The 72,089-nt window shown below is 43.6% G+C and overlaps 1 protein-coding gene across 1 annotated transcript; it reads right to left on the minus strand.

Annotated features, from left to right (window-relative positions):
- Positions 1-4,924: 4,924 nt before the first annotated feature.
- On the minus strand, positions 4,925-42,765 carry LOC120927202 (pancreatic secretory granule membrane major glycoprotein GP2-like). The gene is made up of 11 exons (XM_040337715.1): positions 42,651-42,765; positions 39,671-39,691; positions 35,111-35,287; positions 33,211-33,318; positions 32,867-33,081; positions 28,128-28,285; positions 19,392-19,640; positions 18,430-18,586; positions 16,877-16,943; positions 10,104-10,136; positions 4,925-5,181 (listed from the first exon to the last, which is right to left on the minus strand). The coding sequence occupies exons 1-11, from the start codon at positions 42,742-42,744 to the stop codon at positions 5,114-5,116; spliced, it is 1,347 nt and encodes a 448-aa protein (XP_040193649.1). The 5' UTR covers positions 42,745-42,765; the 3' UTR covers positions 4,925-5,113.
- Between the last annotated feature and the right edge of the window lie 29,324 nt (positions 42,766-72,089).

The raw sequence follows: 72,089 nt of genomic DNA on the forward strand, positions 1-72,089 counted from the left end.
AATAGTTTTTTCAGAAGTAGTGCCAAAGCTAAGGTGGTTGGAAGAAGGATGAATAGGGCAATTGAAAAATTTCTTTCAGATACATAGACCTGGAAGGTGGCTGTTCTGGTTTATATAGAGATGATGGAATACACCTGACTGACATAGGGTTGGATATTTTTTATATGGATCTACAAAGTTGTATTGAGCAGGCAGCGGTACGGGGTTGTTGTGACAGGTGGGTTTCCTGTCATCTGGGAAGTTAAGTTTTATTTATTTAAAGGAGTTGTAAAGGAAAATGTTTTTTTACCTTAATGCAATCTATGCATTAAGGTGAAAAAACTTCAGTGTATACCGGCCCCCCCCCAGCCCCAGTTTTACTTATCTGGCCCGTCGAAAGTCCCGCGTGCGGTCCCGAGATCCTCTTTGCCGCTGACCTGGCCGCTGATTGGCTAGAACCTGTGGATTGAGAGCAGCGCAGCTATTGGCTGGTGCTGCTGTCAATCGCATCCAGTGACGCGGCGCGCCGAAGGGCGGGCCCGAGTGATACACTGACTAACACTTTAAGTTACAGCTTGAGCCGTGGTGGCTAAGCTGTTTTGAGTGTGTAAAATACTTACAACGTTATTATTTATTCAAAATATATTATTTTAAACCAACAATAAATGGCTGTGGCCAGCTATTATCCAAACTCTTGTATCGGGGGTATGCTCTGTTTTGGTAAGCTACCTTCCTGTCTGTTGTCCCATGTGTTAGACCAGTAGAAGGAGCCGTGTGTTCCGAGCGCGTAGCCTATTTTCCTGTCCTTCCCTCCATGCCTGGTAGCTTGGATCCCCTGCACTTCCTGTTTGGATTCAGTGTCCTGTTCAGCTTTCTAACACCATCTGGATGCTGGGATACACCGGACAGCAGGCCCTCCTCGAGAAGGATGTTTTTATTACAGATATGCTTATGATTTCTTCAGTCCTGTAAGTGCAATACCTTGTGCATTAAACAATTTTTTTTTAACATACTACACTTAGGTGCACCTCCCTCCCTTCCTCATTTCACATCTCCCACAAAAAAGGGAGGCAGCCTTTCAAGAAGTTCAAGTTCATAGCTGTGCTCCAAGTCCTAAGCATTTGGTCACATTAACAATTATGCTGGCTTTTTTAAGACACAATGGGCCAGATTCACAAAAGAGATACGACGGCGTATCTCCTGATACGTCGTCGTATCTCTGAGATCCGCCCGTTGTAACTATGCGCCTGATTCATAGAATCAGGTTACGCATAGTTCTCACAAAGATCTGACAGGTGTAATTGACTTACACCGTCGGATCTTTGGCTGCAATTCTAGGCCGGCCGCTAGGTGGCGATTCCATTGCGGTCGGAGTAGAATATGCAAATGACTAGTTACGCTGATTCACGAACGTACGCTTAGCCCGTCGCTCTAAATTTACGTTGTTTCCGTTGAGATACACGGCGTAAAACTAAGGCTGCCCTCTAGGTGGTCTAGCCAATGTTAAGTATGGCCGTCGTTCCCGCGTCGAAATGGTGCCCGCCCCATTTGAATTAGGCGGGCTTGCACCGGGCGGATTTACGATACGCCGCCGCAAGTTTACAGGCAAGTGCTTTGTGAATCAGGCACTTACGCTGTAAACTGCGGCGGTGTAACGTAAATGGGATACGTTACGCCGCCACAGCGCAGCCAGATTCTATGTGAATCTGGCCCAATATTTGCAATAAGAGTCGGTTCACACAGAACCCTCCCCCCCTCCGGTGTCACATTTGACACCTTTCAGGGGGGATGGGGGTGCAGATACCTGTCTAAAGACAGGTATTTGCACCCACTTCCGGCCAAACTGCGGGCAGAACATCACCTCCCGTCCTCCCCCCGTTGTGCCCTCGGAACACTCGGCTCCTAGAGCACAGCGGGAGCCAATCAGCGGCGCAGCGCAACTCGCGCATGCGCCGTAGGGAACCGGGTAGTGAAGCCGGAGCGCTTCACTTCCTCGTTCCCTCACTGAGGATGGCAGGGGGAGCAGCAGAGTGACGAGCGATCGCTCGTCCTCTGCTGCGGACGGCGCTGGACTCCAGGACAGGTAAGTGTCCTAATATTAAAAGTCAGCAGCTGTAGTATTTGTAGCTGCTGGCTTTTAATATTTTTTTTTTTTTTTAGTGGCACATCCGCTTTAAGACAGTGATCATACTTCTGAGGCAACTTCCATTGAAATCAATGGGTACAAGTTGCCTACAAGTCGGATTGAAGTAGTACAGGAACCTTTTCTGAAGTCGGAGCGACTACAGTAGTGTACATTAAGACGGCTCCATTCACTTCCATTCATTTTCTCAACCGAGCGACTTGGGACGACTTGGGGAGACTTCAAGTCGGATCCCAGGTCGCCCCAGTGTGAACCGGCTCTTAAGGGAAATGTTTTATACCCTGTGTTAGCTTTTTCAAATCATTGTGTTTGTGGTGAGACGTTACCACAAGCTCACACCCCAGTTGATCAGAGATAAATGTTCTGCTCATTATATTTGTAGGCTCCTTGGATCAACTTTACAGCAATTTCAAAAGAACATTACTGTATTAAAGTAAATTAAACGCCGTCATATCCATTTATTCTTTAGTGCAACAAATTTACCAGTCCGTCCGAGATGCAAATACTCCAGCGCCTTTCATTCAGGAAGGAGCTAAATCGCACTCCAGTTAATTGCCCTGAAATGTATTTAAATGAAATTCAGAAGGCCCAGAGTTGGCTCCTCCAATCTCCAACATAATACTAAATGTTTTCCTATTGAAGGTAGCCCAGTGCAGAAAAGTGATGGAAGAAGACGTTTTTATTACATTTATTTTGGTGAATTTAATAAATTGGTGAAGTTGGGAAGAAGTATCTTAGACAGAGTTAGGCAGGGTAAACAATAAATTTTGAAATACAAATTGGAGAATGAGGGCACCAACCTCGTGTAGCATGACAAGCATTTATTAGTAAAACACATACAATTGAACTTACAGTGATTTAAAGATCGTCTGTCACTGGTGGCATTCTTTTTACCAAGAGGAGTACAATCTGTCTTATCTCACTTCAATACTTCAATTGTTTCTGAAATATTTCATTTCTACCTCTGTGGACTCCATCTGACAACTGTGTGGGCTCTGGGTTGGTCAGGACAGCGCTGTGTCAATTTACACTCTCAGAAATCTAAATCTGGTTAACTGTTAATATTGAACACCACTATGGTGGGACCCTGTATCCCTCAGTGGTTGGAGAAGTGGGTGCCACAGCACCTCCTCCCTGTTGCACCCTCTATGTCACGCAGAAGCAAAGGATAAGCATTTCCTTTTAACTGTTGATGCGATTTCATGCCCAATTCCTCTCACCTTAACGAAAAACCATCTTTTGACATATATTTGCCCCAGAAGAAGAAAAAGCTATAATTTGGTAAAATTCAAAACATTTTCATTGTCTTCATCAAACCTATATGTCGACTGTTCAAAATGGTTGTCTTTCAATTGCATCTAATAATATAAAAAACTATTGTATGCACTATTTTAAACTGCTTTATTAAAATATACTTGTTATATGTACTTCTCAAGTTGTGGATGCCCTAAAAAGTCCCATTTAGAGGGGTTTGTAGTTTTTACTAGGAAAAAGAAGGGTTCTACTCAGCCACTGATATACACTTCTTTCTTCAGAACAGTACATTTTATTGTGTTTCACTAATAAATCCGTGTCATACTACACAATGTTAGTGCACTCTTTCTCTACTTTGCATTTTCAGAGATAGCAACATACTTGTCTACATCGAATGTATAATAATTACACTAGACTTCAACCTCTCCAATACTACCATTTGGGGAACTGCTAGCATGAAACTTTGTGTTGCTATGTGCATAGGCCAAGTGTTTTGAAAGGAAGTTATTTTTTGGAGGGCCCTCATAATGCTTAATGGTACATGGTAGAATCCATGGGCCAAATCTTCAAAGGAGATACGCAGGCGGAACTGCTGTTCAGACTGCGTATCCCTGTGCTTAACTTTGGAAACGATCCTCAAAAGGATTTTTTCCAAAGTTAGGCAGAAGATCTGTAAGACACTTACACTGTCAGATCTTAAGATGCAGTACCGCATCCGCCGCTGGGGGCATTTCGAGTCTAAATGCCGCCTAGCGTATGCAAATGAGTACTTAAGCAGATCCACAAAGCTTTTAAGCTTTGTGTTTTCTGCGTAAGTTACGATTTGCTTGCGCAAAATTAGGGCTGGTTTTACAATGTGTAAAAAGTTAGTACACCATGTAAAACCAGACCTTTTTTTCGATCGCCGCGTTTTTTTTTTGAATTTTGATTTTTTTTTTTTGGCCCGTCGCAACTTTATTGTCCCATCGCAATCCACAAAGCCCGGCGTAAATTACGTTCGCGCGCTGCCCGTCGGGAAAAATGATGTCACACGCATGCGCAGTACGTCCGGCGCGGGAGCGCGCCTCATTTGAATAGGAATCGCCCCCTCGAGCAGACGACCGCCTTGCGACGGAGGCACTTAGGTTACACGGCGTGTAATTTCTAGGTAAGTGCTTTGTGGATCGGGCACTTAGGTAGAAATTTAACGCCTGTGTAACTTAACTGCTGAAAGTTAAGTTAGGCAGCGTTTTTGAGAATTTGGCCCCATATTACTACAAAAATACCAGCCTTTAAGCCTAGAGTGCTGTAAGGTTAACGGAAAACATTTTTTACATTAAAAGAAAATACATTAAAATATGCAAGCTAGTAGACAGCAAAAACATCAGCACTTACTGTGTCATAAAGCAAGGTGAATCAAATTTTAAGGATAAAAAATCATGGCATATACATTCAATAAAAGCATATCCTTGGAATATGATCTTGCCAATTTTCCATGAAAAATATTTAAATTACATTTATTTACATGCAAGGTTTATATTATAAATGTTGTATACATGACTTTGGCCATTTTTGAAGCCTTGTGAAATCTTTTTATTTGCTCACAGAAGTACAATAAATACAGTTTTATCTCATACATATAATGTTGCATCAGAGCCTACAAAGTGTAGAAGGCAACCTCATGTGGCCGTGCAAGTGATCAGCTGGTTCAGGAAAAAGAAAATGGACCCTCTTCTTGGCAACCTAGTATTCTAGTACTCAAAACTCAGACATCAGCAGTATCCAAGTTGTCAGAAGGCTAGCCATGAGTATGGTTAGAGACAGACCTGCAGACAGAAGGATATTGTCAACCAAATCATGGGGTTCAGACACATTTTATGTACAAGTGTTCTCAATACTTATAATACTACAATAGAAAGGTGCATTACGCGTTACTTGTTTTGGTAACGCGTAATTGAAGCCCCATTCTATTAAAAGAAGTGAAAAAGAATAGGAGAGACTGGCCACATAGTCTTTTACTTCAAGTGTATCTATAGCCAAACTTTATTTGTTTTGGATAGAGTGGGGAAGCGTTAAAAACCCCACCAGATAATTTTTTAGTGTCGGTGTACCACTGGAGAAATTTCCTTTCCCAGAGATGCAACAAGAGCGTAAAAGAAAATCAGGCAGGTCCTTGGATGAAATAGTTGCTGGCAGATAAAAAGCAGATCATATAATCAGATTGTATAGTGTATGGTCAGCTTTAGACAGATTGCCCCGTACCTTGTTTTCTAGGGACAACTCAAAAAATTTGGATTTGCCCTCATTTTCTTTCTAGTGACAGAGGCCATAACCTTGCCCCACTCTTTTGATAATATAAAAAATATATATATTGCCTATAGATACACTTTAACATAACGCCGATATACGTTGGCAGAATGGCACAGGCACGTGCCTTTAAGAGCCCAACCGTGGGGCGCGCTCGCGACCTAGTCTGAAGCTCCGTGACCACGCCCACGGACCCGATCACCGCCAGTGTCCCGCGATCGGGTCACAGGAGCTTAAGAACGGGGAGAGGTGAGTGTAAAAACACCTTCCCCGTTCTTCTCTGTGGCAGTGTCACTGATCGTCTGTTCCCTGATATAGGGAACGACGATCGATGACATCACACCTACAGCCACGCCCCCCTACAATACGAATAACTCCCTTAAGGCACACTTAACCCCTTAGTGCCCCCTAGTGGTTAACTCATTCACTGCCATTGTCATTTTCACGGTAATCAGTGCATTTTTATAGCACTTTTCGCTGTGAAAATGACAATGGTCCTAAAAATGTGTCAAAAGTGTCCGATGTGTCCGCCATAATGTCGCAGTCACGAAAAAATTGCTGATCGCCGTCAATAAAAAAAAAATATTAATAAATATGCCATAAAACTATCCCCTATTTTGTAAACGCTATAACTTTAGCGTAACCAATCAATAAACGATTATTGCGATTTATTTTTTACCAAAAATAAGTAGAAGAATGTGTATCAGCCTAAACTGAGGAAAACATTTTTTTTCTTTTTTGGGGATATTTATTATAGCAAAAAGTAAAAAATATTGATTTTTTTTCAAAATTGTCGCTCTATTTTTGTTTAAAACACAAAAAATAAAAAACACAGAGGTGATCAAATACCACCAAAAGAAAGCCCTATTTGTGGGAAAAAAAGGACGACAATTTTGTTTGAGAGCCACGTCGCACGACCCCGCAATTGTCAGTTAAAGCGACGCAGTGCCGAATCGCAAAAAGGGGCAAGGTCCTTAACCTGCATAATGCTCTGGGTCTTAAGTGGTTAAAAAAATAATAAATATATGCAATTTTTTTGCAGGTAAAACAATGTGCATTTATTTATTTATTTATTCAGAGCCTGTAAAGCATTGCACCAGCGATCTATTGCCATGCAGGTCTCCTGCAGATCTGTCAGTGTATCTGTGTGCCCATACATCCCGTACGGGCAAGTAGATACATTGGCAGGAAGGATCAATGAACTACCATGGCACTCCACAGCGCCGTGGTAGTTAATTGAAAACCACAAGCTGACAGCCGCAAAGGATGTCGGGGGTGGAAAGTTCATTCACACAGAGCTGTGTGAATGATTGACGCAGCCATCTGACAGCTGCTGCAGCATTGGGAACTTATTACATGTTCCACCCTAAAAACAGCTGTATTTACTGTGGTATAGGCCGTCCTAAAAAAAAGACCCATTTTTGCTAAATAAAGTGACACTAAACTGTTTAAGAAAATATGTATTCTTACTCTCATTCTCCTCCAAATCTTCAAATATCATTTTTTTTCCAGATATGATCTGACTTCCTTTCTTAGACAGTTGCTACTTTCATTCTCTATGGTCCCACTGTATGTAGGAATGTACCCACCCTCTCTTGCTCCCTCCTGAGATGGGAGATTATGGGATTTGTCGTGTACATACAGTAGTGCACATGACTGTAACTAACATGCACTGCTCATTCCAAACAAACGTTGAGAAGAAAATTATACATTTGAAAGCTCAAGGAGGAGGTTACAAGGAGGCAGAAAAACACAGTAAAAAAAATATTTTGTGTAAAATAGATTACAATCCCATTAAGCAGTGGATGTATATGGATTGTTTTTGGAGACTAAGGATATTTTTTAGTGTAATTTTAAAGTGGTTATGAAGGTTGTTGGATTTAACTGACGGCAGCAGGAGCCAATTGCTTTCACTGCTCCCAGCCAAGTTTGAGAAGGGCGAGAATACATGAAGACAGACACAGTGCTGGATTGATACAGCGGAGCGATATGTCACTGGCTGTATTCACTGGACACAGCCGATGACTAATCAGTGTACCAGCTTGCTGCCAGTACCATGTGACCACTGTGACCAATCACAGCAGATCACGTGACAGTTTAAAAAAACGGATGGCATCCTTTCATGTCATCCATTGTGTACAATTGTGTTACTAGCTGTGATTCATCAATGTGATCACATGGTACAGACAGGGCCAATCATAGCTCATCTGTATGGCCTAGTACACACGAGAGGATTTATCCGCGGAAACGGTCGCGGATAAATCCTCTGGCGGATTTTGATCTCATGGTTGTGCTAACCATGAGATCAAAATCCCCGCGGAATTCCGTCCGCGGTGACGCGTCGCGCCGTCGTCGCGATGATGAAGCGGCGACGTGCGCGACACTGTGATATAAGGACTACGACGCATGCGAGGGATGGATTCGGACGGATTGATCCGGTGAGTCTGTATAGACCAGCGGATCAATCCGTTGGAATGGATTCCAGCGGATAGATTTCTTAGCATGTTAAGAAATTTTGATCCGCTGGAAATCCATCCCCGGGGAAAAAAATCTGCGGAAAAATATCCGCTGGATCGACCTCAATGCTCTGTCTAATTGGGCGACTAAGTGGCAGATGAGGTTTAATGTAGATAAATGTAAAGTTATGCACTTGGGGGCTAAGAATATGCATGCATCATACATACTAGGGGGAGTACAACTGGGGGGATCTGTAGTGGAGAAGGATCTGGGGGTTTTAGTTGATCATAAGCTCAATAATGGCATGCAATGCCAAGCTGTGGTTTCCAAAGCGAGCAAAGTCCTTTCTTGTATTAAGAGAGGTATGGACTCCAGAGACAGAGATATAATTTTGCCCCTGTACAAATCATTAGTAAGACCTCATCTGGAATATGCAGTTCAGTTTTGGGCACCAGTTCTCAAAAAGAACTGGAGAAAGTGCAGAGAAGGGCAACCAAACTGATAAGAGGCATGGAGGAGCTCAGCTATGAGGAAAGATTAGAGGAACTGAATTTATTCACTCTTGAGAAGAGGAGAATAAGGGGGGATATGATCAACATGTACAAATATATAAGAGGTCCATACAGTGAACTTGGTGTTGAGTTATTCACTTTACGGTCAACACTGAGGACAAGGGGGCACTCTTTACGTCTAGAGGAAAAGAGACTTCACCTCCAAATACGGAAAGGTTTTTTCACAGTAAGAGCTATGAAAATGTGGAACAGACTCCCTCCAGAGGTGGTTCTGGCCAGCTCAGTAGATTGCTTTAAGAAAGGCCTGGATTCTTTCCTAAATGTACAGAATATAACTGAGTACTAAGATTTGTAGGTAAAGTTGATTCAGGGTAAATCCGATTGCCTCTCGGGGGATCAGGAAGGAATTTTTCCCCCTGCTGTAGCAAATTGGATCATGCTCTGCTGGGGTTTTTTGCCTTCCTCTGGATCAACTGTGGGTATGGAGTTGGGTGTATAGGATTTTACTGTGTTTTTTATTTTGTTTTTTTATTTTTTGTGGTTGAACTGGATGGACTTGTGTCTTTTTTCAACCTGACTAACTATGTAACTATGTACACACCAGGGGATCTATCCGCTGAAACCGGTCCGCGGATCAATTCCAGCGGATCGATCCTCTCGTGTGTACGGGGCCTACCATGTGATTAGCTCTGGCCAATCACAACAAAACAAACTGAATGAATCCTTTTTATTCAGTAAAATGTTTGTTTATAGCAATGAAATTCACTTCTATAAGCAATCATAAAATGTAAAATAAAATAAAATCCAGATCACTTCCCCAAAGTAGTACAATGTTACCATGGTAACATTATATTTCCCTGGTCACAGTGTTAAAAAAATAGTAAAAAAAGAAAAAAAATGGATTGAAAAGTATAAAAAAAATTAAATCGATAGTATGTAAAAAAAAAAGCTGTGAATTGTTTTTGTTTTTAATTTCTTCACTTTCCAAAAAATTATAACAAAGAATTACAATTTCAAAAAATCCGCAATGCCTCTTACTAAATACATTAAACTGTCTACTTTCCAAAAAGGGGTCATTTGGGGTATATTTGTACTGTCCTGACATTTTTGGGCCTTAAGTACAGTACGTCAGTACATCAGGATTCATCAATTTTCAGATATATCCCATAGATTGTGGACTGAATAACTTTCCTACAGGCTAAATAATATACACTGATTTGGGTTATTTTCACCAAAGAAATGTAGCAGAATACATTTTGGCCTAAATTTATTAAAAACAATTATTTATTTGCAAAGGTGGATAAAAGATTACATATATAGGGGATGGGTCTCTGATAAGCAGCATGCATAACAACTGTTCTTTTGAAGATATATGTATTTATGTTGAATTGTTTAAAAATCACATGTGTGTTAAAGTCTACAACAATGTTTGAATTTTTTCAGAAAGCATATTTTCAAGTAGTTTTTCTTACCTTTGTGTGAGACAGCAGAACTATCCTCGGTATCTAAAGACAAAATAATAAAATATTTTTACCCATGTTGGTGTTCGCACAAATTAGAGCAACTAGGAACTAGATTATCCTAAAACCCAACATCAGTCACACTAAAAATAACAAAGCTGTTTCTACCCTTTTTACAATCTCTAACTTGTACCTAAAAATGTAAACCTAGTAATATGCAGCTAATCCTCAGTCCCACAATCTTCCTCCTCAGCAGTTCCGGTTGTGAAGACTGGTGTTCTAAAGCCACTTTTCATGTCATTCTCTGAACCAGTCTTATTTCAGCCCTTCTATCAAATACCAGCATGGCTGCACTGTATTCATAAAGTGTCCGCATAACCTTAAAGTGGATGTAAACCCCATTTTTTTGTTTTAAGGCTTGTACAGTATAGGATTTCATGTCATCTGTGACCAGTCTTGCCACAAAGAGTTAATCCAACTCTCAACAGTCCTTTTATCTTTTTTTCAGTGAGATAAAAACTGACAGAGAAATAGAAGTCAGCTTCTCCCCTTGCTGTGAGTGACAGGTGATTTACATATCTCATGCATGAGCCTGAGAGAGGCATTCTGTGTACTTCAGATCCCCTCCTCCTTTCTTCTCCAGCTCTCCCAAGATTTGGCTGCTCCACACCACAGCATGATTGGGCATGCTGAAGTCATGTGGTGACCTTTCTGGGTTTTGACTGAATGTTAGTGATCATAGCAGAAGTTCAGTGTAAGAAATATACAGAAGAAAATGCATGTTGACAAGGGGAGTGTAGAGGTGGGTGGGGAGTCTACTGACATCACGACTCCACCCATCGAGCTCAGGACAACAGACCCACCCACAGAATCTGCAGTTTTTCTATTTCTAGATAACCACTAAGGCAGTTTAGAAAGGGCGAGAGTGGGTTTACATACACTTTAACGGGAGGATGTGGCCACTGTTAAGGGTACTATTATTCCTCCCTGAAGACTAGAGACCAGCATGGAACTTTTGCAAAGGATGAGTATTACTGGGTATCCATACATTATTAGAGGGGGCTAGAGCCCGTTCAGGAGCTGGAAGGGGGTTTGGGGTGCAAGGCAGATTTTTTTTTTTTAAAGCAACCATATTTCAGGCTTACGTATAGTAGAACAAAAGCCATCAACCGAATAGGGGCCTATTTAGTATAAATCTAGCTGCTTTTTATTTCCCAACATTTGCAATGGTTTACTTTGCATTTCTGACCCCTACATTTGCAGTTATGAAGTAAGGTGTGGTCAGGAACATATTTGTGCAGCAAACTTGACAGATCTCCGTAAATAATTACATCAAGTCAAATCTATGTGCCTCAAACTGACAGGTCAGACAATAAAGTTTATATTTTGGTAACAATGCAATCTTTTTTGATGCTGTATCACATATGGCTACTTGCCAACCATAGAGTCCTAAAACATGAACCACCAAGATGTCTTCCATAGCTGTCCCCTTACTGGTCAGGGAGATTCTGCAACATTTCAACCAACCAGCCATAGAGGCAGGTGAGTGGTTTCTTTATCAATTTTGTTGCTGGAAAGCTTCCTCTATTGTCATTATCACTAAGGTAACATGGCCCCTTACAGTATAGTGTCTAGAGCTTGAAGTAAACATTTGAAAGTCAAGGGCAACACTCTAATGACGTCACTACTTGTGAAACTTTGGCAAGCTTACAGGGACACATACCGAAGGTGTACTTACTGGTATCATGCCAAAGTCTCTTCTTAAATTACACCAGTAATCCATAAAGCCTTTTTAAGCTTGCGGCAACTCTACATTGTTAACCTTTTTTATTTATGTATTGTATGAGACCTCCGTGTCCTGACCACACCTATTTCTACAATTAGAAAAATGTCTCTAATATTTGTACAATTAAAGGGGTTGTAGGGAATTTTTTTTTTCCCTAAATAGCTTCCTTTACCTTAGTGCAGTCCTCCTTCACTTACCTCATCCTTCCATTTTGCTTTTAAATGTCCTTATTTCTTCTGAGAAATCCTCACTTTCTGTTCTTCTGTCTGTAACTCACTACCGCAACGCAAGGCTTTCTTCCTGGTGTGGAGAAAGCCTCTTGAGGGGGGAGGGGGCGAGCAAGCAAGTCAGGACACTGTCTACTTTGCAGATAGAGAAAGGAGCTGTGTGTTAGTGGGCGTCCTGACCCTCCTGCTCGCCCCCTCAAGAGGCTTTTTCCACACCAGGAAGAAAGCCATGCATTACGGTGGTGAGTTACAGACAGAAGTACAGGAAGTGAGCATTTCTCAGAAGAAATAAGGACATTTAAAAGCAAAATTGAAGGATGAGGTAAGTGAAGGAGGACTGCACTAAGGTAAAGGAAGCTATTTAGGAAAAACTTTTCCTTTACAACCCCTTTAAGTCATAAAGGGTAAAACGCTTTAGAGGGGGGTGGTTCTAGGGCAGGGACTTCGGCTGAATAAAATACTCCACGCAGTGGTGTTATTCGATTATGGCATTTGGATTGCTATATTTACAGTACATGAAGCAGGAATGGGCTCCCTTGGTTGGCACCTGATATGCCAGGGGCTTGTCAGAAGGGATGAGTGGAGCATTTGAGCAGTACTGTTTTTTTAGATTCTTTTAATTTGGAGTAATCTTTGCTGTTTTTTTAAAACACAGTTGATATGAATCTGAGCAGCTTATTTAAGAAAACAATTGCCCATACTAACAGAAGACACGTCAGGAGTTTTAGCAATGTTAGCATTGCTACTCTATGTCTGGAATGTACTATAGACTTAATATATTAACTATGACCTAACTAGACTTAAATCTAGATAGGGTCAAAGCTACAACTCATACTGCTCACTCACCACCACTTACTATGCAAAGTGAATGTATATTTATCAAAGGAAACATTCATTTGCAAAAAGAGCAGTCACTATGGGCCATATCCACAAAAGAGATACTCCGGCGTAAGCCGTCGTATCTCTGGTTCTAACTTTGGAACTGATCCTCAGAAGCAGTTTTCCTAAGTTAGGCAGAAGATCCGACATCTGTAAGGGACTTACACTGCCGGATCTTAGGATGCAGTACCGCATCCGCCACTGGGGGCATTTCGAGTCGAAATGCCTCTGCTAGTATGCAAATTAGCACTTAGGGCGATCCTCAAAGCTTTTGTGCCTAGTTTTTTCGCCGTAAGTGTGAGTTTGCCTGGTGTAAAACTAGGGCTGCTTTTACAAAGTGTAAAGTTAGTCACACCTTGTAAAGGCCCATTCAAGCGACGGCATTTGGTATGCATTCCCGAGGGAGAACTCCACGGCAATTTGTAAATTCCAAACCGGCATGGGTTCCCCCCCAGGAGCATACCAGGCCCTTAGGTCTGTTATGGGTTGTAAGGAGACCCCCCCTCCGCCGAAAAATCGACGTAGGGGGTCCCCCTACAATCCATACCAGACCCGTATCCAAAGCACGCTACCCGGCCGGTCAGGAATGGGAGTGGGGACGAGCGAGCGTCCCCCCCCCTCCTGAGCCGTGCCAGGCCGCATGCCCTCAACATGGGGGGGTTGGGTGCTCTGGGGCAGGGGGGCGCACTGCGGGCCCCCCCACCCCAGAGCACCCTGTCCCCATGTTGATGAGGACAGGACCTCTTCCCGACAACCCTTGCCGTTGGTTGTCGGGGTATGCGGGCGGGGGCTTATCGGAATCTGGGAGTCCCCTTTAATAAGGGGGCCCCCAGATACCGGCCCCCCACCCTAAGTGAATGGATATGGGGTACATCGTACCCCTATCCATTCACCTGTAGGCCAAAAGTAAAAGTTAATAAACACACAACACAAGGCTTTTTAAAATAATTTATTATTCTGCTCCGGATGCCCCCCCTGTCTTCGTTATTAGCTCAATTACCAGGGGGGGCTTCTTCTTCCACTCTCCGGGGGTCTTCTCCGCTCTCCGGGGGGGTTTCTTCTTCCGCTCTCCGGGGGGGCTTCTCCGGACTCCGGGGGGCTTCTTCCATCTTCTCCCCTCTTCCGCTGTTGACTCGGCGAACCCCGGTTCTTCTGCAGCTCTCCGGTGCCTTCTTCTTCAGCGCTGGCTGCCTGCTATGTTTGTGTGTTAGCTCGATTTCAAACAGGCAGCCAGCGCGGTCTTCTGTGGCGTCATCTTCTCTTCTGTTCTTCTCCCCTCTTCCGATGTTGACTCGTCGCCTGTTGTCGCTGTAATGATGGAAGCGCGCCTTGCATCACATTTATATAGGCATCACCGTCCCATCATGCTCCGGCAGGTACCCACGTGGTGGGTGCACGTGGGTAGGCACCCACCACGTGGGTACCTACCGGAGCATGATGGGACGGTGATGCCTATATAAATGTGATGCAAGGCGCGCTTCCATCATTACAGCGACAACAGGCGACGAGGCAACATCGGAAGAAAGGAAGAGAAGACCCTGACGCCACAGAAGACCGCGCTGGCTGCCTGTTTGAAATCGAGCTAACACACAAACATAGCAGGCAGCCAGCGCTGAAGAAGAAGGCACCGGAGAGCTGCAGAAGAACCGGGGTTCGCCGAGTCAACAGCGGAAGAGGGGAGAAGATGGAAGAAGCCCCCCGGAGTCCGGAGAAGCCCCCCCCCGGAGAGCGGAAGAAGAAATCCCCCCCGGAGAGCGGAGAAGACCCCCGGAGAGTGGAAGAAGACCCCCGGAGAGTGGAAGAAGACCCCCGGAGAGTGGAAGAAGACCCCCGGAGAGTGGAAGAAGAAGCCCCCCTGGTAATTGAGCTAATAACGAAGACAGGGGGGGCATCCGGAGCAGAATAATAAATTATTTTAAAAAGCCTTGTGTTGTGTGTTTACTACATTTTACTTTTTGCCTACAGGTGAATGGGTAGGGGTACGATGTACCCCATATCCATTCACTTAGGGTGGGGGGCCGGTATCTGGGGGCCCCCTTATTAAAGGGGACTCCCAGATTCCGATAAGCCCCCGCCCGCATACCCCGACAACCAACGGCAAGGGTTGTCGGGAAGAGGTCCTGTCCTCATCAACATGGGGACAGGGTGCTCTGGGGTGGGGGGGCCCGCAGTGCGCCCCCCTGCCCCAGAGCACCCAACCCCCCCATGTTGAGGGCATGCGGCCTGGCACGGCTCAGGAGGGGGGGGGACGCTCGCTCGTCCCCACTCCCATTCCTGACCGGCCGGGTAGCGTGCTTTGGATACGGGTCTGGTATGGATTGTAGGGGGACCCCCTACGTCGATTTTTCGGCGGAGGGGGGGTCTCCTTACAACCCATAACAGACCTAAGGGCCTGGTATGCTCCTGGGGGGGGGAACCCATGCCGGTTTTTTCGTTGAAAATTGGCATGGAGTTCTCCCTCTCAGGAATGCATGCTGAGCGACGCTGTCATTTTTTGTTTTAATTATTTGTTTTCCCGGCGCGTCTTTTTTTCACCCGTCGCAACTTTAGTGTCCCGTCGCAATCCACAAAGCCGCCCGGCGTCAATTACGTTCGCGCGATGCACGTCGGGAAAATGACGTCACACGCATGCGCAGTACGGCCGGCGCGGGAGCGCGCCTCATTTAAATTGTAAACGGCCCCCGGAGAGGAGGAACGCCTTACGACGGCGGCACTTAACTTACACGGCTTGAAATTTTTACGTAAGTGCTTTGTGGATCAGGCACTTAGGTAAAAACTTTAAGTCAGTGTAACTTAACTGCTGAAAGTTAAGTTACGCCGCCTGGCTGAGGATTTGGCCCTATTTCTTTAGTAAACCAACACCAATGCATCAATAACCCTGATTACAATCTATAAAGTTTAAAGTTATGAAGACCTTAGAGCCATGGTGCCCAACCTGTTGCCCGAGGGCTGCATGCGGCCCTTTAGTATAATATGTATGGCCCTCGGACCTCAGCAATCTGTGGTGGGAACATTAGGGTAATAGCATTGATCTCTGCTAGCCTTGTGTAACATTTTCCCAGTTTCATATTATCTTCTAGACTACAGCATATCCCCATATACATGTAGTATATTGACATTAAAGCGGGGGTTCACCCAAAAATAAATTTTTAACATTAAATTCAGCCGAGTTGTCCTAATGACAATCGGCTGTTTTTTTTTCCCCCCCCCCGTACATACCTTATTTCACCGCCGCTTCCGGGTATGTTTTCTGCGGGACTGGGCATTCCTATCTGATTGACAGGCTTCCGACCATCGCATACTGAGTTGCCGAAAGAAGCCGAATGCCGGTGCGGCTCTATACGGCGCCTGCGCACCGCTGTTCGGCTTCTTTCGGCAACTCGTGACGCGTAGTATGCGACGGTCGGAAGCCTGTCAATCAGATAGGAACGCCCAGTCCCGCAGAAGACATATCCGGAAGCGGCGGTAAAATAAGGTATGTACGGGAAAAAATAAAACAGCCGATTGTCATTAGGACAACTCGGCTGAATGTAATGTTAAAAATTCATTTTTTGGGTGAACCTCCACTTTAATTTCCTCTATTAAGTGTACAGTTTCTGACAGTCCTCTGAAACATTACATATATTGAACATTATGTGTGGCCCTTTGATGATGTCAGGGGCTGCATTTGAGGCCCCCTTTTGCTCATAAGTTGACAGGCACCACCTTAGTGGCTTGAAAAAAATACAAATGTCAGTAAAGCTCTTACGTCAGAAGCAAAGGTATGTAATGTGTTTCCAGAGAGCCTGTCCAGACTATCCTATATATAATGAACATCAATAGGCAAGTTGGGAAAAAAAAATCATGAACAGAAAAGTATTTCTTAATGTATGTTTGACTAAATAAATACTTACCAACAAAAGAGAAAGGGCCCAGAGAGAACTGTTGAATATCTTCAGAAACATCACGGGAAGATCCGCACTGCAGGGAACAACAACAAAAATGTAAAGATGTTGCTAATGTAGCACCCTCCTAGTTTAGATGCTAGGATGTAATTTGCTCTTCCGCCGAACGGTGGGGCTAGAGGCAAATCTATCTTCAGCAGGTCTGCTCAACAGAATGCTGCAATTCATTGGTTAGGGATGTTACTGTGTTATGGTTCTGTTGACTTTGCTTGGACTCCTCCCAGCCTTCTAGAAACTAGTAGAGCTTTGTGGAACATGGGTGGGAGTTAAGCAAATAGGCAGCATGAGTATGTAGCAGTCCCAGCCAATTACAGGGGAGGTGACCCTGGGCCTGCTGGAATTGGCCTATATATTCAGAGAACATGTGATCTCTGCGTCTTTCCCTGCCCATGTGGTTGAGTGCCCAGCCAGTTATGAGGCAGGCCTACCACCCATGGTACTTGCTGCTATGCAGCCTCAGGTGGTTGACCTGAGAGCCTGAAGTTAAAGTAAAGGAGTGACCCTGGTGCTCCTGAAGAGCTGACTAAGGGGGGGGGGGCTGTGCCTGAGAGGATCTGTTTGCAACTTCAGTGAGTACAAACCAATGATCCAAGAGCCTGCTCTTTTTGGCTACCCCTCTGTGTTAGTACAGTCAGCCAAGGGTCCAACAAAAAAGGGATTGCTGGCTAGTGATCTGAAGAGCTTGCACATCTGCTGTTACTGCATGGGACTTTGCTTGGTTCTACAATTTTTGGACTGAGCAGTCTGCTGTAACTAGCTTGCACCTGAAGAGCTCTGTCTACCTGTCCTACTTTACAAAAGACTTTGCTAATGCCATTGATTTCTGCATTGCTACATACTGTAGTAAAAGTTTGCCATCTGCTACCAGCGAGGGACTTCAACTACTACTCAATTCTAGATCAGCTAGAGTCCTCAAGTTGTGTATAGTTTGTATTCCATTGTATCCTACTAAAATCCCCTACCCTATCCAAATTTCTTCAAAAAATAAAATACAAAAACTACACCCCTAGACTGGTCATTGACTACATCAAGCCTAAGGCCCGTACACACGACCGAGTTTCTCGGCAGAATTCAGCCAGAAACTCGATCGGAGCCGTATTCTGCCGAGAAACCCGGTGGTGTGTACACTTTTGGCCGAGGAAGCCGACGAGGATCTCGTCGGGCCAACTAGAGAACATGTTCTCTATTTCCTCGTTAGTCAATGAGGAAACTTGGCTCGCCGAGATCCTCGGCGGCTTCACAAGGAACTCGACGAGCAAAACGATGTGTTTTGCTCGTCGAGTTCCTCGGACGTGTGTACGGGGCCTGAGTGTATGTGTGCCTGGCTGCAGAAAATACCATACACCTGGCTGCCAGTGAAGAAGTGAGGACTGTCAGTGTAATACTCAAGCAGCTCCTACGGGGTTAGCGCTACACTAATAAAGGAAAGGCGTATTTTTAAAATTCATATCAAATGGATATGGAGTGATAATATATCAATAATAAATACAAAGAACACTTACTGATGCGCATGTTCCAGATCCTTTGTTACACAGACGAGCATTACAGAAAATGTAGACAGAGTCATAATTCTTGAAGGAAAAGGAGGATATGCTGAAGCGAACCTCACTGGAATTTCCATTTCCTATCAGTTGGACACCAACTTGTCCTGTAGTACAGCTGAAAAAAATAGGACAAAAAGATGTGAAAAACTGGGTGGGCCATATTCACGTAGATTTGAGGCGGGCGTAGCGTAAGCCATTTACACTACGCCGCCCCAACTTACAGGAGCAAGTGCTGTATTCCCCAAACACTTGCTCCGTAGTTTGGGGCGGCGTAGTGTAATTGGCCCGGCGTATCCCCGCGTATTTCAAAGGGGGCGGTTAAATTAAGCGCGCCCCCGTTTCGAACGAACTTCGCATGCGCCGGGCTAAAAATAGCCCAGTGCGCATGCTCCAGTTCTCGGCGGAAAACGTCAATGACGCCAACGTGTGCGTCATTGGCGTAAAGTCGTATTCAAGAACGACTTAGGAAAACGACGTACCCGATGGGAAAAGACGACGCGGACCCGACGCCATACTTAACATGGCATACGTGGGACTGGCGTAAGGTTACCCCTCATATAGCAGGGGTAACCTTACGCTTATGCAAACGACGTAAGCGACGGTTACGCAACGCGATTTCGTTCGGGAATCGGCGTATCAGGCTCATTTGCATAAACAAATGAGACCTGAACGTAAACGCCACCTAGCGGCCGGCGGCGAATTACATTTAAGATCCGACAGTGTAAGTGACTTACACATGTCGGATCTTCAGCGTATCTATGCGAAAATGATTCTAGGAATCACTCTCATAGATACGCGGGTCAAAAAAGAGAGATACGACGGAGTTTCCTGAGATACTCCGTAACTCTACTCAGAATATGGCCCAGAGTTTTTAAATGGTCTTCCTTAGAACCTGCCATGATATATTTATTCTGACTTACCCTCCTTGAATCAGCTGAACTTTGATGGCGCCAGAACCATCAGGGGTTGGGGTAGCAAAGCATTGCTCAATCCGCAAAACAAAAATAGGGTCAGGGAACTGGGTACTCATCCCAAAATAAAGAGTTGATCCTATAGGCATGTTTTCTTGTTGTGATTCTTGCACCGGCACAGAATATGATGGGTTGGTATAGGCTGCCATTGATGTGAGGGCACTGCTACTAGAGCCTCCAGAGTTCAGATTCTGTGTGCTGTAAAAGGAAGAAAAAGCTGTTTAAAAGCCTGTTCCTTGTTATCAGTCACAGTAATATCAAAATACAATGTTGTACTGTTTGTAATGTAAAATTTGCACTGAATGAAATCAAACCTACAGTATATTTGTGTATATGTAAATGTCATTGCCCTGCTTCTCTTGTGAGTCACAGGAGTGTACTTAGTTCTGCACTTCTGTGACCCAGATTCAGCCAACAGTGGACTAAAATCTACTGTTGGCTGATGTCACTTTGACCCCTTTCACACTGAGGAGTTTTTCAGGCGGTATAACGCTAAAAATTGCGCCTAAATACCGCCTGAAAAACTCCTGCCCAGCATACTCAATGTGAAAGCCAGAGGGCTTTCACACTGAGGCGATGCACTGGCAGGAGAGAAAAAAATCTCCTGCAGGCACCTTTTTTAGAGCGGTGAGAGGAGCGGTATGTATACCGCTCCTTCCCATTTAAAACAATGGGAAACCGCGGTAATACCGCCCGCAATGCGCCTCTACAGAGGCACATTGCGGGCAGTATTAACCCTTTATCGGCCGCTAGTGGGGGTTAATACCGCACCGCTAACAGCCGAATCCCGCGGAAATTCCTATGGTATAGCGGCGCTATACCGCCACTGCGCCTCCCGTCCCAGTGTGAAAGGGGCCTTAACTAGTCCTGACTGGAGGGATCCTGACTTTAATGTCGGGATCTACCCAGGTGCCTGACCGGTAGCTGGCTCAGCCTCTCAGCATCTCGTAGTCCATAGTACATCTTGGGAGCAAACAAGAGAAAGTGGTTATGTTCCTACATACAGTGGAACCATGGAGAAGAAACATAGGCACCCTCTAACAGGAAGTCAAAACACATCAACAGGAAAAGGAATATTAATATTTGGAGGAGGCTGAGAGTTGAAGGTATGTTTGTGAGTTAAAAATACATACTTAGAGGGTAATTGCACTTTTGTAGGAAATAAAAAAAAAATATATATATAGTGTAAATGCTACACAAATCGTATTGTAATTGAATGTTTAAAAATGTCCTTTCCTTTCCCTGTTAAAAATTGTCCTTTCCTTTTCTGCAGTGCTATAAATTTCTGTAAAATGCAGGGGCAGCCCATCCATTAAAGGCACACAGGCGTTGCCCCTCTTATCCATTGATGCCCCCCCCCCCCCCATCCATGTGTCCCAATGGGGAGTGGGTGTTTTTTTGAAGCACCTGATTAGAGTCAGAGGGTCTATTAGGCATCAAAATAGGTTGTGCTCGGGGGGCAGAGAATGCGAACGGAGCCCACCCAGGTGTGTTACAACAATGAATGAATATTCGCTATTGTAACACTGATCTTCCTCCTGGCCAATTAGGAAGCAAGTTTTATGACCCATCACCTGATTGGCTGAAAGGACAGGCGATCCTATTGGATGCCTAGGAGGAGGGGGGAAACGCACGCTCGAAGCCTCGGTGATGGAGGAGATGACACAGAGCTGCTGCCCACTGCCTGCCACCCACTAGCTGCCATCTTCTAACTGCCTAGATGGGGTAAGTGCCGGACCCACCAGCAGACAGCGGGGGGAAGTTGCTCTGGAGGGAAGGTGCCACCGGCTGCTCGGGAGGGATGATTGCCGCTCTCCACCACAAAAAAAAAACACCAGCCACCACTGGTAAAATGCAATATGGCAACCTAGAGGCATTACTGTATAGATGGTATATGGAACACCCACCAGAAATGTAATTTCCTGCTTGTGTGATTGGCTTACTGATTTTCCCAGAAGTCTGCACTTAATTAGATTTTGGGCATCCCCTGCAACAAATGTGTAATTTCTTGATAGATATTACCAAAGGGAAATCAAGTCTAAAGGGATGTAGACCCTGGCACTTTCCTCATTAGAACCCCACAAGTGCAGCAGCTGACTGATAATTATAAAGTCACTCCCATGCACATTCACAGACACAGAAAAACAAACAGGAATTTTTTTCAGAAAAACAAAAATTGGGTACAAAATGTATTAACATCCTTGCAATGTACATAGATTACCCAGAGAGGAATGTTTTTTTCTCGACAAAAGTGGAGCTCTTTAAATAGATTTTTTAAAACTAAAGTTTAGTGTCACTTTAAAGTTTTAAAACATGGATTTCTGCTTGTGTTTAAATTACAAATGCTCATGGAACTTGACATATATGCACCATATATCTTAATTTTTAGCTGCACAGCACATTTAACCGCTTAAGGACCGCTACACAACTAAATACATCGTCAGAATGGCACGGCTGGGCATATGGACGTACAGGTATGTCCCCTTTAAGAAGCCCAGCCGTGGGTCGCGAGCGCACTGCCAGCGGCACGCTCACGACCTGGTCCTGTGCTCCATAACCATTCCCGCAGGATTTGCGGACCCGATTGCCGCCGGTGTCCCGCGATCGGGTCACAGAGCTGAAGAACTGGGAGAGGTAAGTGTAAACAAACCTCTCCCCATGCTTCCTAGTGAGCCTGTCACTGATCGTCTGTTCCCTGTCATAGGGAACGACGATCGTGATGTCACACGCCCAGCCACCCCCCTACAGTAAGAAACACACATTAGGGAACACTTAACCCCTTTTAGCGTCCCCTACACTGCCAGTGTCATTTTCACAGTAATCGGTGCATTTTTATAGCACTGTTTGCTGTAAAAATGACAATGGTCGCAAAATAGTGTCAAAGGTGTCTGATGTGTCCGCCATAATGTGGTTGTCACGATAAAAATCGCTGATCGCCGCCATTACTAGTAAAAAAATAAATTATTAATAAAAATGCCATAAAACTATCCCCTATTTTGTAGACGCTATAACTTTTGGGCAAACCAATCAATAAACGCTTATTGCGATTTTTTTTTTTTTTTACCAAAAATATGTAGAAGAATACGTATCGGCCTAAACTGAGGAAAACATTTTTTTATATATATATATTTTGGGGGGATATTTATTATAGCAAAAAGTAAAAAATATTGTTTTTTTTTTCAAAATTGTCGCTCTATTTTTTTTTAAAGCACCAAAAATTTAAACCGCAGAGGTGATCAAATACCACCAAAAGAAAGCTCTATTTGTGGGAAAAAAATGACGTCAATTTTGTTTGGGAGCCACCCCGCATGACCATGCAATTATCAGTTAAAGCGATGCAGTGCTGAATCGCAAAAAGAGGCTTGGTGCTTTAGCTGCATAATGGTCCGGGGCTTAAGGTTAAAAGGCTCAAACGATATTCTGATATGTACTATGCCACTGCTTGAGAGGTGATATAAAGGATTACATGTGCATAATAAACATTTATTTTTATGTACAAAAAATACATAAGGAAGGAGACCAGGTATTCTTTAGCCCAGCAGATGCAGAGACTACAAACCCAAAAATATCTTGGTAGCTGCAGATCTGCATTTTTAATCTGTTGAATGAAGAGAACCTGTAGTATTTTTAATGTTTTTAGAAATATAATTTCTGAATACAATTTAACCACTTGAGACCCGCGCTATTGACAAAAGACGTCAACAGCGCGGCTCTCAAGTGCCCACAGGACGTCTTTGGACGTCATTTAATAGCATTACCCGCGCGCGCCACTGGGGGGCGCGCAGCGGGTAAACACTGTCCCGGCGCATAGCTGGGAAGCCGATGCGTGTACCTGGCGGCCGCGATGTCCGCCGGGTACACGCGATCGTCGGTAAGACAGCAGGGACGTGGAGCTCTGTGTGTAAACACAGAGCTCCACGTGCTGTCAGAGGAGAGGAGACCGATCTGTGTCTCTTGTACATAGAGACACAGCATCGGTCACCTCCCCCAGTCACCCCCCTACACAGTTAGAACACAACCAGGCTACACATTTAACCCCTTCCTCACCCCCTAGTGTTAACCCCTTCACTGCCAGTCACATTTATACAGTAATTAGTGCATTTTTATAGCACTGATCGCTGTATAAATGTGAATGGCGCCAAATTTGTGTCAAAAGTGTCCGATACGTCCGTCGCAATATCGCAGTCCCAATAAAAATCGCAGATCGCCGCCATTACTAGTAAAAAAAAAAAAAAAAAAAAAATCATAATTCTGTCCCCTATTTTGTAGGCACTATAACTTTTGCGCAAACCAGTCGCTTATTGCGATTTTTTATTTTTTTTTACAAAAATACGTTGAAAAATACGTATCGGCCTTAACTGAGAAAAAATATATATTTATTATAGCAACAAGTAATAAAAAAATATATATTTTTTAAATTGTCGCTCTTTTTTTGTTTATAGCGCAAAAAATAAAAACCGCAGAGGTGATCAAATACCACCAAAATAAAGCTCTATTTGTGGGGAAAAAAGGACGTCAATTTTGTTTGGGAGCCACGTCGCACGACCGCGCAAATGTCAGTTAAAGCGACGCAGTGACGGAAGCTGAAATTTTGCCTGGGAACAAAGGGGGTTTATGTGCCCAGTAAGCAAGTGGTTAACAGGTGCTTTAAAAACCTTTTTTCAAAGAGTTTATAGTTTTATCATTACTTGGGGCAGCCAATTTTGCTTTTTACATTTGCATTCTCTTTTATTTTAGCAGCAGCAGCTACCACATATGTGGTATGTCCATGCACATCAGGTATAGAATTTGGGTATATTTTGGGTTGTTTTTTGGTGGTGGTTCATGGTAATGGCAGTAAATATACAGCCGCAATAAATATATATATATATTTTGCTATTATGGGACAGTTTTTCTTTGATTTGGAGACAACTGGTTTGCGCAGCGCTTTACAATATAAAGGGAGACAGGACAATTTAAACACAGTTCAATACGGAAGGACTAGGAAGGCCCTGCTCACAATCTAAAGTTATAATCCACCTGGATACACTAAGTAGTTGTGAATATAAGTATAGGTTTATTAGCACATGCCAAAGTTGCAAAGCTGTATTCAGGCTTTAAAGTGTATTTCCACTTTTGTAGCCAAATTGGATTCACAAGTTTAAATTTGTTACATGTTCCGTTTAACATAGCAGAACTTAGAAAAAAAAAAAACACAATCTAAATTGCTTGTCACCTTTTAAAGTACCTTTTTCTTGGTTAAAATCATCACATGGAAGGGGTTTTACAGTAATGTTTTACATAATTAACCAGTGGTGGCTGGTGATGACATTTTTTGGGGGGGGTCCTTACCTACCCATCCTCAGCTGTCACGACTCCCAATACCCGGCGGGTCGTGAAATGAGAAGTGTCGTGATAGCGAATTATGGTTCGCTATAGTCAAAAGTGGGAGGGTTCGGGGGACATCGCTTTGCGTCCCAAGTACAATGTTAAACAAGCCAATTAGAGCCTGAGGCTCTACTCGCGTGCTTGTTTAACATTGACAGGCCTAATAGACTTCTATTATGCCACGTACACACGGTCGTTTTTTGTGATTGAAATAAAACAACGTTTTTTATCATGAAACAAAACGACGTTTTTCAAACTTAATTTAAAAAAACGACGTTGCCTACACACCATCGGTTTTTCAAAAAGCTCTAGCAAAGCGCGGTTACGTTCAGCACGTACGACGGCACTCTGTTCCATTCAAGCTCGCGTCATAACTTGCTTCTGAGCATGCGCGGGTTTAAAAACGTTTTAAACGTCGTTTTACTCAGCCACTATGGGGTAGATCCACAAAGAAATTACGCCGGCATATTTAGTGATACGCCGGCGTAATTTCAAAATTTCCGCGTCGTATCTTTGTTTTGAATCCTCAAAACAACATACAATGGCATCTCGGCTAGATCCGAGAGGCGTACGTCTTCGTACGCCTTTGGATCTTAGATGCAATTTTTCGGCGTCCGCTAGGTGGCGTTCCCGTCTTAATCCGCGTGGAGTATGCAAATTAGCTATTTCCGACGATCCACGAATGTACGAGTGGCCGTCACATTTTTTTACGTTGTTTCCGTTCGGCTTTTTCCGGCGTATAGTTAAAGCAGCTATATGGTGGCGTACTCAATGTTGGGCGTCGTTCCCGCGTCTAGTTTTGAAAATTTTACGTTGTTTGCGTAAGTCGTCCGTAAATGGGGCTGGACGCCATTTAAGTTTATGTCAAAACCAATGACGTCCTTGCGACGTCATTTAGCGCAATGCACGGCGGGAAATTTTAGGGACGGCGCATGCGCAGTTCGTTCGGCGAGGGGACGCGCTTCATTTAAATGAAACACGCCCCCTACCCGCCGCATTTGAATTCCGCCCTTACGCCGCGAGAGATGCACTACGCCGCCGTAACTTACGGCGCAAATTCGTTGAGGATTCAAACCAAAGCCAAGTAAGTTACGGCGGCGTAACGTATCTTAGATACGCTGCGCCGGTGCAGATCTTTGTGGATCTGCCCCTATCATTTTAAATTACATAAAAAATTGAAGCATGTTCGAATTTTTTTTTTTGTCGTTTTTCAGAAGACCTAGAACGACGTTTTCCCCACACACGGTCATTTTAAATGACGTTTTTAAAAATTTAGTTTTTTCTCATCACAAAAAACGACCGTGTGTATGCAGCATTAGTCTGGCGCCCTGCAGTGCACTTACACACACATAGAACAATTTATTTTGAAATAAATCGTAATATAATGTAAGTCATAATAATATGACTAACATTCTTTATCTTTAAGATGTTAAAAAATGTTCGTCATATTATCATTTATTTAAAAATAAATCGTTCTTTTGATTGCTTTCCTATTGGTCACAACTCTGGCCCCCTTTTGGACTGACTGCCACTGTAATTAACTCTGTACAGTGTTCACAGTTCTTCATTATTAGCTGTAAGCTAGATTTGAACACTCCTAAGAAAGGGTTTAGAAACCACCATCCTACATTGTATGTTAGTGAAGTATAGCTTAGATTGTGTGGGGCTCAGAGACAGTACAGTATTTTTTTTCTCCTTAGAAACACCTAAATAGTAAGAAATATGTGAATTTTTTAAAAATGTTTTAGGCATGCTTTTCGAACGGGAATAACAAATATATAGTGGGGTTTTCTCATAATTCACTGCAAAAGTGGAAAAAAGCTTACGGCTGGGTTTACACTATGTGCAGACATGGGGCACAGCACGGGCTCTGGTGCGTCACCGTTTCAGGTTCGAATTACGTCAGAATTTTTGGCTGCATTCGGAACTTCAACAAAGCCAAAGATGCACAGGACCCTTATGCTGTGCGCTCCGGAGATGTGTGAACCAGTTTCATAGAGAGACAATCACAGGCTCCTGTCATGCGAATTGGATGCGGTGAAATCCTCATCCAATTTGCAATAGTGTGAACCCAGCCTTAAAGTGGATTAAAACCCCAAATTATAAGATTTCCTATCATCTGTGCCCAGTCTTGCCACAAAGAGTTAATCCAGCTCTGAGCAATCCGCTTTTCTTTTTTCAGTGAGATAAACGGACAAACAGGAGAAAACTTTTGTCCGTTCTTCCCCCTTGCTTTGAATGACAGGTTATTTACATATCTCATGCACAGCCTGAGAGAGGCAATATTTTTTAATTCCCACCCCCACTCCCTTTCTGAAGTCATGTAGTTACTTTTCTGCATTATGACTGGATGTTAGTGATCATAGCAGAATTCAGTGTAAGACATACCCAGGAAAAAATGCATGTTGACAAGGGGAGAGTAGAGGTGGGCGGGGAGTCTACTGACATCACAACTCCACCCACCGAGCTTTGGACAACAGACCCACTCAGAGAATATGTAATATCAGACCTGAAAAACTGCATAAAGGGGAGACATTTGACAGGTAAGGATACATGCAGGAGGCATGTATATCCTTATAGATCAGCACTATGGCAGTAGTTTAGAAAGCATGAGGGGGGTTTACATACACTTTAAAGTGGAGGTTCACCCAAAAACTCAATTTTTAACATTAGATTGAGGCTCATTTTGTGAAGCAGAATCGGGTGTTTTTTTTTAAAACAAAGCAATACTTACCGTTTTAGAGATAGATCTCCTCCGCCGCTTACGGGTATGGGCGTTCCTATTTGATTGACAGGCTCCTGACGGTCGCAAACAGCGCATCACGATTTTCCGAAAGTAGCCGAACGTCGGTGCGCAGGTGCCGTATAGACGCAATGTATGCAACCGTCGGAAGCCTGTCAGAAGCCTATCAATCAAATAGGAACCAAAGACCATACCCGGAAGCGACGGAGAAGATCTATCTCTAAAACGGTAAGTGCTGCTTCGATTTTGAAAAAAAACACCTGATTCTGCTTCACAAAATGAGCCTCAATCTAATGTTAAAAATTGTTTTTCGGGTGAACTCCCGCTTTAAGGTTTATTTCACCTTCCACATTAGGGGATTAACATTAGTACAAACCTGTCGTAAAAATAAGACACAATGTGAAAATAATTTTACAAATTACTTCTAAATATATATATTTAAAAGCAATAATAAATACTTACTGAAAAAAATATATACTTTCAATATCGTACAAAAAAGGTGCATCAAATAGTGCAACCTATTATACAGCAGTGCAAATCAAAGAAGGAGTGAGGAATGAAGACAATGTACTCACCTCACAACTGGCTTAAACACTGTGAACAGAGACGTCCACATGGAAATATTGTATGAGCAAGTAAAGGCAATATTAAGATTGCTAACGGTCAAAAGTCCATTGTCAGTGTTTGGGAGAACGTTAATAGCATTTGTGTAAGACACAGTAGTTGTATTTTTCTGTAAAATGAAAATGGGAAAAGGTTACTTAAAAATCAAAATGTTCTAAAGTCTTACATATTGTATTTCATTTAAAATGTGAATATTAAACATTATAAAAACTACTGAAGAGGCACATTAAAATTTCTCTGTGTGTATTATATAAACAGTAAAGTGGAACTATATGAATGGATTACTCACGGTAAACATTCAGTAATCGAATATGCTCAACCCTTGGCCCCTGAGCCCTCTGATGTGGCCTATCACCTCAAACCAGAGAAGCGCATGCCCATGCTCTGTGATCGTGGCCCAGCAAGCCCAGATCGCGATCAAAGGGTTGCCAACAAAATATCCCAAGGTATCAGAGTTCATGGAGCCGGTGCCAGCAGTGGAGGAAGCAGGAGGCTGCAGAGGGAGAAGTAGCCACATAAGCCGATGCTTCTTCTGTAACGCTGGCACCTGTTCCGGGCAGAGTGATACCGAGTGCACTTAGCCTGGGACCTTCCTAGCAGTCTGGAGTGTGATACCAGCAGATGCTGGAAAAAGTCAGTGTATTAAACATCACATACACTGCACTTTTGCAATGGGGATATTATCATTTATAAAAAAGGGTTATTAGGTTGTTTTCGCACCGATCCACAGGTGCAGCACAGTGCATTATAGGGGGCTCATGACAGTAAGAGCTCATTTAGCCCCCATTCACACCTAGGCGTTTTGTCGCCTGTAGTGTGACGCCACAGCAGCCCCGAGACGCCAGAGGGACGAAAACACATGCACCTCTATGGAGATGGTTCACATCTCCACGCCGAACGCCTGCCGCCTGAAAAAAAGTCCCGGACCTTTTTTTCAGGCGGCTTTCGGCGTTCGGCATAGCAGATGTGAACCATCTCCATAGAGGGGGTGAAGGCTGCATTCACAATCGCGGCATTTTGTCCCCACAAATCGCGGTACAAAACGCCGATATTTGTCGCCGCAATTCGCAGGACAAAACACCGCGATTTTGTACGCCGAAGTGTGAATGCAGCCTTACATTTGTGATTTGGGGGGCAGTAAAACCACATAGTTCATTGTGGCCCACGACTGATTACCAAATCACTTTCGTGGCCCTCATTCTTTAAAAGGTTGCATACCCCCGGGGCTTTTTTTCTCAGAGAATAGGTGCAGGAACTTCCCCCTTCAGAGTCGCCCTTCGTGTCTGACTCCAATTCACCTCTGAGCACTGTTTATTGGCTCCACCACTTACCTACCTCCCAGTACCACCCCTTTTAAAGAATACAGAACCAAGTATCATTTTGTGATACTAAGTAATTTGTATGGAATTTGATAGACCTCACCCCAGCAACAATAGACCACCTCCCAGCAACAACAGACCCAACCACAGCAACAACTGATCCCCTACACAACAACAGACCTCCTCCAGCAACAATAGCCGCCCCGCAACAAAATATCACCCAGCAACAATAGACCCCCAGCAGCCACAATCAATAGACTCTCCAGCAGCCAGCAAAAATAGACTTCTCTCACAGCAGTAGATCCCTCCCAGCAACAGTTGACCTCCCACAACATAAAACCCCCAGCCAACAACAATAGACCTACCCAGCAACAATAGACCCCCACTAAATTTTTTTATCCCTACCAGTGAAGCAATAGATCCCCCAGCAGCCAGCATCAATAGACCCTGCAGCACACTTTGCCATAAAATACATTCAGTGTTGGAGGTGCCTGAACTGCGTTCCCCCGTGTTCCCGCTGAAAAAAAACCCTGCACACCCCTGTTCTAGAATGTCATCTAGAGTCTTGAAGATAAAGGTCCATATTTATATAGTTCATTAAGATATATTTATGAAGCAGCGCTAAAATATTTTACTTAATATTGTGAAAGCACAAAAATGAATCAATATAATGACATCAAACTTATTAGGTGAAAAAACATATATAAAAAAATCACACCAAATATGTAAATAAGTGTCCATAAGAGCCCATTTACAAGGACTAAAAATATATGTGAAATAAGGAAGTCCAAAGGAAACAAATCATCCACGATTTACTTGCTCCACTAACAATCACAATTTATAGTGCTTACACCACCAGATGACACCAAGTATTAAAGCCTCTTGCCTCGTACACACGATCGGTTTTCCTGGCAGGAAAACCGCCAGGACAGCTCTTGTCCGGGAAAACTGGCCGTGTGTATGCTCCATGGCAGTTTTCCCGACAGGAAAACCACCGGGAATCCCGGTAGGAAAAATTAGAGCATGTCTTCTATTTTCCTGCCAGGATTCCCAGCGGTATTTTTCTCTGCAGTTTCCCTATGGGGAAAGCCTGCAGTGGAGCATACACACGGCCGGGATTCCTGGCCAAAGCTCTCATGGCAGTTTTCCTGCCAGGAAAACCGGCCGTGTGTAGGGGGAAAAAGTTGCCGAGCCGGTTCTTGGGTTTCCTGGTGGTAAAAAGTCCGCCGGGAACCCCGATCGTGTGTACGAGGCATTTAGCAGACAGCCTGTGATTGACAGCCTCAGCTGTGTATGTGCCCTTCCCTCCACTCGGGTCTCAGATTTACACTCAGCTCTTTTGCCTGCCTCTGAAAGCTCAAAAAATGCAGTATAAATTCGGGATTTTAAATGGATGTAGAGGAGAGAGGGCTACAGATAGAAAAGTACACTACACTGTTTTGACTGGGATTTGTTTAATCTCTGTTTATCATCTGTGGCTAGTCACTTGGCTAGTCACAGGGTTTGCAACCACTAACAAAAACCATAATCTGTTGAGTATTGACAGTTTCAAAACCCATAGATACTCCAGAAAAGAGCAAAATTCTTTAGAAGGCATTGTGCAATATGTGTTAACAGGACAAAATCCCTCATAAATTTAAGCATTGTTCGCAAATCTTTCTGACATTTAAAGCTACTTTTAGGACCTATGTCAACGGGCTTTTGTTCACATTCAAAGAGTTTTGCAATTCCATACAAGTCTATTGGAATGCAAAACTCAACTGTCTCAAACAAACGGATGTCAAACTGCCTTCATCACCACTGACCCAAAACCCTCCAACACAGCCACTTAGTCACCTTTACGTCTAGAGGAAAAGAGATTTCACCTCCAAATACGGAAAGGTTTTTTCACAGTAAGAGCTGTGAAAATGTGGAACAGACTCCATCCAGAGGTGGTTCTGGCCAGCTCAGTAGATTGCTTTAAGAAAGGCCTGGATTCTTTCCTAAATGTACATAAAATAACTGAGTACTAAGATTTGTAGGTAAAGTTGATCCAGGGTAAATCCGATTGCCTCTCGGGGGATCAGGAAGAATTTTTTTCCCTACTGTAGCAAATTGGATCATGCTCTGCTGGGGTTTTTTGCCTTCCTCTGGATCAACTGTGGGTATGGAGTTGGGTGTATGGGATTGTACTGTGTTTTTTATTTTGTTTGTTTATTTTTTGTGGTTGAACTGGATGGACTTGTGTCTTTTTTCAACCTGACTAACTATGTAACTATGTAACCTTAAAGGAGTTGTAAAGGAAACATTTTTTTTTGCTGAAATGACTGGTTACAGGGTATAGAGACATAAAAGTTAACTGATTCCTTTTAAAAACGATTACAAATAGATAAAAATCAATCATATAATGTACCTGTAGTTTCAGTTTCGTTTTTGCATCTAGTTTCGTCTTTGCATGTTATTTCCTGCCTCTGTGCTTTACAGAGCCATAGAGCAGTGATGGTTTGGAAAACGAAACTAGAAGCTCCCAGTACTGTGGTCATCAGGAAACAGACAACCAGGAAGTGTCCAGAACAGAGAAGAATTACAGCAACATCAGAGCAAAAACGAACAATGAGGACATGAAACCAGGACTTTTTTTTCAAATTCCTCAGCCAGGACATCACCACCCTGGACAACTCATTGTAACTGTGATTTTAACCATTGCATTTATTAGACTCTACAAGGTACATGTATATATACTCAATTTTGTTCTAGTTTGGTATATGTTCCTTATGGGATGGTACCTTTTTGGGGTTATAATTATCTCACACTCATCTCTCGCACCCCCTCTACTACATTTTAGATCCAGTCAACTTATTTAGATTGTGTCAGGAATATGTCTGATTTTCCTACCTACACTGTAATTATTAACCTACAAGTTTGAAACTACAATATAGCAACTACAGCACATATGATCGGATGGAGCGAAGATTCAACAACACAATAGCTGCACCTGTGCAGGTACATAACCCTTACAGGTTGTCAGGGGTCCTAAATATATTTATTATTTTATTTATTACAGGTACCAATATAGAGCCGTCAATTTACTCAGCGCTTTACATATATATTGTACATCAATATACATCGCCACATCAGTCCCTGCCCTCGAAGAGCTTACAATCTAAGGGTCTCTAACTCACATTCATACACAATACTAGAGTCAATTTAGACAGGACCCAATTAATATAGCAGAATTCTCAAAATTAGCTATATGAATGTATAGTTTATTAGACTGGACTGATGTTCAGCACAGGTTGGGGGCATTCTCCAATTTATAGTGAAATTAATTGTTCTATAAAAATAAACAATGACACATTACTATTGCTTATACCTGTAATTTTCCCACTTACCACCATATTATTGCCACAGATGCCAACACCATTTTGCACAGTCAATGAATACACACGCTGCCCATTCAATATACTTTCTACGGCTCCAGAACAGTTGGATTGCAACAATGTGGATGCAGACGGCTTGTAACCGAGAACCTCCAGCAAATTCTTACCCACAGAGATTGTCATGTTTGAACTTTCACACTTAACTGAATAGCTTACATTGTATACATCTGTCAAGAAGGAAACAGAGAAATGTAACCAGACAGCCAAATAGCTAAATATATTATATCTAAGTGTATAACAATCTAACAGTATTAAGACATGCAAGAGTGGGAAGTAAGAATGGGAAAGCAACTTACTCAGGCCTTGAGACGTATAGTAAGTCGCGTTAGCAGCACAAACTGCTGTCTGATTCACATATAAACAGACTTCATCTGCAAGGCATGTTGGAGAACAGTATGGATCCGCTGTTATGTGATAAAAGGAAATACAAGGTTAACAAGGTCCACACATTCTGAAAGGATTCTTCACACAAGTTGTGGAATAGACTCTCCCTCCTAGAACCAGTTCTGGCCAGCTCAGTAAATTGTTAAAAAAAAAAAAGCTAGATGCATTCCTAAATACGTAAAATATAACTGAATACTAATATTTATAGGTACAGTAATAACACCAAGGATATTTCATTTAAAATGTGAATATTATAACTATACAAACTACTGAAGAGGCACATTCAAATTTCTCTGTGTGTATTATATAAACAGTAGACATGTGCAGACCGGAATATTTCGTTTCGTTTTTTCGTTTTCGTTTGGAAAATAAATTTATTTAGTTACTCCCGAAAATCGTTTTGATTTATTTCATTTTTCGTTGGGGAATAGCTTTCGTCCGAAAATCCAATACTTGGTTTCTGTCGAATGGTCAAAAGAATATTCGCCGGAAGGTCGAATCTTTGTTGGTTTCTGGCTAATGGTCAAAAAATATTCGACGGAACGTCGAATCTTTACGTTGCATCGTACATTTCCGTTAGAATATTCCGCCTACAAGAATTCTAATGTTGTATGACTAGTAATAATGTCGAATCTATTCTCTATAACAGGGGTCTCCATACACTTCAAACAAAGGGCCAGTTTATTGTTCTTCAGCCTTTAGGAGGGCCGGATTGTGGCCAGCGGGGGCAGAAAAAGCCCCGGGCCCAGCATTGGTGAGAATAAATATGGCATCATAGTTTGCGATCAGTAGGAGGAGGAGTAGTGCCCCTATTAGTAGGAGTAATTGTATCTCATCATTAGTATCAGTGGAAGAAAAAGTGCCCCCTTGTTGGAGTCAGTGGGAAGAATCGTGCCTCATATCAGTGGGAGGAATAAAGCCCTGAGGGCCGGATAAAGGCCGCAGTTTGGAGACCCCTGCTCTATAATGTCGAATCTATTTTCTCATAAATCGAAATGTATTCTCTGTAATGTCGAATCTATTATTTCTATAGTGTCGAATCTTTTCTCTATAATGTCGAATCTTTTCTCTATGATGTCGAATCTTTTCCCTATAATGTCGAATCTCTCTATATCAAATTTTTACCGCAAACGAAAACGAAAATAAAGCATTTTTTATGTCAGATCTTTCGGTTTTCGTTTCTTGCACTTTCGTTATCGTTTGTTAAAACAATAACGAAAAAAACAGATTTTCGGACGAAAATGCATTCTAACGAAAACGAATGCACATGTCTAATAAACAGTAAAGTGGAACTATATGAATACTGTAGCTGCTGACTTATAATATATGGACACTTACCTGTCTAGTGAGCCCACAATGTCAGCACCCCAGCCGTGTTTCGGATCGGCTGTTGGGTGGCGTCGCCGCCAATCACAGTCTGTTCCCTACTGCGCATTTGTGCAAAGCACCCTGTGTTTTCTAAATGGCACCGCGGTGGAGGAAGGAGGAGGGGGCCGGACTTCTGAGAGACGGAGCTGCTGCCCTGTCTGCCAGAAGTGGGGAAGGGTACCTGTCAAAAACAGGTATCCTTCCCCCCCCCCTGAAAGGTGCTAAATTTGGAACGGAGCTAAAAATTAGGTTACAGTCTGTAAATTATTTCCAACATCGGAGTATGTACATAGGTTGGACATGGTGGACTTGTGTCTTTTTTAAACCTCACTTACTATGTAACTATGTATGTATAGTAAAAGAAAACTATGGTATTTATAAATGATATAAAAAAAAATTGTTGTTTAGCCATGCACAAACAAAATATTTTTCTTTTTTATTCACCTGTGCAACAGTTCAAGTTTGGATTCCAGGAAAGATTTGCAGGGCAGCAAGAAGAGGAATTTAAGGTGCACCCTGCATCAGGTACACACGATGAGGTATTTGAGCATGTGCATCCAGAAATTTGCACACACGTTCCACTGCATGAGGAACACAAAGGAGGACTCCCATTTACTACAGCTGAAAGAAAGAAACAAGTATTAGTACAATGCTCACACACAAAGATTTCAGATAAAAGCTGACAATATACAGTATATGGCTTGTATGTGTTTTATATGTGTATTAGATAATGTATAAATAGACATTTTACTACAGAGAGAGATCAGGTCGACTTTATATCCAGCTGAGAGGGAAGTTAGGATCTTTATATAGCTGGCCAAGTACAAGTGGATTTCCAAACAAACATTAGTGCCAATATTTGTACAAACATTCATTCAAAAATTCTCAATACATTCAATAACTTGACATTTGAAAGTAGTTCAATGTTTTTCTAAAGTATTTCAAAATGTTGTGTGCTTTTAACATTCGATTTTGAAGTGAATGGGCTTAGCTTCACGAAAACTGCATTCACCTCACCATTAGAAATTTGTTATATTCCTGTCACTGCTGTGAAAAATGAAATGACCCCCCCCCCCCCCCACTAATGATTAGAAAATATAATGAATGTTCTTAAAATGAAACATTTCAAATAACATTCTACCAGGGCCATCTTTAATATTGAATGGACCCTGGGAAAAAAAATTCTTGGAGCCCCCCCCCTTGCAATTTCGCTCTCCACCTGCTCTAAAACATACAATAAATATCAGCTAGACTTAAAATCTGTTTACTGTATCAGATCAGGCAGCGATTGCGATTGGTTGCCAGAGGTTACAGCATATCATTATCACTTACTGACTGGTTGCTAGAGGTTACAGCACACATTACGGCTCACTGATTAGTTGCTAGAGGTTACAGCACATGATTTCTGCTTGTTGATTGGTTGCTAGAGATTACTGTACAGTAATACTGCTCACTGATTAGTTGCATGAGGGTACAGCACTGATGTGAAACATGATTGTCCTCACTGCAGAGGGGCATGATATACATATGAATGTTGCCTTTATTTACATATAAATGCTCCCGTTATTTGCATATGAATGACCGTTATTTACATGTAAACACAGGGCATCCAGGTTAGTCATCTGTACACAACAATAGGGCAAAGCTGTGCAGCATTAGCAGCAGCACTTTACACTCAGATATTGTGACACAGCACAGGATAGTTGGCAAATATGAGGCAGCTGCTTTGGGCCCCACAACAAAAACAGGGCCCTGCAATAAAGACGGCCCTGCATTCTACTAGTGTAGTGCGTCCATAGAGGGCGCCGGAGCGCCGCCCCCTCTCGCTCTCGCACCGACACTGTATATAATACATAGATTCATGCATTGCATGAATCTATGTACTGCTGCTGCCGTCGACTATTCAGATGGCCGCCCCCTGGCGAGCGTCGGCCATCTGAATCACGGCAGCTGGTTGGCTGTGGAAGTGCCTATCAGAGCCAACGGCTCTGATAGGCTTTCCGATTACAGCCTATCGGCTTCCAGATGCTTATCCAAGGGATGCACGGGGGTGCGTTCCTTGGATAAGACTGACAGGCGTCTCAGCCAATCAGGTTCACCGGTTCTGGTTACCGGTAACCTGATTGGCTGAAGCGTCATCAAGGGCGGGACAAGACATCGAGGGACGGTAGAAGCAGGATGGCTGACCCCAGAAAGATAAGTGCCAGGCGGGGGAGGGGGCATTTTACAGGGCACAGTGGTGAAAATTGATGGGCACAGTGGCGACAATTGCTGGGCACAGTGGCTACAATTGCTGGGCACAGTGGCTACAATTGCTGGGCACAGTGGCGAAAATTGATGGGCACAGTGGCTACAATTGCTGGGCACAGTGGCGACAATTGCTGGGCATAGTGGCGACAATTGATGGCACAGTGGTGACAATTAATGGGCACAGAGGTGACAATTGCTGGGCACAGTGGCGACAATTGATGGCACAGTGGTGACAATTGCTGGATACAGTAGCTACAATTGCTGGGCACAGTGGCAAAAATTGATGGGCACAGTTGCTACAATTGCTGGGCACAGTGGCTACAATTGCTGGGCACAGTGGCTACAATTGCTGGGCACAGTGGCGATAATTGATGGCACAGTGGTGACAATTGATGGCACAGTGGTGACAATTGATGGGCACAGTGGCGACAATTGATGGGCACAGTGGCGACAATTGCTGAACACAGTGGTGACAATTGATGGCACAGTGGCTGCGTTTGATGGCATGGCATAGTGGTGACAATTGCTGGGCACAGTGGTGACAATTGATGGCACAGTGGTAACAATTGATGGCACAGTGGCTGCGTTTGATAGCATGGCACAGTGGCTGCGTTTGATGGCACAGTGGCTGCGTTTGGCATGGCACAGTGGTGACAATTGATGGGCACAGTGGTGACAATTGATGGGCACAGTGGTGACAATTAATGGCACAGTGGCGACAATTGATGGCACAGTGGTGACAATGGGCACAGTGGCGACAATTGATGGCACAGTGGCTGCGTTTGATGGCATGGCACAGTGGTGACAATTGATGGCACAGTGGCAACAATTGATGGCACAGTGGCGACAATTGATGGCACAGTGGTGACAATTGATGGCACAGTGGCTGCATTTGATGGGCTCAGTGGCTGCATTTGATGGGCACAGTGGCTGCCTTTGATGGGCACAGTGGTTGTAATTGATGGGCACAGTAGCTGCGTTTTGATGAGCACAGTGAGGCTGCAATTGTTTTTTTTTTTCGTTTGTTTGCGACCCCCCAAAAAATTTGGAGGACCAGCCGCCACTGCTAGTGTATGACCAGCTTAAATCTTTCTTTCCTCCTTGACACTCTTTACTGCTGCAACAGTAAATGTGTTTATAAAATAAACAGACTCTCAAAGAATAGCTGGAGACCATTTAGTTTACTAGTGAAAAAAAGATTTGTGTTACCGTTTTCTTACGGGTTTTCCTTTTAAAGTGGTATTAAACCCAAAAAAACTAAAAATGTACCAATTTGCAGCTTACTAATTCTTAGATATGGCTGCTGCATTAACTTTCAATTGTGCAGGTAAAACCTTTATCCCACTAGAAAGTATGCACTATTATCCTAGTAGGGTTTGAAATGTTGGAGTAAAACATTTATCGAGAACAGCAGTCAGAAAATATGCTGTGTAGTAGAGTTGTTGTATATGTCTTCAATTTTAACATTCATGTAAGCTACACTTATATTTGCAATATGTCTATATTTTTCCTATCTTGCTGAACTAAATGGCATATTGCGGTCTGTAAAATATTGTGGTTGCTTAGTAACTTTTTAACTAATATAGTAATGATGTTACTTTGTATATAAATAAATAATTGGAAAGTAACAAAAAAATAAATTAAAATACTTTATCCCACAAGGAAAAGACTGATGTAACTGCATATAAAGTGTTATTTGTAGTTCAGCTTCAATGTGTTTAGGCCCCGTACACACGAGAGGATCTATCCGCTGGAATTGATCTGCGGATCAGTTCCAGCGGATAGATCCGCTGGTGTGTACATCCCAGCGGATCTTTTTCCGCGGATTTTTTTCGGCCCGACCGATTTCCAGCAGATAAAAATGTCTTAGCATGCTAAGAAATCTATCCGCTGGAATCGGCTTCAGCGGATCGATCCGGTGGTCTGTACAGACTCACCGGATCGATCCGTCCGATTCCCTCCCTCGCATGCGTCGTAATGATTAGACGCATGCGTGGGTATCCTTATATGACAGCGTCGCGCACGTCGCCGCGTCATCATCGCGGCGACGGCGCGACACGTCATCGCGATGGGATTTCTGCGTGGATTTCGATCCGATGGTGAGTACACTCCATCGGATCAAAATCCGCGGAAATCCTCGAGAGGATTTATCCGCGGATACGGTCCGGCGGACCGTATCCGCGGATCAATCCTCTCGTGTGTACCCGGCATTAGTCAAATCCATCTAAATACAGGATGCCTGTTACTGAAAGATTACTAGTTGAAATAAATAAAAAAAGAAAACGAATGCAGCCACCAAATCTGATGATTGGTAAACGGCAAAATATAATTATTATTTTTTGGGGGGGCTAATGCCGCAGACACAGGGTTGCCATCAGGGGGGTACAGGCATTACACCTGTAAGGGGCCCGGCCGCCCCCCGTTTTTTTTTAATTATTATTTATTTATTTATTTTCGTCTGACCCCCCCTTTAGCAACTCGCGACAGGGGCACGCCCCCCCCCCCCCGTTTTTTTTTTCGTCTGACTTTAGAAACTCGTGGCAGGAGAGAGAAGAGAAGACTTGACTTTGTTTTGTTCGTCAGCACCAACCCCCCCGTCACGCTTATCATCTCGCGTCAGGAGAGAGGAGGCGGGGGGAAACTGACATCCCTTCCCCATTTTGTCATGAAATTTTTATTTTATTTAAGATAAGCAAGTAAAATTATTGCTGTTACAAAATAATTTGTTTAGTATGTAACTTCTTTTATACTTACTGTAACATGATGGGGTAGAACCTGTTAATAAAGAGAGAGAAAAACTCATAATATGTACAAGATGTTCACATGAAAATGGTATTTTTGAAAAAGCTCTTACATAAACATTTTCATTATTTTTAAACAACTGTTATTAACATTTCATTACGTAGGTACTACTGTCATTCAAGAAAACCTGTTTAGTGAGATACCTTACTCGGAGCAAACGGGGTTTTACCTGAATTGGATATTTTTGACGATTTAGGCTTAGGTTAACAGATATTTTAACGTTCATGAGCAAATTTTTTTTTATTAAATTTTTTTTTATAACGTGTTTTTGTAAATTATTTTTAATTGACTCAAAATGATCAAGGAACGCATAGATATGAGACAACACATTGGGTTCAATTTACTAAAGGAAAATAGACTGTGCACTTGGCAAGTGCAGTTGCACAAATTTCCCACAGAAACGTATAGCCAGATTCAGAGAGAGCGCCGCATCTTTAAGGCGGCATAGCGTATCCTATTTAAGTCAGAGAGGCAAGTACTGTATTCACAAAGCACTTGCCTCCTAACTTACGGCGGCGTAGCGTAAATGGGGCCGGCGTAAGCGCGCCTAATTCAAATGAGGATGGGGGGGGCGTGTTTTATGTAAATTAGTCGTGACCCGCCGTGATTGACGTTTTTTACGAACGGCGCATGCGCCGTCCGTGTACATATCCCAGTGTGCATTGCTCCAAAGTACGCCGCAAGGACGTATTGGTTTCGATGTGGACATAAATTACGTCCAGCCCTATTCACGGACGACTTACGCAAACGATGTAAAATTTTCAAATTTTGACGCGGGAACGACGGCCATACTTAACATTGACTAGGCCAGCTATTTGATGGAATAACTTTACGCCGGAAAACGCCTTACGTAAACGGCGTATCTTTACTGCGACGGGCGCACGTAGGTTCGTGAATCGGCGTATCTAGGCATTTACATATTCTACGCCGAACTCAACGGAAGCGCCACCTAGCGGCCAGCCTAAATATTGCACCCTAAGATACGACTGCGCAGGCTGTCGTATCTTAGCTAGGTTTAAGTGTATCTCAGTTTGAGAATACACTTAAACTTACGACGGCGCAGATTCAGAGTTACGTCGGCGTATCTACTGATATGCCGGCGTAAATCTTTCTGAATCTAGCTATTAGTGAATACGGTGAGCTTTACTTTGTAAAGAATACCCAATCAGGAAACAGACAGAGCTTCCCCTCATCTACTAAGCTATGGAGCAACTGCACATGCAAAGTGCACAGTTTATTTTCCTTAACCCTAGGTTCACATCTATGCATTTCTGTGGACCGCATTTGCACAGGCACGGCAGCCCATTCATTTCAATGGGCCTGCATTTCCCGCAGAAAAAGGTGCATACACCTTTTTCAAAACGTGACTCTCAGGGAAATGACCACGTGATCTCTCTGCAGGTCTTGCACTCGCATTGCAATTTTACATACGTGGGGGTGCACGCACAGGTGTTGCGATTTTACATATGCGTGGGGGTGCCGTGCGTTTCTTCACAGCAGCTGCGATTCCAGCACCCTCAGCCACTTGCATAGATGTGAGCAAAGCCTTAGTAAATCTACTCCAATGTCTCACGCATCAAGCCTGCAAGAGAGCAACATATGCAAGCAAGTGAGTGCTTCACCCCCTGATGTGGACTACTCACATCCACCCCAACTAGTAGCAATAACTGACAGGCGTTGGTACTGTATAGCAAGTATCTTGCGGAAAAAAATTTATGCAGGGCTAGTGAAAGTTGGGTGGTCAAGAGAAGTACTGTAATTGTAAGTGAGCTCTGATGTATGAATCAGTTTTTCAGCATGCTTGAAAAGCTGTTGTAAAATTATAAAGCATGTTTCCACTATTATCTACGGTCATTTCATCACTTGGAAACTTTTCGATTTCTTCTGTTCATGTTAAATGCTGGCTTCTCTTACATTTTAGGCAGCAATAGCTACAAAATATTCCAATCAAAAACACACATAAATCACACATACCGGTAAATCACTCTAAATCACCAACGCTAACTCTTGTTTTAGTGGTTCATCCATAGATTTGATTTACACCCGCTACACATTGATTAAAGATTCATTCTTTGATTTGTATATTTGTGTAAACATTCTCCAGCCAGGTTTATAAGCATTGGCAACGATCGTGAAGAATGTGCCTAGACCCTAGTTTTATAACGAAAACCCGATTTGGCAATGTCAGCCCATCAACTGGTGCATCTCTATATTTACTAATCACTTTAGGAAATAAATATAGATATAGATAGTATTAATATTAAAAGTGGGGGAAACCTATAAATCATAAATCTAATTTTTTCTGTTACTTTTTTAAGGTGTCTATTCTGGAATCGATATGACAATTGTATTGCTGTCTGATATCCGTACTGGATGTATTGACATGTCTTCGCCTATTGTGGGTGTTAATAAAAATTATATATATATATATATATATATATATATATATATATATATATATATATATATATAAAATCATAAATCAGAGATTACTTTTGTTAGCTTTGTAGATCTCCTTTCCGGTCACTCATAACCTATTCATTATTTTTATACTTATGATTTAAGGCCTATTTAAGTACTTGGAATTTTGACAAAGAGAAACCTCTCTCAGTTATTAAGAAACATGCAGCTATTTATCTGGAACCCAATTATGTTTTCTTTAAAACTGCTATATCATCTTTTCATATTAGTCCTTATTGATTTATTTTGTAATGATATTAGATTGCAAATATTCATTATTCATACAACAATCATTAATGCACAGTTCTGTTGATCTATAGAACAAATATGGATTGGTAAATTTAAAAAATATATATATATATTTTATTCAGATTAGTTTACTAATACAGGTCTAAATTAATATATTTTAGTTAGCACTGCTGTCTTTAACATCCCAGACCAGTAAGTTCAGATATATGAAACAATTACATACCAGCAATCCCCAGTGCAGCCAACAATGTCACAAAGCCCAAGAACAACATTCTCTTGTGTCTTGATTGAGTGGTAAGGAACAAGTGACCCAACATCTTTCTCTTATACTTTTGCAATGTCACTGAGAGGGTGGGGCTTACCAGAAATACCTTTTTTTTTAGCACACAGTGAACTTAAAAAATAGCTAGGGGCAAGCCTATATGCAAATAATAAGTAATAACTGTCTATGGCTTCCAGAAAATAACACCCTTTGTAAGGACCAATCTCTTCAAAAAATGTTGGCGTTTTAAACGTGACACAAATTTATCAAAAAGCGCCGCTGGCCTGAGTCCTCTTCTTTACACTGGTTTTAAGATATTGTATCTAAAGCCAAAACTTTTTTTGGGGTAAGGTAAAGAATTGTTAAAACTTTTTTTTTTTTTTTTTTAAGTCAAAAGATTTGTCTTCACTCCTGACACTACAGGGGTCAAAGGAAACCTCACCAAACTAAGGAAAATCCTGTCTTAGACCGCTTTTACTGGCAGTGCCAGGACAAGGTCACCCAGTGCCCAAGGCACAAATAGCAAACTGTACCCCCACCCCTTCCCAAAAGTAAGGCTAAGTTCACACTGGCATTAAGAGCAGGCATTTGAGAGGTGTTGAGAATGCCCCTCAAATGCCTATGCAAATTATACAATAGGCAGCACATAGTGCTGTTCACACTATCAAAACATGAAGCGTGTGCATCACGTCGCTTCAAAATTGAAGCCACATGTTGCATCAGGAGGCGTTTGAAGTCTTTCATCGCTTCCCATTCAAGTCTATGGTAACGCGCTCTGGAAGGCAGTTATGGTGCAGTTGCTGGGCGTTAAGATTAGTTTATTACCTGCAATGAAATAGGCGTTTGTGGATCGGTTTTAACGTGCCTTAACACTCATCAAACGCTTCAAAACTGCTCATAGGGCGTTTGGGGAGCATTTTTAACTCTTGTAAAACACCAGTCTAACGCCCATACTAAAGGTCATGAAGGTGAGTCTAACGCCCATACTAACACTAAGAGAGTGTTTGTTTAGCGTTAGAAATTTAGTCAAGTGTTAACAGGACCTAAGAGTCTCACAAACACATATGAACATCACCACAGTAATTAAAGCGGAGGTTCACCCAAATAACATTTTTCTCAGAACTTCTTTAGACTTCTAACATGTACAGTCCGCAAAAAAAAAAAATCTATACGCGCCGTATAGAGCCGACTAGCAGATCTGCATGTTCGGCTTCTTTCGGAAACGCCATGACTCGGACGCGCCTACGCAATACGGGGGAGGGGGCCTTATGCGCCGGGGGGAACTTTTGCTGAAAAGATGTCAATCATCTGGGCAACCTCCCAGATGACATGCCTCCTCAGCTTGGAAACGCCTACTCCCGCGGGGAGAAGTACCCAGAAGCCGGAATGAAAAGATAGATTATAAGGTATGTACAGCGTAAAAAGAAAAAAAATTGCGGACTGTACATGTTAGAAGTCTGAGAAAAATGTTATTTGGGTAAACCCTAGGCACACACATACACGCATGGGCTTTGGCACCGAGCAGACACATATTTGTGTACCAATTTGCAGACACAGCTGTGGTGAGAGAGTGCGCCCTATGCACTCTCACCACAGTTAATGGCACCTAACAGAATGCTCCCCATCATGGCGGTCACATGATCATAAACCCCGCCCGCCCCCTGGCATCTGAAACCTCTTAAAGGACAGAGAGGTGCCGGTGCTAAGAGGTTACAGAAGAACTTCATTACAATAGTCAGGGAATGCTCAGCAACCAGTAACTGTTGAGACAATGAACACTTCAGTGAAATGTATGTAAAATACGGAATAGTCTATATAGTGCAGAAGTGAGTCTGTAAAGCAGAGTGCAGGAGTCCAGAGTGTATAATACAGAGTTTAAATGTCAGGACTGCTGCAGTCAGTGCTTTTAATGCCACGTACACGCGATCGGAAATTTCGACAACAGAACCGTGGATTTTTTCCAGACGGAATGTTGGCTCATACTTGTGTTGCATACACACGGTCACACAAATGTTGTTGGAAATTCCGACCATCAAGAACGTGGTCACGTACAACACCACAACGAGCCGAGAAAAATTAAGTTTAATGATTCCGTGCATGCGTCAAATTGATTCCGAGCATTCGTAGGATTGTTGTGCGTCATAATTGCATACAGACGAAAATTTGAGAACCAGCTCTCAAATTTTTTGCTGTCGGAAATTCCGACAGAAAATGTCCGATGGGGCCTACACATCAAACTTTTCTTGTTGGAAATTCCGACCAGGTGTACACGGCATAAGAGTATAAAACACACAGAAAGCAGTGGTCAGGAGTATGTAATGGACATAATGCAGAGGACAGGAGTGTGTAAAGCACCATAGGAATCAGAAGTACAAAATTAAAAGAGCAACTCACCCCATCCCCCGCCCCCCTAAATTTCTCCAGCCAGCACATATCCTCTCCCTGCTTTTCGCACAAATCTTCTCCTTCCAATTTTCCTCCCAGCATCAATCCTCTTTCTTTCCCTGCATAAACCCCCCCCCCAAATCCTTCTAGCGCAAATCCCCTTCCCCTACAAATCCCTCTAATGACACAAATCCTCTACATATTTCCTCAAAATCCCCCTTCCGGCACAAATTATTCTAGCAAAAATCACCCCACCCAGTATAAATCCTCTTCCCCTCCCAGCACAACCTCCCCAGTCACCCTTCTAGTATAAATCTTCTTCCCATCCAAATCTCCCCCAGCACAAATCCTTTTCCACCCCCCAATTTCCTCCCCTGCACAAATCCTCTCTTCTCCCAAAGCCCCGATTTAGTAAAATATAATAAAGGGGTACGGGGGATGAGTGTGAGACGATTATGACACTACAAAAGGTACCATCCCAAAACAAACATATACCATATAGAAAAATTGGGTCTAAGGTCCCCAAGCCAAAGAACCACAACAGAGAAGGGGGGCCAATTGGACTATTGCGGTACTGATGAAATTAGGTAATCAAGATACAATTAAAAATATAAAAATTAATTTTATTAGATACAAGATCAAGAATACAATACAAGAATTAAAATGGTGATGGCCATACAAAACACCAATATAATATTCCAGAGGTAGGGGAAATTTGTGGGTTGAGGGTCACGACATTGAGCTTTACTAGTTTTGCGGCGATAGCCACTTCGTCAGAAGCATGTCTACAGAAGGATTGAAAGAACAAACAATTATACACATAAAAGGTTACAGGATATACATTGGGGAACAAGGGCTCAACTGCTTACCTATGATGGATAGATAAGGGACAGGTGACTGGAGGTAGCCCAGCCCTTATTAAAGGGGCAGGAGCACACTGCACACTCAGCACATGGAAGCAAATGTGCCATGTCATTGTGGTCAGTCAGCACACTGGCACCTTTGCTTCCATGTGCTGAGTGTGCAGTGTGCTCCTGCCCCTTTAATAAGGGCTGGGCTACCTCCAACAGGGCCGCCATCAGGAATTATGGGGCCCCTTACACAGCTTCAGGCATGGGTCCCCTGGAGAAGAGAACCGGGGGGGGGGGGGTGCTGCCGCCTGAAATTGAGAAGTGGGGAGGCTGCCACAATTTGAGAAGCGGGGGGGGGGGGGGGGGGCTTTACAAAAAAATAAGAAATAAAGAAGAATATATATAGAAAAGGGGGGTGGGCCCTGGGGACCTCTGTCTGAGCCCTTTAATAAAAAGAAAAAAAGGAAAAAGTATATATATACAAATATATATTTAAATGTATTTATTTTTAAAAAGGGGGGTTGCCATCTGGGGCCCTGGGAACCTCTGGGCCCTTTAATAAAATACACACACATATATATATATATATATATACACACACACACAATTTTTTTTTTTTTTAGAAAAAGAAATTACAAAAAAAGGGGGGTTGCCATCCGGGACCTCTGGGCCCTTTAATAAAAAAAAGAAACCTCTGGGCCCTTTAATAAAAAAATAAAAAATAAAAAAAATTAAAATAATCATTTATTAAAAAAAAAGGGGGGGTTGCCATCCAGGGCCCTGGGGACCTCTGGGCCCTTTAATTAAAAAATAAATAAGTAAAGTAAATAACATGTAATAAAAAACAAACCATTTTAGCTAGCAGTAAGAAAATATACCCAGCTGTTATCATCTTCATGTTTTCAGCATTGCATATAATTACAAAGGTTACAGATTTTGGCCCCCAAATCCCCTCCCCCATCTGCTGACAGCAGATGGTGGAGGGGATTTGGGGGGGGAGGGGGTGCAGATACCTGTCTAAAGACAGATATTTGCACCCACTTCCGGCCATACAGTCTGCGCATAGACGGCGTGCAGGACGTCAGATCGCACCCCCAGCCGTTGTGTTCTGGGAAACACTCGGCATCCAGAACACAGCAGAAACCGGTCAGTAAGGCACAGCGCTACTCGCGCATGGGCCGTAGGGAACCGGGCAGTGAAGCTGGAGCGCTTTACTTCCTGGTTCCCTCACCGAGGATGGCGGTGGGGGCAGCAGAGTGACGAGCTATCGCTCGTCCTCTGCTGCGGACGGCGCTGGACTCCAGGACAGGTAAGTGTCCTAATATTAAAAGTCAGCAGCTGCAGTATTTTTTTTTTTCAGGGGACATCCGCTTTAAAGATCAACAAAGTTGTATTAAATGCAATAACAGTGTGGTGTTCATTCCATGTACTATAAATACAGCCTAAGGAGATATTTACCCATCTGCAATTATGGTAATTTTCATAATTAACACGATAACCTATATAGGAATTATTCAAAGGTGCATTAATTACGTGTATTCAGTGCACCCATTTACCCCACATTTTATTGAACTTCTTTATGCTGTCTCTTATTTAGTGTATTGCTGTTTTAGAGAGTAAGGCAATGCTGTATCCTGGCCTACAAAGCCCAGGCCTAGGGCAGCACTTTGCAGGGGGGCAGCATGAAAAAAATACCCACTGTTAGTGTAGCGCCAGTCTTATGGAAGCGGACTGGGCTGAGAGGCAAATTAGTGTAGCGCCCCCATAAAGCAGCCGCACTGCTTCCGGTATTCGGGCAGCCGGCATTCCGAAACAGTGGGGGTGGGGCGGTGCTTCTAATTTTGACTGTCCTATCATCCTGGACCACAAACCTTCCTCAATGTGCTATATGTTTTCTGCTACACCATTTACATGGTTATATCTTCTTAGTCCTCTCCATAAAATGATCAGAAGTTTGTGTTTAAAGTAGAACTATAGGCAACACTTTTTTTTTCATTTTGGATAGAGTAAGGGAGGGTTATAGCCCCTGTCAGGTTATTTTTTACCATGCCTGTCCCATTGCAGAGATTTCTGTTCACTTCCTGCCCCATAGCCAAGCAGGAAGTGAGAGGAAATCTATGCAAATTAAGGGAATCCATTGCCCCCCCCCCCCCAGGCCCTCAGAACCCACTAGAAAATTTCAGGGCAGGTCTTAAACAGAAAGGGGTGTGGCCTTGACAAGAAGGGGTGGGTCATATTTAAATTAGGGCATGCACAAGTTTAGTCAGGCCTAGGGCAGCGCAAAACCTAAATTCACTGGTGTAAGGGCTTAGTGCTGTCTCCACTTCTGAATAATTTTGTAGAAAAAAAAAAAGAAAAGTCTGGGAAGCATCATGGAATATTTACCAGTATAATTTTTTTTACTTTTTCTGTATAACCAAATGGCAGACTTCAAGCAAAAGTTCTGTGCCATAAAAGTAATTTTATCAAAAAATTGTGCCTGCACACAAGCTCACATAAGATGAAAAAAGTCTGCAGCCTTTTTATAATGCTGATGAGATAAAGTCCTACCAATCCTACATAATTGTTGTGTGTGCTTTTCTCAGGTCACTTAACTTAACCCTGCCCAGCACCACATACAATAATAATCTTTTATTTACCAAATGCGGTGGAAAAGATCCATATAGTGCAGGATTTGCACTTTGAATTGAATTGTTGCCCTGAAAGAGTTGTACTCCTTAGGGAGTTTTATATGAGGAGTTTTTAATTTAGTGTCTATGCACTTTAAAGGGGTTGTAAAGGTTCATGTTTTTTCACCTTAATGCATTCTATGCATTAAGGTGAAAAAAACCCTGACAATACCGCCTCCACCCAGCTCCCCAGCCCCCCCGTTTTACTTACCTGAGCCCGTTCACCTGCGGCGCTCGCCCCCAGACGTCCTCTTTGCTGCTCAGCCTGGCCACTGATTGGCTAGAGCGGATGGATTGAAACCAGCGCAGCCATTGGCTCGCACTGCTGTCAATCACATCCAATGACGCTGTGCAAAACCAGCTGCACAGTGGAGGTAAGTATAACATATTTGTTGTTTAATAATTTGCCTTTACAACCCCTTTAAGCTTTTGGTGTATTTTTAGCACATATATTTTGAACCAAGGTTTTCTTGCTAGTTTTTTTGTTGTGCTTTATCATACTAGTCTATTCATGCTGCTAGGTAAATTGGCTTCTGAATTAATTGGCTCTTACATGAATGAATATGAGGTAGGAACCTTTGATTGTAGGCTCCATGATGGTGGAGGCTGATGTGAATTTAAAATATGTAAGTGCTGCATAATGTGTTGGTACTATATAAACGCCTGTAATAATAATAACTATTGTTACTAATTTAAGGAGAAAGAAAATGTATTAAATCGTTAATGGGTCAGCCTAACTAAAATATAAATACTTTAGTCTTTCTGCTGTACTAAAGCTCACAATTAGAGGAATCAGCAGAAGGTAACCTTCGCTCCTCTTTGATCTTCTGTTATGTTTCGAGTACCCACCCAGGAATGAGTCCTCACTCAGCAACAATCTGTCTAAAGAGATGGAAAGGGCTGCATGATGACATCACAATGCCCAAAAAAACATAAAGTCGGACCATAGGCAAAACGTTCTTTTCATTTTGGAAAGAGTAAGGGAAGGTTATAACCCCTGTCACATTATTTTTCGCCATCTGTATCCCATTGAAATGATTTCCCTTCACTTCCTTTATCATAAACATACAGGAAGTGATAGGAAATCCCTGAAAATGAAAGGGATTGTAAAGGTACAATTTTTTTTCCCTAAATAGCTTCCTTTACCCTAGTGCAGTCCTCCTTCACTTCCCTCATCCTTCCATTTTGCTTTTAAATGTCCTTATTTCTTCTGAGAAATCCTCACTTCCTGTTCTTCTGTCGGTAACTCCACACAGTAATGCAAGGCTTTCTCCCTGGTGTGGAGTGTCGTGCTCGCCCCCTCCCTTGGACTACAGGAGCTGTGTGTTAGTGGGCGTCCTGACTCTCCTATAGGAGTGTTGTCTCACAAAACGAGCACGATTCAGGCCAAATCGGTGTGCAGTACCGCTTGTGGCCTGAGGTGGGGGGGGTGCCGGAGCAGAGCAGAGCCGAACATTGCCGATCGCAGATCATTAACCGCGTTACTCGCAATCCGTGTTTCCACTGTATATACATCCAGTGCTGGAGGTGGCAGAACTGTGTTCCCACAAAAAAAGACCTGATTAATATTAATAGTATTTAATTCACACTAGAAAGATTGCTTCCTGTTGCAACAGCAGATACTTTGGTGGGCTACCAGAAGTCAATTAATCATTCATTCCTCCATATCCAACCCATAGCCCAAGCCCGGAATTTGTATTCAGAGGTATTTCTAAATATGCTAATGTGTTTAAAACGCTAAATATAAAAAAATCATTGTTTTCATAAAGCTGACAATAGTGCCGCTTATGGTAAACGCTTCAATCATTGTTACGAAAATCTTGCTTACTGGCTTTATAGGCACAAGCTAGTGATGTCATATAGCTTTAGCAATGACATTTTTTTCATAGCAACTGAACTATGAAAGTGACATTTTCAGAAATGCCTGTTTGCTGGTGGAAGATAACTGGTTTTCAAGTTACTTTGTCGCCTTTGGTAAATATTTTTTTCTTTATATCTAATACAAAGAGTTTATTTCAGAGACTTATTTTTGACACTTGATCATTTTCCTGCATTTGTGCTGAGAAAAATCCCCTGCCCACCATTCATCAAGGTGCCTGGAACTGTGCACAATACCAGAAATTAGTCCAGAAATCTGTCCACTGTGGAACCTCTTATTAATCTTACCATCTAGATCTGAGTTCACTAGTTTAAGCCAACTTTTTCATTAAATTTTTTTCTGGCAAATGCGATTTGCCTTTCCTTCCTTTGGAGTTGTATAGTTATACACAGGGCCGCCATCAGGGGGGTACAGGCATTACACCTGTAAGGGGCCTGGTGGCCCCCCTCCCGTTTTTTTTCTATATATTCATTTTTTGCATTATACCTCTCAGGCCCCGTACACACGAGAGGATCCATCCGCTGAAAAATCTCAGCGGATCGGTTTCAGCGGATAGATCCCCTGGTGTGTACGTTCCAGCGGATATTTATCCGCGGATATTTCCGATTTCCAGCAGATAAAAATTTGTTAGCATGCTAACAAATCTATCCGCTGGAATCGGCTCCAGCGGATCGATCCGGTGGTCTGTACAGACTCACCGGATCGATCCGTCCGAACCCGTCCCTCGCATGCGTCGTAATGATTCGACGCATGCGTGGATTTCCTTAAATGACAGTGTCGCGCATGTCGCCGCGTCATCATCGCGGCGACGGCACGACACATCACCGCGGTTGAATTCCGCGCAGATTTGGATCCGATGGTGAGTACATGCCAACGGATCCAAATCCGCCAGAGGATTTATCCGCGGATACGGTCCGGAGGACCGTATCCGCGGATCAATCCTATTGTGTGTACCAGGCCTAAGGGGCCCAATGGTCCCCAGGGCCCCTTACAGGCCCGGCCGGCCACCTTCCCAATTATTTTTTTGCATTACACCTGTAAGGGGGCCGATGGTTCCCAGTCCCCCGCTTATTATCTTGCACACCGCCCTCCCCGGTTCTGTCCTCCAGGGGGGCCCTGCCTAAAGCTGTGTAAGGGGCCCCAAAATTTGTGATGGCTGCCCTGGTTGTACAGTATCTCTGAAAAAAAAATAAAAGCATATGGCAAGCAATTTCTGTTAGCTGATAGCACTGTAGATTTCCTTTCTATGCTGCTCAAGACTTCATAAAATCTCAGTCAGATTATATGTGAACCTGGAGCAATAACTTATACGTTGATAGGAAAGCACCATGTGGATGTGAATGTTGGGGAAGTGTGTGTTGCTAAATCTAGAGGGAATGGCTAAACCTTATTTTGTTTCTGCTATAGTAGGGAGGATTTGTACACCTATCAAGTTTTTATTGCTTGTATAATGGCAAAGGAGAAGAGCAATTCATAGTTTCACAGTTGGTGAGGTTGGAAAAAAGATTACAGTCCATGTAGTTCAACCTGTGTCATGATTTATGGTGGACATTGTGTAGAGATTAGTAGGCAGCTCGTAAGGTCCTACAAAGTGATCCCTGTGGACAGTGCCGATCCTGACCTCACATCACATTTCACATTAAAGTTGAGAAGCGGGGGGGGGGGGCGGGGTCTGCCGAAGATCACATGTCACATTAAACTTGAGAAGCGGGGGTTTGGGGTGTTCTGCTGACAGTGACATGTCCCATTAAAAATTAAAGTTGAGAAGCGGGGGTAGGGGGTGTTCTGCTAAAATGACATCTTACATTAAAGTGAGAAGCGGGGGGTGCTGACTTCTTATGATCGGCCCTGCCTGTGGTTTGTGAAATATGATTGAACAATAAAAGTAACACTCTGCTGGTAAACTTCCAGATTAAATTGTATTTGTTTTTTTAAGGGGGTGAGTCAATGTGTTGTGGGGGGCTATAAGGTCCAAGAAGGGCAAAAACTAAGTCTGTACCTGGCTAAAGCCTTGTACATACTGTAGTCCATTATTGCTTCAAAGGGTGGTTACGTGTACGTGAGGCTGGGTTCACACTATACTACACGACAGTAGTACAACTTTCATCCTACTTTGCTCTGCAACATCTGTCCTACATTGGTCCTACATCCATCCGACTTTCATGAACAGCATACTACTTTGATCCGACTTTGTGATAGTCTGACTGCTGCTGTAATCACAAGTCAGATGTCAAAAGTCAGATGGTAAGGACAAGGCTCCTACTTTGGTCCTACTTCAATGATATTCAATGGGCTGAAGTAGGATCAATGTCGGACCAAAGTAGTACAGGGAGCATTTTCAAAGTCGGACCAGTTAAGACGACTCTCATAGGGAAACATTGATTTTCACACGTCATGCGACATGAGCTCCTAATGTCGGAGCGTTTGTCGGACAAGTGTGAACCCGGCCTGAGACGATGAAACTAGCATGCTTGCCAAGAGAAAATTTATTGAGGAAAAGGATGCCAGAAATTACACTGTTAAAGGGGTTGTAAAGGTACAATTTGTTTCCAGAATAGCTTCCTTTACCTTAGTGCAGTCCTCTTTCACTTACCTCATCCTTAGATTTTGATTTTAAATGTCCTTATTTCTTCTGAGAAATCCTCACTTCCTGTTCTTCTGTCTGTAACTCCACACAGTAATGCGAGGCTTTCTCCCTGGTGTCGAGTGCCGTGCTCGCCCCCTCCCTTGGACTACAGGAGAGCAGAGGCGGCTCTTTAATTAGGCAAATTAGGCGGTTGCCTAAGGCCTCACACTCACAGGGGCCTCGCGGCCGCCTAACTTGCCCAATGCATTACCCCAGTTTTGAGGGACAGGGGACCTTAACGCTGCTGTGCTCAGACAGCCTTAAGAGCCCTGACTCATGAGCGGGGCCGCCAGCGTCCCTAACAACCAGTGAATATCGGTGACACCACCCCTTGTGACATCAATGACCCATGTTGTCACAAGGGAGTGGGTTCACCAGGTGACATCACCAGGGGCCCCCGCCCCTTAGTTATTAAAGAGCAGGATCTGGGGGCCGCCTTGTTAAAGGGGGCTTCAAGATTCCGATAAGCCCCCTGCCCACAGACCCCCACAACCACTGGGCAGGGTTGTGGGGAAGAGGCTCTTGTCCTTGAATTATTTTTCCCATCATGGGTGTGAGTGGGGCCCCATGTCAAGGTTTGCCTAAAGCTCACAAAGCCTAGAGCCGCCCCTGCAGGAGAGTCAGGACGCTCTCTACATTGCAGATAGAGAAAGGAGCTGTGTGTTAGTGGGCATCCTGACTCTCCTGTAGTCCAAGGGAGAGGGCAAGCATGACACTCCACACCAGGGAGAAAGCCTTGCATTACTGTGTGGAGTTACAGACAGAAGAACAGGAAGTGAGGATTTCTCAGAAGAAATAAGGACATTTAAAAGCAAAATGGAAGGATGAGGTAAGTGAAGGAGGACGGCACTAAGGTAAAGGAAGCTATTTAGGAAAACAAAATTGTACCTTTACAACCCCTTAACTCAGTCTCTAAAATACTGTGCCGTATTTCCATGCACAAAAGCATAGCATGTCTCTTGCAGGTAACAAGCTGCTACATTTACAGATATACACTCACCGGCCACTTTTGTTCAATTGCTTGGTAACACAAATTGCTAATCAGCCCATCACATGGCAGAAACTCAATGCATTTAGGCATCTATACGTGGTAACAACCACTTGCTGAAGTTCAAACCGAGCAACAGAATGGAGTAAAAAGGAGATTTAAGTGACTTTGAACATGGTATGGTTGTTGGTGCCAGATGGGCTGGTCTGAGTAATTTAACCACTTTTGCCCTGGAAGATTTTACCCCCTTCCTGACCAGAGCACTTTTTGCAATTTGGCACTGCGTCGCTTTAACTGACAATTGTGCAGTGTCATGCAATGCTGTACCCAAACAAAATTTGCATCCTTTTTTACATACAAATAGAGCTTTCTTTTAGTGGTATTTGATCATCCCTGCGGTTTTTATTTTTTGCACTATAATCAAAAAAAGGCCGACAATTATGAAAAAAATTTTTTTTTTACTATAATACATATTCAATAAACAAAATGTAAAAAAACACATATGTATTCATCAGTTTAGCCCAATATGTATTTGCTATTTATTATGATTAACACAATCTCACCATTAGTATCTAACCCATTTGCAATGGCCATGCTGTTCTTTAACCACTTCCATACTGGGCCCTTAAACACCCTCCTGACCAGACCAATTTTCAGCTTTCGGTGCTCTTACACTTTGAATGACAATTACTCAGTCATGCAACACTGTACCCAAATGATTTTTTTGTCCTTTTTTTTCCCACAAATAGAGCTTTCTTTTGGTGGTATTTGATCACCTCTGCGTTTTGGATTTTTTGCGCTATTAATGAAAAAAGACCGAAAATTTGGAAAAAAAATGATTTTTTCTTAGTTTCTGTGATAAAATTTTGCAAATTATTAATTTTTCTTCATAAATTTTGACCACAATTTATACTGCTACACGTCTTTGATAAAAATAACCCAAAGTTTTTGGAAATTATTTGGTCTGTGTGAAAGTTTTAGAGTCTACAAGCTATAGTGCAAATCATAAAAAAATATCACATCTGATCACACCTGATGTACTGAAGGCCTATCTCATTTCTTGAGACCCTAACAAGCCAGGAATGCCCACAGATGGCACTGATGAGGTGGCACAGATGGCACTGAGGCAGCACAGATGGCACTGAGGCGGCACAGATGGCACTGAGATGGGTACTGATGTGCACCGATGAGGCCTGTGTTCTGGTGGGCACTGATGAGGCAGCACAGATGGCACTAATGAGGCGGCACAGATGGCACTAATGAGGTGGCACAGATGGCACTGAGATGGGTACTGATGAGATGGGTACTGATGTGCACTGATTGACTGTGGCACAGGTGGGCACTGATGAGGTGGCACAGGTGGGCACTGATGAGGTGGCACAGGTGGGCACTGATTTCAGATGTGCAATGAGGTGGCAGATGGGCACAGGTGGTACTGGTGGCACATGTGGGCACGGTGGCACAGGTGGGCATGGTGGTACTGGTGGGCACGGTGGTACTGGTGGGCACAGGTGGGCACACGGTGGTACTGGGGGGCACACTGTGGTATTGGGGAGCACACAGTGGTACTGGGGGGCACTGTGGTACTGTGGGGGGCACTGTGGTGGGCACTGTGGGGGGCACTGTAGTACTGGGGGGGTACTGTGTGGGGCACTGTAGTACTGCGGGGGGCACAGGTGGTGGCACTGGTTAGTCATTTTTTTTTTTTTATCGCTGGTTACTTTGATTTCTCTCCCCTCCTCACACGCGGTGTCTGTGTGAGGAGGGGAGAGCCGGAAATGAGAGATGATCTCATATGTTTACATATGAGATCATCTCTCATTGGCTGCACAGATCGCGCTGTAAATAGCCGCTGCGATTGGCTATTTACCGCGATCTGTGTTTGGCTGTGTCCAAGGGACACGGCCAGCACAGCAGTTCCCCGATGCGCGCTCGGGAGCGCGTGCGGGGAACAAGCAAAGGGGCGGCCGTAAAAAGACGGCCTGTTAGAGATTGAGAGCCGCACTGCGGCCGTACAAAGTCCTACGGCCGTCAGCTAGTGGTTAAGATCATCCCAGGCCGCTCAGTGTATTCTCACTGTTGTACTAAAAAAATGCTTAATATCCAGAAATCTAAAATGTATGCACTTGTTTATCGACCGCACGTAGCAGATGGATGTATCAAATCTTACACATATTTAGAGACCCTGTACTCAGGACAAATAGGAGAAACTAATTTGGTGAAAATATTTGGAATAGTAATAATTATACAAAACACATACCAAACAAACTAAAACTTGAATATTTTTTTGCCCATTTCTCTGTTTATTATAAAATAATAAATAAACATGATTATAAAATTAAGGTTTGATATTTGCAAAAAAAAAGTATGGAAATATTTTGTGTGCAAAGTGTTTTAAAAGGTATTGTTGAAAAAATGGTGCTTACCAAAACTTCAAAACTTGTTCTGGTCAGAAAAGTTTTGATTACCCCGGGACCAGGGCCATCTTTAATATTGCTTGGATCTTGGGCAAACATTTTCTTGAGCTAACCCCTATGCAATTTCGCTCTCACATGACCCTCCCCCATACTACCCCCATTATTACACAGGACCCCCCTTCCCCATACTACACCCATCATTCCACAGGACCCTCACCCACATACTAGCCCCATCATTACACAGGACCGGCTCCCTCCACAGACCCGTGCACCCCCCTGCACCCCCCAGCGGTTTCACCTTGATAGGGTCCAGAGGATGTCAGGCAAACATCAGGCACACTCTGCCGAACGCTCTGGTAAACAAGTTCTTCAGTGGGCCCATGGTCTGCAGCTTGTCAAACATGGTGAGGGAGAGGGGTTCAGTGTGACTGTGCTCGGGACAAACAGGCACTCTCCCCAGACAAGGTTTATCTTACCGAGCTGGCCAATCACCGCCTAGGCTGCAGACTTAAAGGAGCACTAAAGGAAAATCATTTTTTGCTGAAATGACTGTTTACAGGGTATAGAGACATAAAAGTTAACTGATTCCTTTTAAAAATGATTAAAATAGATTAAATTCAATCATATAATGTGCCTGTAGTTTCACTTTCGTTTTTAAACTGGTTTCATGTTTATGTAAAGTAAAGAGACCCACAGAACAAAAACAAACAAATCCAGGGCAGTGTTTTGTTTTTAAAATGAATCTGATTGGTTCTGAGGAGTTTTAGACACACAGCTTGGACCACAGTGAAAAGCTGCCATGAGATTTTTCATAAGGAGCCAGACAAGCAGGAAGTGTGGAGATCAGAGCAGAATTACAGCAACTTCAAAGCAAAAACGAACAATGAGGACATGAAACCAGTAGTGCAGTAAGGTATAGGAAGCTATTTAGCTAAAAAAAAAATTCCTTTAGTGATCCTTTAACACCCAACCAATTACCAGTGCCCCCAACATTCAATTCTGCCCTCATCTCATGAGTGTTAACCAGATCAACTTATTAACTATTGGCGGGCAGTGACGCCGGCTCAAGTGGAAGCTCAGCTGCCACAAAAATGACTGGGCCTGGGGCAGCTGTCCCTTTAGACCTGTGTTAAAGATGGTCCTGCCTGGGACTTGATAGGACAAAACCAGCATATGTAAAATAGCAGTTGAAAATAAAACTTTGCTACTTATGACAAATGATAAGTAAGGTCATCGAGCGCATGCCTGGGGTTAGATCACCAAAACTCCTGCCTGAGAGTCAAGACAAACTAGCAATTGTGGAGGAAAACGTAGGCACACCATTAGACCCATATTTAGACTTTTAAATGACTGAGTTATACCTTTGAGGGACCATGTTGTGTAGAGCAATCAAGCATTGCATGCGAGTTACAAGTTTAGACCTTGAATTTAAATCATTTAAACAATTCTTATACAATGGGCAGCTTTGCATGTATACAGTTTGTGGGACAATATGCTTTCTTCAGTGCCAGTAATTTATCTTTGTATTTCCTGGTTATTTACTGTATATATGAATCAGGTTTGCTTTCTGTCATTCAATGACCTATATTTATATTTGCCTTGAGGTTGTCTCATTTCATGCATCACTTTTTATTGTTTGGTGTCTTGACAGCTGTATAAATTAGCTACCATCATTTACAATAATATATACATAGTTAGTCAGGTTGAAAAAAGACACAAGTCCATCCAGTTCAACCACACAAAAATAAACAAACAAAATAAAAAACACAGTACAATCCCATACACCCAACTCCATACCGTTGATCCAGAGGAAGGCAAAAAACCCCAGCAGAGCATGATCCAATTTGCTACAGCAGGGGAAAAAATTCCTTCCTGATCCCCCGAGAGGCAATCGGATTTACCCTGGATCAACTTTACCTACAAATCTTAGTACTCAGTTATTTTATGTACATTTAGGAAAGTATCCAGGCCTTTCTTAAAGCAATCTACTGAGCTGGCCAGAACCACGTCTGGAGGGAGTCTGTTCCACATTTTTACAGCTCTTACTGTGAAAAAGCCTTTCTGTATTTGGAGGTGAAATCTCTTTTCCTCTACACGTAAAGAGTGCCCCCTTGTCCTCAGTGTTGACCGTAAAGTGAATAACTCAACACCAAGTCCACTGTATGGACCTCTTATATATTTGTACATGTTGATCATATCCCCCCTTATTCTCCTCTTCTCAAGAGTGAATAGATTTAGTTCTTCTAATCTTTCCTCATAGCTGAGCTCCTCCATGCCTCTTATCAGTTTGGTTGCCCTTCTCTGCACTTTCTCCAGTTCTCCGATGTCCTTTTTGAGAACTGGTGCCCAAAACTGAACTGCATATTCCAGATGAGGTCTTACTAATGATTTGTACAGGGGCAAAATTATATCTCTGTCTCTGGAGTCCATACCTCGCTTAATACAAGAAAGGACTTTGCTCGCTTTGGAAACCGCAGCTTGGCATTGCATGTTATTATTGAGCTTATGATCTACCAAGACCCCCAGATCCTTCTCCACTACAGATCCCCCCCAGTTGTACTCCCCCTAGTATGTATGATGCATGCATATTCTTAGCCCCCAAGTGCATAACTTTACATTTATCAACATTAAACCTCATCTGCCACTCAGTCGCCCAATTAGACAGAGCATTGAGGTCGGCTTGTAAATTGGCGACATCCTGCAAGGACGTTATTCCACTGCATAGCTTGGTGTCATCTGCAAAGACAGAAATGTTACTTTTGATCACAGACCCAATATCATTTATAAATATATTGAAAAGTAAGGGTCCCAGCACTGAACCTTGGGGTACACCACTGATAACATTGGACCATTCAGAGTAAGAATCATTAACCACGACTCTCTGAATTCTGTCTTTCAGCCAGTTTTCTATCCATTTACAAACTGATATATCCAATCCTGTAGACCTTACCTTACACATGAGCCGTGTGTGCGGAACTGTATCGAACGCTTTTGCAAAATCCAAATATATCACGTCCACAGCCACGCCTCTGTCCAGGGTTTTACTTACCTCTTCATAAAAGGAAATCAGGTTTGTCTGACAACTTCTGTCTTTCATGAATCCATGTTGTCTGCTGCTTAGATAGTTTTTTTCCAGCAAGAACTCATCCATGTGGTCTTTTATTAATCTCTCCAGTATCTTCCCAACTATAGAAGTTAGACTAACAGGTCTATAGTTACTTGGCAAAGACTGTGTTCCCTTTTTAAATATGGGCACCACATTGGCCCTGCGCCAATCCAGTGGTACTATTCCTGTCATTAATGAGTCCCTAAATATTAGATACAATGGCTTTGAAATGACAATGAGCTCAATTCTTTTAGGATCCGTGGATGGATGCCATCTGGTCCAGGTGCTTTATCCACCTTTATTCTGTCTAAATATTTCTGGACCATATCACTTTTGAGCCATTGTTGATTTGGGGCTGTGTCACTCCCACCTCCATTATGGACATGAGCTCCCCCATGCTCCATTGTATACACAGCGCTGAAGAAAGCATTTAATACATTTGCCTTCTCTTTGTCCCCAGTCACCCACTCTAGATTATTTTGTAAGGGGCCTACATGCTCAGACTTCACCTTTTTACTATTAATATATTTAAAGAATTTTTGGGGGTTTGTCCTACTATCTTTTGCAATCTGTCGTTCGTTTATATTCTTTGTAACATTTAAACAACACTAGTGTTCCTTCATTTTTATATTTTTTAAAAGCTACTTTCTTATTGTTTATAGCTTTTTTTACTTTGACCGTGAGCCACATAGGTTTTAGTTTTAGCTTTTTAAACTTATTGCCCATGGGAATATACTTTGCAGTGAGGTTCCACACAGTCTTTTTGAAGAATTCTCATGTCTGTTCTGTGTTCATGGGTGCCAATAGTCCCTCCCAGTCCAAGTCCTGGAGAGCAGCCCTCATCCTTGGAAAATTTGCTCTCTTAAAATTTTGTGTTTTAATATTTCCTGTATGTATTTCTTGCTTATAGTTAACATTAAATGAAATCATGTTATGATCACTGCTACCCAGGTGTTCCTTTATCTGAACATTAGTAATAAGCTCTGCATGGTTTGAGATTATCAGGTCCAACAGAGCATCATTCCTAGTTGGGGCCTCAATAAACTGCACCATAAAATTGTCCTGCAATAGGTTTTTAAATTTTTGTCCTTTAACTGTCCCAGAAGTGCCATTAATCCAGTAAATTTCTGGGTAGTTAAAATCCCCCATTATTATCACCGTCCCAGCCCTTGCAGCCCTTTCCATCTGTGCAAGAAGCTGAGTCTCCACCTCCTCATTAACATTGGGTGGTTTATAACAAACTCCAATGATTAATTTTGAACTACGCACATCTGTATGCAGTTCCACCCATAATGCTTCAGCCTCATCACACTCTCCATCAACCAGGTTCTCTTTCACGCTTGCTTTGAGGTCACTTCTCACATAGAGACAGACCCCTCCACCTTTCCTTTTTACCCTGTCTTTCCGAAAGAGAGCATAGCCAGGAATATTAATAGCCCAGTCATGTGAGGATTGTAGCCAAGTTTCAGCAATACCGATTACATCATAGCTCTCCTCATGCCCCTATTATACAAATCGCCTATATTTTTCCCAACAGTGCCATTCACATTCTATTTCTTACTAATTTGTTACAGGTGCAGTAAATTAAAACTGCTTTTACATTAATGTGTCTAGTGATGTAGAACATATTTATAAACAGTTAGTTATACTGCTATGGTTATTTTAACCAGTTGATGACCTCCTAGGGCATATGGTGCATGCTTTAAACAAGTAGCTTGGGTGTACACCATAAGGCCTCATCCACACTGTATGCCCTTGACGCTTTTTGCTCCTACAGGAGCTTAGCAGAAGCAAAAATGCAGTAAAAAGCCGCGTTTTACATGGGCGTTAATGCACATTCACACATCTGGCCTTAATACATTCTATTGGCGAGTGGATTCTCTGCTGATAGCAGAATGTAAACAAAACAGCCCGAAATAGCTGGTTGTTAAAGGAGTTGTAAACCCTCTTGACTTTTCACATTTGACCTATACATTAACCACTTAAGGACCACTTCATGCCGATGTACGTCGGCAGAATGGCACGGCTGGGCACAAGGGTGTACAGGCACGTCCCCTTTAAGATCCCAGCCGTAGGTCGTGCGCTGGCGGCGTGCTCTCAACCCAGTCCTGAGCTACATGACCGCGCCCATGGGAGCCATGGACCCGATCGCCACCGGTGTCCCCAGATCGGGTCACAGAGCTGAAGAACGGGGAGAGGTAAACAAACCTTTCCCCGTTCTTCCTAGTGGCATAGGGAACGACGATCAGTGACGTGTCACGCCAGGCCACGCCCCCTACAGTAAGAATCACACACTAGGGCATACTTAACCCCTACAGCGCCACCTAGTGGTTAACCCTATTCACTGCCAGTGTAATTTTCACAGTATCAGTGCATTTTTATAGCACTGATCGCTGTAAAAATGACAATGGTCCCAAAAATATGTCAAAAGTGTCAGATATGTCTGCCATAATGTCGCGGTCATGATAAAAATCGCTGATCGCCACCATTACTAGTAAAAAAATAATTATTAATAAAAATGCCATAAAACTATCCCCTATTTTGTAGACGCTATAACTATTGCGAAAACCGATCAATAAACGCTTATTGCGTTTTTTTTTACCAAAAATATGTAGACAAATATGTATCAGCCTAAACTGAGGGAAAAAATTTTTTGGGGGATATTTATTATAGCAAAAAGGAAAAAATATTTAATTTTTTTCAAAATTGTCGCTCTATTTTTGTTTATAGCGCAAAAAATAAAAACCACAGAGGTGATCAAATACCACCACGTTGCACGACCGCGCAATTGTCAGTTAAAGCAATGCAGTGCCGAATCGCAAAAATTGGCCTGGTCCTTTAGCTACAAGCTACATGGTAAGGGGCTTAAGTGGTTAAGGTGAAAAATCTTCTGCTCTGCAGCTGCCCCCCAGAGCCCCCCTTTTTCTTACCTGAGCCCAATCGTTCCAGCGATGGGGACGAGCATAGCCGCTCTAGCCGCTGTTTCTGGTTCTCATTGGATAGATTGATAGCAGCAGGAGCCATTGGCCCCCGCTGCTATCAATAAAATCCAGTGACATAGGAGCGGCGGGCAGGGCTAAGTTCTGCTGTCTGTGTCCATGGACGCAGCAGCAGGACTCAGGAGCACATCTGCACAAGTGCCCCCATGGAAAGCGGCTCTCCACGGGGACACTCAATGAAGAGGAGGAGCCAGGAACACTGTCGGGGGACCCCAGAAAAAGAGGACTGGGGCCGTTCTGTGCAGCACAGAGCAGGTAAGTATAACATGTTTGTTATTAAAAAAAACAAAAAAACCTTTACAAATCACTTTAAGAAGCGGGTGGCCAACGCGTCCTTAAAAACGATGACTCACCTGCTGTCAGTGGGGTTCTCCACTGACAGGATGGGACTGGCCTACCAGGATACCGGGACATTTCCCGGTAGGCTGCCTGCCCTGGGGCTGCTTTGAGCTAAGCCGAGGCTGTGGGCGGCTGCAGCGCTCCTCTCCCTCCTCCTGTCACACACAGCAGGCACGGAGTTCAGAGTGAAACGTTCGGCTGCGTTGCCTGTAACAAAGATCCCGTCCTCTTCCTAGACCAGCTTGTGTGATGGACGCAGTGTTCTGTCTATCACACAAGCTGGTCTAGGAGGAAGGCGGTCTGTGACACAGCAAGAGATGGATGCCTGCTGTGTGTAATCCAGCCAGGTACTGACTGTAGTGAGACTGCAATGATGAGCACGGTAAGGCTGCAATGGGCATGGTAAGGCTGTAATGGGCATGTTAAGGCTGCAATGGGCATGGTAAGGCTACAATGGATATGGTAAGGCTGCAATGGACATGGTAAGGCTGCAATGGGCATTGTAAGGCTATAATGGACATGGTAAGGCTGCAATGGACATGGTAAGGCTGCAATGGACATGGTAAGGCTGCAATGGGCATAGTAAGGCTGTAATCTGTATGGTAAGGCTGCAATGGGCATGTTAAGGCTGCAATTGTGGGCATGGTAAGGCTGCAATGGGCATGTTAAGACTGAAATTATGGGCACGGTGAGGCTGCAATTATGGGCACGGTAAGGCTGCAATTATGGGCACAGTAAGGCTGAACTTGGCATGGTAAGGCTGCAATTATGGGCACGGTAAGGCTGCAATTGTGGGCAAGGTAAGGCTGCAATGGGCATGGTAAGGCTGCAATTTTGGGCACAGTGAGGCTGAAATGATGGGTACAGTAAGACTGCAATTATGGGCACAGTGAGGCTGCATTGATGGGTACAGTGAGGCTTTATTGATGGGCACAGTGAGGCTGCAATGATGGGCACAGTGACGCTGCAATGATGGGCACAGTGAGGCTGCATTGATGGGTACAGTGAGGCTGCATTGATGGGTACAGTGAGGCTGCATTGATGGGTACAGTGAGGCTGCATTGATGGGCACAGTGAGGCTGCATTGATGGGCACAGTGAGGCTGCAATTCTGGGCACACTGAGGCTGCATTGATGGGTACAGTGAGGCTGCATTGATGGGCACAGTGAGGCTGCATTGATGGGCACAGTGAGGCTGCATTGATGGGCACAGTGAGGCTGCAATGCTGGGCACACTGAGGCTGCATTGATGGGCAGTGAGGCTACATTGATAGGTACAGTGAGGCTGCAATGATGGGCACAGTGAGGCTGCAATGATGGGCACAGTGAGACTGCATTGATGGGCAGTGTGGCTGCATTGATGGGCAGTGAGGCTGCATTGATAAGTACAGTGAGGCTGCAATGATGGGCACAGTGAGGCTGCATTGATGGGCAGTGAGGCTGCATTGATGGGTACAGTGAGGCTGCATTGATGTGTACAGCGTGGCTGCATGGGTGGGCATAGTCAGGCTGCATGGACTGGCAGAGAGGCTGCATTGATGGGCACAATGAGGCTTCATCTCCTGTACCATGCCTGCAGCCTCCAACATCTCCTGTACCATGCCCGCAGCCTCTGACATCTCCTGTACCATGCCCACAGCCTCTGACATCTTGACATCTTCTGTGCCATGCCCATAGCCTCTGACATCTCCTGTACCATGCCCGCAGCCTCTGACATCTTGACATCTTCTATACCATGCTCACAGCCTCTGACATCTCCTGTATCATGTCTGCAACCTCTGACCATCTCCTCTACTATGCCTGCAGCCTCTAATTATCTCTTGTATAATGTCCATAACCTCTGACCATCTCTTGTCTTATATCATGTCTGCAGTCTCTGAGGGAGTCTGGAGAGTCAAGAATGGGAGCGCCACCGGGATGGGGGTCATGGGAGAAGTCAGACTTGTGTGAACTATGGAGAGAAGACTATAGGAAAACCAGAGCCACCAAGCTGGAGCCGACTGATTGAGCCCTGCAAGGTGCACCTCAGAGAAGTTCAGTGACAGCACCACCAGGCCAGTCTGAGGGGGGGGGGGGGGGTCACTGATGTAAGGGGGGGAGTGAATACACAAATGTAAGGGGACACTGATATAAAGGTTTCCCTCTTATATCAGTAACCCACCCCCCTTACCTTAGTGTATTCTTTCTGCGGAAGGTCGTCTCTGGTCATCAGAATCCCCCCACATTCCCAGAGTCCCAGGTGTCTCCCTTGATAATTGCTCCACTTTTACCACTTTTAACTGGAATTTCATGTTTTATATATGTATATATATGTATGTGCTTTTATATCTATATATAATACGCTCTTCAAATGTGTTTTAAAATGCATGGTTTTCTCTTTTATGAACAAGAAAATAATGACGTTATGCTGTTGCGCTAGTATAATAATGCTATGGGGCTGGTATGACATTTTTTCCAGGGCTGGTTTTTATTCCCAGTCCGGCCCTGTCCACTGACAGGAAAATGTTAACAAGAGAGCCAGGATCTGGTATAGATTTTAGGGGGACCCCACGACAAAAAAATAAAAATAGAATCTATACCAGGCTCTTATCTGAACATGCAGGCAAGAAAAGAGGGGGACCAGCGAGTGCCCCCTGCAAACCATACCAGGTCACATTCCCTCAACAGGGGGTGTTTTGGGGAGGGGGGTTCTTTCCCCTTCCCAAAACACCTTTAGCTAGATTCAGAAAGAGTTAGGCCGGCGTATCAGTAGATACGCCGACCTAACTCGGAATCTGCGCCGTCCTAAGTTTAAGTGTATTCTCAAACTGAGATACACTTAAACCTATCTAAGATACGACGGCTTGCGCCGTCGTATCTTAGGGTGCAATATTTAGGCTGGCCGCTAGGTGGTGCTTCCGTTGAGTTTGGCGTAGAATATGTAAATGCATAGCTACACCTATTCATGAACGTACGTGCGCCCGTCGCAGTAAAGATACGCCGTTTACATAAGGCGTTTTCCGGCGTAAAGTTATTCCATCAAATAGCTGGACTAGTCAATGTTAAGTATGGCCGTCGTTCCCGCGTCGAAATTTGAAAATGTTACGTCGTTTGCGTAAGTCGTCCGTGAATAGGGCTGGACGTAATTTACGTCCACGTCGAAACCAATACGTCCTTGCGGCGTACTTTGGAGCAATGCACACTGAGATATGTACATGGACGGCGCATGCGCCGTTTGTAAAAAACGTCAATCACGTCGGGTCACAGTTAATATACATAAAACACGCCCCCCACATCCTCATTTGAATTAGGCGCGCTTACGCCGGCCTATTCACGCTACGCCGCCGTAACTTAGGAGGCAAGTACTTTGTGAATACAGTACTTGCCTCTCTGACTTACGGCGGCGTAGTGTAAATACGCTACGCTACGCTGCCGCAAAGATGCGCGCCCCTACCTGAATCCAGCTTCTTGTCTCTGTGTTGAGGACAACAAAGGGCCTCTTCCCTACATTGGCCCAATAGTTGTGGGGTGTGGGTGGTGACCAATCAAACTCTGGGAGCCCCCGAGTCCTGCCCCCCCCGCCCCCAATATTTTGTATCTAACCCTGGAGCAGTGGCTTCTTTAACCACGTGTCTACCAGGAAAACAATTTCATTTTTTTTGCAAACGTGTAAAGATCAGCTTTTTTCACTAGAAATTACTGAAAAGCAGAGATCCTGGAAAATAAAATGTTGGTAGTTGCATTTTTTTTATATAGCATGATATTTATCAAGCACATTTTTAGGAAAAAATTCATTAATATGAATCTTATCTCATTTTTTGGGGTAAAATTTTATAGATGGGGGTGCATCAATTACTGCAAATAGATACATGTCCAACGTTAGCAACATTTGCAACTATACCTCACACGTGTGGCACAATTGATGTTTACATACATGTGCTCACCCTACACTGTGCTTTTTATATAGGGTGGGTGTAGGGTTGATAGGGGTGCTTTAAAAAAAAATAATGTTTATTGTTTTATTGTTTATTATTTTATTGTTTCGATTTTCTTTTTTTTACTTTATTGTTATCACAAGGTGGATAGAAAGCCCCCAATGTGATAGCATGGGCAGGTGACAGGTACTCTTTAGGGAGACATTGGGGGTCTTTGAGACGCTTCAATGCAACTACATTGTATTTCAGCACAGATTGTGCTTGAATAGCTGCATCTTTGGCTACACTAGCCAAGGAATGACAGCTATGACCCTGGAGGTCATTATGATGCCTCCGGGGTCATTAGATGCAGGATGGATCAGGGAACTTTGCACATTTTGGAATTTACAGCTGATTTGTATGGAAATATGCAAAACAAATGCAAGGTTTTTCCTCTCTTAGAGCTAGTTCACACCATGGAAACTTAGTCTGGGTGCCAGGGCCATAACTAGAATCTTCAGAGCCCCGATGCAAGAAACTATAATGGGCCCCCCTGACCACTCCTTCCTATCCGACCCCCAAGTTTTTGGGAGGGTGTCCATGGATATCCTCCCAGAACTCTGCCTCCCGTATGCCCCCTGGAACAAGCATCCAGCACAACCACGGCTGCCCTTTGCCACATGATTAGCTGATCACATGTAAACAGCCCTTTCCTCCCACACTGTCTGTGTAAGGAAAGGAGAGGCATTACATGTCAGTATATTGTTTACACTGATAATCAGTGCTGCCTACCAGTGCTCATCAATGCCACCCATCAGTGCTGCATTTCAGTGCCGCCTATCAGTGCTTATCAATGCTGCCTATCAGTGCTGCCTTTTAGTGCTCATCAATACTGCCTATCAGTGCTGCATTTCAGTACTCCCTATCAGTGCCCATCAATGCCGCCTATCAACGTCCATCAGTGCCACCTATTGATGCTGCTTATCAGTGCTCAATGCCCATCAGTGCCGCTAATCGGTGCCCATCAATTCTGCTTATCAGTGCTGCCTATCAGTGCTCATCAATAATGCCCCTCAGTGCCGCCTATCAGTGCTCATCAATAATGCCTATCAGTGCCATCTATCATAGATTATCAATGCCCATCAGTGCCACGCTGCCTATCCATGCCACAGATCATTACTCATCAATGCCACCTATCAGTGCTGCGTATCAGTGCCCAAAAATGCCTCCTATCAGCACTGCCTATCAGTGCAGGCGATCAGTGGTCATCAATGCCCCCTGCCTCCTCAGCACAGCTCTGAGCAGAGAGCATATCTCTCATACAGCTCAGAGCCGACAGTTCTCACTGCTTCCCCCTCCCTCCACTCTCGCACCGGATTACACAGCTGATCTGCTCCTTTTTTTTAAAGCAAGAGTGTTCGGTCACATCAGCAAACCTGTGAGATCAGCAGGCTTGGTGCTGCTTTTAAAATTCAACATCAAAACAGTGTTACAGACTTCTAATTACTGCATTTCACTATATAAGCCGAGTTTACTGTAAAAAATAACTGCGAAAAGCAAGACTTCTAACTCTAGGCTTACTGCGGACGATTGTGGGTGTACCAAGATGGCTGGGAGGCAACATCTCTTCGGCTGCGCATTGTGGCTTTCTGATGGGTAGCGGTATCTGATAGAACACTGGTTCACACTGTGACGACCTGTCAGGCGGCTAAGTCGCCTGACAAGTCACGCTCCATGCAGTGCAATGGAACCGTTCTAATGGGAGCGACTCAGTGCAATGGAACCATTCTAATTGTTGGCTACTTCAGAGCGGCTTGCATTGACTTGCATTAAAGAAGTGGTTTGCAAGCCGCGCTGAGGTCGTGCTATCCGGGGGGGCTTTAGATTCGGACTACTTCGAAGCCGTCCTAGTGTGAACCGGCACTTAATGAGCTGTTAATGGCAGTATTGAAAAAAACACAAATGCTTTAAATATAATGCTTGGGCGAAACCTTAAAAGCCCTATGTGGTATTACGAAACAGCATGGCTTTGATGAACATTCTCAGCGACAGCAAACACTATCAGCACATACAGGCCCAGATTCACAGAGAGCGGGCGCACAATACGCTACGCCGACGCAGCGCAGAGAGGCGAGCATGGAATTCACAAAGCCACTGCTCCCAAAACTGCGCTGGGTTTCGAAGGCATAAGTCGGCGTAGGTGGAAGTGGGCGTGAGCCATGCAAATGAGGCGTGACCCCATGCAAATGATGGGCCGAGCGCCAGACAGATACGTATCACCAACTGCGCATGCGCTGGGATGTGGATGCATCCCTCTGCGCATGCTCAAAACCACGTCGGAACAACTGCCTAAACTACGTCTGATCACTGCGTACGGCGTGAATGTAACCTACGCCCAGCCAGACACATGACCAGCGTAAAATACGCCGACTTGAGTTCCCTGGTGCAGACCTTTGCATGTCTGCTGCTGGGTTACACCTGCTTTATGGGGCTTAACTTTACACCGGACGTACAACTTACGCGCACATCGCGCAGCCTGTGTCGGGCGCACGTACGTTCGTTAATTGCCGTATTTCCCTCATTTGCACATTTGAATGGCTAAACAATGGAAGCGCCACATGCGTCCAGCCTAAATGTGCGCCTACGCTACGCCGGCGTAGGCAAGTTATGTTGGCGTGTTTAAGCCTGTTTTTAGGCGTATCTTAGTTTGTGGGTCCGGCGCACAGATACAACAGCGCATATTTGCACTCACGCGGCGTATCTTGAGATACGTCGGCGCAAGTGCTTTGTGAATCCGGGCCACAGTGTTTAACTGTTATATATTATTTTGTATTAACAATTAGCTTGGCTAACATACAGCAGCATTCCAATCTGATTAATTTCAGTTAAAAAAAAACTCCCCCCCAAGTAGTTTTAGCACTGATAACTTTTGATTCAAATGGTAATACACCTGCTTTGAGTGGTGGATGAAAATTGGCAAGTAGTTCACTGTGACTGTCCCTGTTCTCACTGATGTAAAACTCTTCTGCCACTGGCCAATTTCTGTCAAGTTCTCATTAAAAATTCACAATGGTTACGGGATCAGGCAGAACTTTCTGTCCCCCTGGGCAAAATGTCCAGGTAATGGAACACTGGCAGTAGTGTATTTAGGTTTTGTGCTGCCCTAGGCCTGACTAAACTCGTGCACCATGTAAATGGAGTTGATCTGCGTTATCCCCAAGGAGGGAGGTGAAAAATAGTGCCACAAAGTGCAAAAAATTCCACCACAATGAAGTGAATGTTATTGTTCCTACTAGGACACAATACTAAAATGTGACATAAAAATATGACAAGGTGCTGCAATTATAAATTAGTTGGAATAGTAAACTAAGGATATGTGATGGGATAAAAAATAATGCGCAACCTGAAAAAATCGCTTAAAAATTAGTGACTAACAAATCACATAATCAGCGACTAATAAAGTGAATCTATATGTGTATGAGTATATAAACTTAGAACAAAAACGTGTGGAAAAATTATTCTCAATAAAACATATGTGATGATGGCAAGCAGCAGTGTGATGAACAAATGCCGCACACCCTCAGTGAAGATCCTGTATGGTCATTCAAGTCCAAACGGAAAATAATAATGATAATAAGTGGCAGTCTAAAAAGTAACAAGTAACAACTTGGAAGCCCAAAAATTAGCAAAAGAGATGTAGCAAAAAACTGCAGGTATTCAATCAAAAAACACAGGAGCAGGGATATAAATCTTCAGTATTAAGCTTCCGTCAAATAGGGTAGATAAATGTCCGCTTACCGACTCAGGTGGACCTCTATTACGTAGTTCATACGAGCTCAGCACACAAGGATTGGTTCACCAGGCTCCGGACATGGAAGTGAATCCACAGCAGATAATCCTCTTCACCTCTCCATGGAACACCGAACACTCCCTTCGATCAGCTGGATCTTTATCTTAGCGCATATGCACCATCTCCTCTCAGGACAGTGACAGGGGCGTTCAGTGAGCAGTTTGGATCATAAAAAAGAGGAAAACTTCATGGTGCAGTATGAAAAAACAGATAACCTTTATTTGAATAAAGCGGGTTACTGACATCCAAAAATATAAAACTAATCTAAAAACAGACTGCCAGCGGCTGCTCACGCCAAACCAGCTGGAGTATGATGACGTCAGAGTCCTTAGCTCCACCTGACGCTGCGTTTCTCCGTACAAGGCGTCCACTGGGAAAGGAGGCTCATCATCACATATGTTTTATTGAGAATAATTTTTCCACATGTTTTTGTTCTAAGTTTATATACTCATACACATATATATTCACTTTATTAGTCGCTGATTATGCGATTTGCTAGTCACAAATTTTTAAGCGATTTTTCAGGTTGCGCATTATTTCTTATCCCTAAACTCGTGCACCCCCTAATTTAAATATGACCCACCCTTCTTGTCAAGGCCACACCCCTTGCTGTTTAAGACCTGCCCTGAAATGATCAAATGGGGACATTAGTTCTGAGGGCCTGGGGGGGCACACATTTCTGATATTTTTATGGAGAGAACTAAGAAGATATAACCATGCCAATGGTGCAGCAGAAAACACAGCACAGTGAGGAAGTGTTGTGGTCCAGGATGATAGGACAGTCAAAATTGGCGCCCCCCCACACAGTTGCGGAATGCCGGCCGCCCGCATACCAGAAGCAGTGCGGCCACTTTAAAAGAGATGGTGGTGGACAGAAAAGGGGGTTGAGTGAGAGAGGTGAGGCTGAGAGAGAGAGGTGAGGATGAGAGAGAGAGAGACGTGAGGCTGAGAGAGAGAGAGATGTGAGGCGGAGAGAGAGAGAGAGAGAGAGAGAGAGGTGAGGCTGAGAGAGAGAGAGAGAGAGGTGAGGCTGAGAGAAAGAGAGGTGAGGCTGAGAGAGAGAGAGAGGTGAGGCTGAGAGAGAGAGAGAGAGAGAGAGAGAGAGAGAGAAAGAGGTGAGGCTGAGAGAGAGAGAGAGAGGGGCTCAGATAGAGAGGGGCTAAAAGAGAGGGGCTCAGAGAGAGAGAGGGCTGAGAGAGAAAGAGGGGCTCAGAGAGAGGGTAGTGGACAGAGAGAGGGGCTGAGAGAGAGAGGTGGGGCTGAGAGAGGGGCTCAGAGAGGGGGCTGAGAAAGAGAGAGAGAGAGGTGGGGCTGAGAGAGAGGGGCTCAGAGAGAGGGTAGTGGACAGAGAAAGGGGCTGAGAGAAAGAGGGGCTCAGAGAGGGGGCTGAGAGAGAGAG

This window comes from Rana temporaria, chromosome 2, assembly GCF_905171775.1.
Source record: "Rana temporaria chromosome 2, aRanTem1.1, whole genome shotgun sequence".
NCBI lineage: Eukaryota > Metazoa > Chordata > Amphibia > Anura > Ranidae > Rana > Rana temporaria.

Bases quoted from the DNA above. Each gene is read 5' to 3' on its own strand.
- LOC120927202 (XM_040337715.1), bottom strand. From the start codon at position 42,744: ATGTTGGGTCACTTGTTCCTTACCACTCAATCAAGACACAAGAGAATG. The intron at 39,692-42,650 runs GTATGTAATTGT...CTTTATTAACAG, and splicing joins GGCTGCACTGGGGATTGCTG to GTTCTACCCCATCATGTTAC. The intron at 35,288-39,670 runs GTAAGTATAAAA...TCTTTCTTTCAG, and splicing joins TTCTACCCCATCATGTTACA to CTGTAGTAAATGGGAGTCCT.